A 72,089-nucleotide genomic window follows, 5' to 3' on the forward strand; every position below is an offset into this window, starting at 1 on the left:
CTTTCAGCACACATCTCCCGTCCCGAACGATCCCTCCAACCATCATTGACTTAGTGATCCCTTCTCTATCCCAGCTGCCTTCTCCCCCAGCTCATGAGACAGGCTTCCAACTAGGGAACAATATTAAGGATGAAATTTTAATGCTGTAAAAACTTGAAAAGTGGACTCTTCCTAAAGTCAAGAATGCACAATTTGGGGCTGGAGTGATAGCACAGCGGGTAGGGCATGTGCCTTGCATGCGGCAGACCTGGGTTCGATTCCCAGCATCCCATATGGTCCCCTGAGCACCGCCAGGGGTAATTCCTGAGTGCAGAGCCAGGAGTGACCCTTGTGCATCGCCAGGTGTGACCCAAAAAGCAAAAGCAAAAAAAAAAAAAAAAAAGAATGCACAATTTGCGGCCGTGCAACCGCTCATACTGTACACCACTGATGTGTCAAGAGTAGCACACATTTGGTTGGGTTTAACAAACATGTTAGCCATCTCTTACCCAAGGGCTTCATGGCGCCAGGATGAGATGCAACCATCTTCACAGGCTTTCCTCTAAGGAAACGTTATTGGACCATTTTTAGCGGATTTCTCATAACAAGCAATACAAAATTAATTGTTTTGGTTTTGCTTTGGGGGGCACAGTTTGGAATCTGGGGTGGAAACATTCAAAATATGGTGGTGGGAAGGTGCAGCGGTGGTGGAACTGGTGTTTGAATATGAAGTGTAATGATTTCTTATGAACAATTTTATAAAAATAAAATTAAATTAAAATAAAAAAGAATGCACCATGGGTGCATAGGTGGAGCCGCCAACTCAGACTTTTCCTTAAGCGAGTGGATCCACTTTGCAAATTTTCCCACGCATCACTCCTCTGGCCTGTGGAGAACATACGTGTCCCTTCGTGGTTCGTAGCTTCTCAGCAGCCTATGTCTGTTGTGTGGGTTCTGGGGATTCCCCACCCACTTTGGGTCCAGTTCTGTGAACGCAGTCTGATGTCTAGATTTGCCTTTGCCTCTTTGAGTCTCCCGTACATCTCATCCCTGGTTGTGTTTATCTTGCAGGTGGCTTGTGACTCTTGGAAGTGTCATCGTCTGTATCCCTAGTGTCTTCCCAGACAGAGGGACTGGCTTTTCCTGCTCCCGGGTGTGGCGACCTCTGAGGTGTGGTTGGTTCATTGTCTCCAGTGTTGGGAGGGGGGCACGGATGTGGTTTGGGTCACTTGCCCCTTTATCTCTGATCCCCACCTGAGAGTTGCATCACTCTAACCAAACCCATGCTGCGGGGGTCCTGGTATCTCTGCCCTGTGGGCTCCACTGCAAAGGTCCTTTCCCCCTGCACTTTGCTGCAAAGGACAGTCTCTATGCCCAGCACGAAGGACTGTCTGATCCTCGCTACTTGGGGAATCGGAAGACTCCTCACAGCATTTCCCTTGATGAGCTGTCCTGTTCCTTGGGCCCGGCTCCCATTCCACCCAGGGAATGTCCCGGGGTTCACAGGATCTCTCTGATCTTTCTGGGTATTTCAAAAGCTCCCCTTTCGCCCTAAGGATAAGGAGTGGACCACAGAACCTTGGTGTTGGAACTTGTTCTCGTGGCATCTCATAGCTTCTCTTCCCACGAGCCCTTGCTGGGAAAGGCGGCTTCCAAGCTTGCTCAGGGCTCAGAATATTTCTCTGATTTTTGTTTTCTTCTTCAGAATCTCTTCTTTCTGCACAAGGTCACAAGCAGAAGAGAAATTCTTGCATACATTAAGAGAAAAACTCCCAGAACTGAGTCCTGGGACTTGGGTCCTGATAGGCTCATGCAGCTTGCAATCCTTTCCGGATGTCTCTTTACAAAGTCCACCTTCTAAATCCTTGTGCTTTTCAAGTTCAAATGCTGGCCTTTGAGCACAAACCTTTATTTGTCTTCGCCTTTCTGTCTGGATAATCCTATTGCTTTACCCCACCTCTGCCCTTCAACAGATTCTTCCAAATGAGAGAAGGGTGGGCAGACAGAAAGATGGAAGAAAAACACATTGATATTTGTTTGCCTCCTCCGTGTGAATCTCATTCCAGCTTGAGAAAGGCACCTTCTTATTCCTTCTCTGCGGAGATGAAGCGACTTTCCCTTTCTGGTCTTCCTATGGGTGCAACATCTCAGCTGATTGACTTAGCTTGCAAGGGACGGAAGGACCACTCACGGGGAAGGGCGAGCATGGGTTTATTGATTATTTTAAAGGAGCTCTCTGACTTAGTCTAATTCCCACATTTAAGTATGCAATAACTCATTTCCATCTGGTAAATTTTAAATTGCATATAGGGGAAGGAAGGGAGGTCGTGCTGAGGAACGGGTGCTGGTGATGGGCAGAGAAATGTGTACAGGAATGCAGGTTTTCTATTCCTCTGGTCTTTGGCTTATTGCTGGAAATGAGGGACACGCGTGGATGAGGTTCTGTCAGGCATAAACTTGGTTCAGCCCACAACCTGGGCTGACATTTGGGAGAAAAAGAATATAGTGCTGGCCTGTTCACGATAGCTAAAATCTGGAAACAACCCAAGTGCCCTAAAACAGATGACTGGTGAAAGAAACTTTGGTACATCTACACAATGGAATACTATGCAGCTGTTTGGAGAGTTGAAGTCATGAAATTGGCTTATAAGTGGGTAGACATGGAGAGTATCATGCTAAGTGAAATGAGTCAGAAAGAGAGGAACAAACATAGAAGGACTGCACTCATTTGTGGAATATAGAATAACATCACATGAGGCTGACACCCAAGGACAGTAGATACAAGGGCCAGGGGGATTGCCCCATAGCTGGGAGCCTGATTCATGAGCAGGAGGGGAGAAGGCGGATGGAATAGAGAAGAGATCACTAAGAAAATGATGGCTGGAGGAACCAGTTTGGAATGGGAGATGCATGCTGAAAGTAGATAATGGACCAAGCATGATGACCTCTCAGTGTCTGTGTTGCAAGCCATAATGCCCAAAATTAGGGAGAGAGAGTGTGGGGAATATTGTCTGCCATAGAGGCAGGGGGAGAGTGGGAAAAGCAGGGGTATGCCCAGGATATTGGTGGTGGGGAATGTGCTCTGGTGGAGGGATGGGTGTTTGATCATTGTGAGATTTTAACTCAAACATGAAAGCTTGTAACTATCTCACGGTGATTCAGTAAAATTAAATTTTTTTTTAAAGAATATGGTGCTTGCTTTGCATCCAATGGACCCAGCTTCAATCTCTGGCACCAAACCAGGTCTTCAAGTCCTTTCAGGAGTGACCCCTGAGTATAGAGCCAGGAATAAGCCCCGAGCACTACCAGGTGTAGCCCCAAAACCCAAAGGGCAAGGGCAAGGAATAATGTTTCTGTCATTCTAAAGACAGATAATCTTGTCGAGAAAAGCCCATTAGGCTATATAGCTGGAGAAACTCTAATGTGTGGTATTGGGAGTTTCAGAGGTCCATGGAAACTTCTAGGAGCTTCTGACCTCTTAGATTCCTCCTGGTACTTTCTGGAGGCTGAATCAAGGAAAGATCCCTTGCCACTAGAAGTCCTCAAAGTCACAGGAGGAGAAGATAGCTGGAATACCGACAATTTCTGCCAGCTACGCTCAGATGGTCTGTAGGAAATAGAAAAATGATGACATGATGATTTGGTTTGGAATCACGTCTGCACGTCGCCCAGCGTCTGCGCCTGCAGTTGTCCATCCGAGGTCCCGTTTTCGTGCGTTTCTGTTGGTTAGCACAAGATGATCAACTTGCACTTCAGTGGCATGTGTGACGCTCAGCCTCAGTCAATATTTACACATAATGATGGTTCTCATCAAGGCATAAGGACTTCGATGGTTATGAAATGATTATACATCACGACCCGTCTATAAACAGGATTTTAATTATCATCGGCGGCAGCAACAACAAACATTTATGGAGGAGCTACCCTGTGCCGTAATTGAATTAATGTATCCGTTAAGCGTTGCTTCCTGTTCTCATAAACATTTGCTTAAGTTCAGTCTTAGTCAAATCACACAGGCACCCGTCAGATACCTTGTCATTTAAAAAGATGAGATGGATTTTTTTTTTTTTTAAAGACAGAGAGGTGTTCACGTGTGTCTGAAAGTGAAACAAAAATTTCCAGTGGGGCACAATAAGACGTCTGTGTAGTCACGGTCTATGGCAGCGGATTTGGACTCCTCCGGAAATTCCCGCCGGTGGCAGTCTCTGGATAGAAAGCCTGGGTCCCCGGCTTTATCTGCAGGTCAGACACATTGGACTCACCTGATTCCCATTTTGGTGGGTGGTTGGGCTATACCCAGGGCCGTACTCAGGGCTTATGCCTGGCTCTGCACAGCGGTCACAGCTGCGTGTCTGGTGGTGTTGGGAGGGTCACACAGCTCTGCGGATCAAACTGAGGTCAGCCCTGGGCAAGGCAAGTGCCGTAATCCCTGAACTCTCTCTCCAACCCTGGAAACTTGGCCTTGTTGGTCTGCTTTGTTTGGGGCTCTGCCTGGCAGTGCTGAAGGGCCCTCTGAGCTCTGTCCTCTGGAGTTTCCCCCTGCAGTGCCCGGGGTCCACGTGCAGTGCTGGCTATGGACGTCGAGTCTCGGCGTTTGCTCACTCCATTGAAATGTTGGGTTTTGTTTGCTTGCTGCTTTTGGAGCGACACCCAGCGATGCTCATGGCCTACTTGTGGTTCTGTGTCCAGGGATCACTTCTGGCATTACTCGGGGTCCCAGGAACCGAACTGGAGTTGACTGCAAGCAAGGCAAACACCCCTGAGCTCTGTCTCGGCCCGCGGCCCTGCCTGACTCCTGGTCCTGTGGTTTCTTGGTGACACTTGTCTCCAGTGTGTCTGCAGCCCACCCGGCCCCCCTCCCCACCCCTCAGCCCCACTCTCAAGCAGTACCAGAAGACATTTCATCTCTCTGGCTTGCTTTGCAGTGCCCTTTCGAGCTGGCTCTGGGGAATGACCTTGTTAAGTGGCCAAGAGTTTCTCTTCCTATGACCCACGGTGACCAGAGAGCCGCCGTCCCTTTGAGCATAGGTGGGGTGACCTCTCTGCAAATATCCAGTTAAATTAAATTAAATTTAATTAATTTATTTTCTGGGGGGGGTCACAACCAGCAGTGCTTGGGGTTTACTCCTGCCTCTGCACTCAGGACTCTCTCCTGGGGGTTGCTCGAGGGACCACATGGGATGCCGGGGATCGAACCTGGGTTGGCCGCGCACAAGGCAGATTGCCCTACCCACTGGACTATGGCTCCAGCCCTCCAGTGAAATTTTAGGCTCCAAGGTTGGTAGCCTTGTATCTGTGAATTGTTGACATACTTTCGGAATTATGAGTCTTTGACTTTACCTTCCTTGTTCCCTATAATCCACTCCTACTCCCAGCCCCGCTCTGCCGGGAATCACTCTCGGGATGGGTGTGCGGGCACAGGGGGTGAGGCCCTGAGACACCCATGCTGGTTGCTACATTCTCACACTCACCCCAGTCCCCTGCCCCTGCAGAGGCTGCTTAGGAGAGGCCAGCACTCGCCCCGGCCCTCTGCAAAGCTTGCTCGGCCCAGTTCCTGGGCCAGGAAGTCAAGAGCTGCTCCTGTCTGTGCTTCTTTATGAGCGCCCCAAACTTGGGGGGCCGGGGTGATAGTACAGTGGGGATGACGTTTGCCTTCCACAAGGGTGACCCGGGTTCAATCCTCAGCATCCCATAGGGTCCCCCGAGCACCGCCAGGAGTAATTCCTGAGCGTGGAACCAGGAGGAACCCCTGAGCATTGCTGGCTGTGACCCCAAAAGCAAAAAAAAAAAGAAGCTCAAGCTTGGGGGAGATTGGGGACTCTCTGAGAGGGAGGAGAGAACCGGGAGCGTTATGAGGGAGCACTGAGGGCAGCAGGGGGGTGAGTCTTTTCTCCCTCCAGCCCGGGAGGCTGAAGGTTGACTCACGTCTCAGTCCGGGTGAGCTTGTGCCCACAGTGGCTGCTATCGGAGGAAGAACAGCTTGGAAGGAATGTCCCCCTAATCGACCCGCAGGTTGACGGTTCTCGAAAGGAGCGAATGAGTTTGCATAGTCCAAAGCACCAGAGCTGGGGACATCCCAGGGGTCATTTAATTTTTTTTTCCCTTTTTTGGGTCACACCCAGTGAGATGCTCAGGGGTTCCTCCTGGCTCTGTGCTCAGGAATCACTCCTGGCAGTGCTTGGGGTGACCATGTGGGATGCTGGGGATTGAAGTCGGGTCAGCTGTGTGCAAGGCAAACGCCCTACACACTGTACTATCGCTTCCGCCCCCCCGCCTGGGGTCATTTAAGTCTCAACAATCTCAGGACCTGGCGGGCTTCTTGGAGGCTTAGTGCTAACTAAGATCCTGAAAGTGAGAGAGTCCCCTAGCGACTGCATTTGACTGAGCTGGAGTTGAGACTCTGAGTGAAATTGATTTACAGAAAAGAGAGAAGAGGGGAGCTATGTCTTGCATAATCCTGGTGATGGGTTCTTGGCTAAACGCGGTCCAGACCCCCCCACCCCACCGCCAGCAGGTCCGTGTGAGAAATAACACTTGCATCTTGACAAGCTCAACTTCACATTGTGTTAGTGTACAACACTGGACAACCGTGCGGGATTCTGCGGCCCGCAGATTTACCAAAGATTTGGAATCTCGGTTCTTATTACCCTAGGGGCGGTGTTGACTGTGAAGCACAGACCCGCTTGGGCAACAGAAGCAGGTTGAACTTGTTATGTTGAACGTGTTACGTGTCAAGTGTGCTCAGTAGTCGGCGGCATTGTGAACAGAAAAGCAGGCCTGGCCGGGAGTCAGGAGAGCACGTGGGTGAACAATAGTTGGGATTTTGACATCGAGTACGTTAGGCTTTGCGTCTGATGGCCCGGGCAGTTCGGGAGGAGCCTTGATTCATTATTCACTCCTACCTACCGGTCTGACACTGTGTTCTCGGGGGTTGCCCGCATTTCCCTGAGCTGAGTAAGTACGGCTGCAGTGAGAGCACTCTCTTTGCAGTGTGGTCTGAAACTTACACACAGTGGCCGCTGCCCTCACTTTGCTACCCGAGGGGGTTCTTCCCACGACAGAGGATGGTCCTGGAAATCCAGAAGAACTGGACGTCTCACTCTGGGGAGTCCTTGAGGCTGTAGCATGCTTGGGGAGAGCCTGGTGACAGAGGGAGATTGGTAAATTCCTGTCCACCCCTCTCTTTAGGAGAGAAAAAGCAGGTGATGCGGGATGATGGAGAACGGCCAAGGTGTTCTACGGTAGACACACGTAGGCAATTTCCTTCCTCTGTATTATTCACCGTGTTAGAAGGGTCTGGCTTGTCTCTGACCATCCCCCACCCACTTCCCAGTAAAGGTAGCACTGTTGCATTGTCATCCTGTTTCATCGATTTGCTTGAGTGGGCACCAATAACGTCTCCATTGTGAGACTTCTTGTTACCGTTTTTGGCATATCCAATATGCCACGGAGAGCTTGCCAGGCTCTGCCATGCGGGCGGGATACTCTCGGTAGCTTGCTGGGCTTTCCGAGAGAGACAGAGGAATTGAACCCGGGTTGACTTCGTGCAAGACAAACGCCTTACCCACTGTGCTATCGCTGTAGTCCCCCAGTAAAAGTACCTTTAGATATTAATTTAAAAAATAAATAACTAAAGGTACTTTTAGTTATTTTAAACTAAATAACAATGAATATTAATTGATAAGTAATGTATTACAATAAGAAAAAAATAATTTTACTCCCTGGTCATCATTTACCTAGCTGACATAGCTCGCATCATTTTTTTCCACTAATTTTTTCAATAATTTTTCAGAAGTGAAAGGCACAGATATGCTTCTCCTACACTCTGCTTTGACCTGGTGAATGAATGAGGCGTGGTCTAGCCTCATTCAAACATTTGAAACAGACAACATTGCGGAAAGTCTTCTAAAGGCAGAGAAGACGTGTGCTGCCAGTTGGCGGTAGGAAAAGGCATGGCATGAGCACCGGTATCAAGTAGAGGCCATCTCATTTAATCTCAAGAGCTTCACAAGACTTTTGTGTCATTGTCTTACAGAAAAATCAATCATCTTCGTTTATTGTTTAGGAACGCACACAGGCAATTCCGTGGAGTTGGGATCCAAACGTAATCTCTCCAGCACCAAGTCCATAAATATTGTAGTATTCAGCACGGTCTCTTAAACTCAGAGAAGAGAGTTGTTACGGGAAGAGGGTGAGAATCCCACCAGGACAGGGCTTAACAGAACGGGTAAAGGAACGGGACCCACGAAACAACTGGCCAATTATCTGATCGCGTACGAGACAGAGGTCTGACAGCTCATCCCAAAGCATGGTTTAAATGGTCGTTTAGATTAAAGTGTACAAGAAATTCACAAGAGGGTGAAAGTATAATCACTTTCTATTGCTTTATTTAAGTCATAAAAAAGATTAACATGTACTAAGCTGAACTGAAATTACAGGGGCAAAGCTAACAAGAAGTAATTTTGCTTTTGACAGATTCCTTCCTTATTCCTCCTCGCTCCAGATGGAGGATAATGTAAACTTTCTATCATAGGAATAAATGCCTATTGATTGATTAAACATTGATGATGGCACTCTGTCTCCATCTGTATGCGAAAGTGGCTGTTTTCAAAATTAACCCTTTGATGGGCCTGACACATGCTATCAAGATGCAGCCTGAATTTTGGAAGGCAGACTGCCCACAGCTGTGCAATTATGTAAACTAGGCTATTTTCCAGACTTCATTTGCATGCAATGGTAAAAAGCTACTTTTGTAGTTTAGTTTAGATACAACACACATTGAAATATTGTTATTGACTTCCTTTCTTTGGGAGTGCAGGATGCATCACAATGATTCGGGCCTTTCCTTTTCCCTGGCAGTACACAGATTTTCCCTGAGGACAAGATCATCCTCAAGGGGTTCCCTTGTAATCCAAGTGAATATCTTTCACTTCACATTATTATCTTTTCTCTAGGCTTTTTTTTCCCATTTTTTTTTTTTGCAGATGACAAATACCCCTATCCTCGCAGTCAGCCTAGAAACTGGATAAGGGCCTTCTGTTTGTTTTCTTCTTTGTGGTACATGAGAGACTTCATTTGGTTAGTGATGCTAGCGCCTGAGAATTTCTGCTTCATTTGACCTCCCATTCTTCCCTCCCAGGGCCTTGTCCTCAGACTTAGCTAATAGACTCTGCAGGATGTTGTCCTGGAAAAAAAAAAAAAAAAAAGCAAGTGATGGAACTCCAAAAATTCTGTTTTGTTTTTTTTTAAATTTTTTTGGGGTCACACCCGGCAATGCACAGGGCTTACTCCCTGGCTCTGCAGTCAGGAATTACTCCTGGTGGCACCTGGTTCAGCCGCATGCAAGGCAAATGCCCTACCCACTGTGCTATGGCTCCAGCCCCAAGAATTCTTTGTTTATTCTTGGTACTGTGTGGGCTGGAGCGATAGCACAGCGGTTGGGCATTCAATTTTCATGCGGCCAGCCCAGCCAACCCGAGTTTGATTCCTCCGCCCCTCTCGGAGAGCTCGGCAAGCTACTGAGAGTATCGAGACCGGTTGGCAGAGCCTGGCAAGCTACCCGTGTGTATTGGATATGCCAAAAACAGTAACAATAAATCTCTCAATGAGAGACGTTACTGGTGCCCGCCAAACTGATGAGCAACGGGATGACAGTGACAGTGGCTGTGTCTAGAAGGACCAATCCCAGGGCCTCACACTTCAAAGCACACACTCTACCACTGAGCCACATCCTTGGGCCCTAAGTATTAATTGCTTTGTTTTGCTCAATTTTCATTCAGGCACCATGATGTACAATACCACTGATAATAGTTTTGTTTTTGGTTTGGGGGCCACACCTAGTGATGCTCAGGGGTTAATCCTGACTCTGCACTCAGAGATGACTCCTGGAGGTGCTCCTGGGATGATACGGAATGCTGGGGTTGGAGCCCAGGTTGGCTGTGCGGAAGGCGAACGTGCTATAAGCTGTACTATCTCTCCAGCCCTGTGATACGAGGGGTTTAGGCATACACTGTTCAGTGCTAGCTTCTCTCCACCAGTGTCTCAAGGTCATCTACCACCTACCAATCCCACCCATGGGTAAACTCAGTTCTGTCGGCAGACCCTTGAGGCATGGAATAGATACCATTGGCCATTTCTTATTCCTGTACTGTATTTCTTTGTAGGCTAGTGTACTCATTATTTTAGTTTAGCCACATCAGTTACCTGAGCAAGGCATTGGTATACAACGGGTACAACATGCAAGTACATGAAGCAAAATCATACCCTTAGAATTTTTTAAAAATTTTATTTATATTTTAATTAATGAGTCACAGTGAGGGTACAGTTACAGATTCACACATTTTCGTGCTTGTTTTTCCCTCATGCAATGTTTAAGAGCCCATCCCTTCACCAGTGTCCATTCTCCACCACCCATGAACCCAGTATCTCTCCCACCCCCCTAGTCCCATCCCCCCCCACCCCACAGAGGCGGGGCATTCCAATTTGATATCTCTCTTTCCTTTTGGGTGTTGTGGTTCCAAATAAGGGTATTGAGTGGTCATCCTGTTCAGTCTCTAGTCTACTTTCAACACGCATCTCCCCTCCCTCGCAGGATCTCCAGTCACATATTACTTGGTGTTCCCCTCTCTATCTGGGATGACTTTCCCCCAGCATGTGAGGCCAGCTTCCAAGCTATGGAGCCAACCTTCTGGTATTATATACTACTATTCTTGATACCCTTAGAATTTTTTAGGGAAGAGAAAATGTGCTTCTATAGACCTGAATATAAGAAGTCAACAATAATTTCTATGGGTGAGAGAATTTGAGTGGGAAAGGGTGTTCGCTTAACAGAGATACTAAGAACATCTTCAGCATGCATATGTCTAATCCTTGAATGTTTCCTTTTTTTTTTAAAAACAGAACTCACATTTATTGAACAGTGTACATTTGGGTGAAATATCACAAATTAATACTTGTAATATTTACTTTCTTTTGGTGTGTATCTCTGTTGATCATTGACATGACCTGGACTCAAACTTGCCTTTAATGTTCACTTTTTCATGCCTGTTATAGAGTCAGGCTGGGAAGAAGGTTCGGGGAGGGAAATTGAGGACATTGGTGGTGGGAAATGTACACTGGTAGAAGGATGGGTGTTGGAACACTGCATGACTGAAACCCAACCATGAACAGCTTTGTAACTCGGTATCTCATGGTGATTCAATAAAAAAAAGATTTACTTTTTCTCCAAGAAAAACTTTCACATTCTGTCGTCCTTATTCCTTTTTTTAAATCACACATTTTAATTTTTAAAATAAAATGTAAAGATCTTAACACCCCTCTCTATGCAAAGGGTTCATGGCCTCCTTACTGATGCAATGAAATTATTTAACAATTTAATACTTAATGAGGTATTGAGGATTATAGATTCTTAAGACCAGCATTTAGATCTCCTTAGCCACAAAGCACCTCTAGGTTAGCAAGACATGTGATTTAACAGGTAGGATGAAATATTGGACACTGTTTTCAGTTCTTCCACTTGTTCATCGGACAGTCACTTAACTGTTCCATGTTTAAGTTTTCATAGCAATAAAATACAGATAATAAGATTTCTGCAGCCATCGTAAGAAACTGATGGTAGAAAAGTCTTTTGAATCCTAATGTTAAAAGGAGCCTCTCTGAATAATGGCAGTTATATTACGCAGGTAGAGTAGCTCAAGTACCCTTAAAGCAATTACGGACATTTTATGAATGTGTAAAACTACTTTCAAAAATTGTATCAGAGTGTTTGTGGCTTGAGAGAGTGTAGCAGGCCGGAGCACAGACTGCAGGAGCCCTGGTTCCATTTCTGGCACTGCACTTGGTTCTCCAAGCACAGAGCTGAGCTGAAGACCTCACATACGCGAAGCACATGCTCTACTCAGATTCGTTTTCTCATAATGACCTATTCCAGCAATTGCAGGGGACTCCTGAGCTGAAGTATGCTTCAGAGACCCTTGGCTTCCAAGTGGGGTCCTCCTGTGCTCCATAATTCTGTCACAAAGCAAACATGGACCCCCTTCAAGTTGGCTGTATGGAGGACAATATCTACTCTATAAACACTCTCTAGTTTTAGGATACCCAGGATTCTCAGTATTTGCTCACCCAGTTCCTGGTTCTATCTCAAGTTCAGAAGAAAATTCGTAGGACCACGAATGTACATAGCTTAGTGGTTAAGGAAGTGCTTTGCAGGTATGAGGGAGATCCTGGGTTCAGTCATGACATACACATACACACATGTGTATACACACATACCTTTCACATGATAAGCTGCTTGGGTAGTATGTTTACACCAAGAACTAATCCAAGGAAGCCTGCTCTGGCAGTTTACAGTCTTTTTGATATACAGCATTCTTACTGGGACGAGAGGATATCTTTTGCTTTGCATTCCCGATAAGAAGTACGGTGAGTGTCTAAAGTTTTACAAAGACTCAGTCAAGATAGGAATCATCTGTTTGTCCAAAATAGCTGTCCTATCTATTGAGCATATCTAGCTGGTTTTTGCTCTTGATTCATAATTTATAGTTTTTGGTGTATGAGCATCTGTTTGTACTCTGGTCCTGGGCTCAGAACGTGTGACGGGAGGGATATGTGGCTACTAGCAGCTCTGGTTGCCTTGCCTGGAGAACTCATCTGCTTCCCCTCTGGACTCAGAGGATTAGTGCCTCATCTCAGGATAAAACCCAACCCTTTGATTCCAATGACTCATAACATTTCTATGCCTAACATCATAGTTTTCCTCCAAACCTGGCTGTTTTCCTCATCTCATTGAGAAGTCTCACCTGTCTCTTGGAAATAAAAAATAATGGAATAGTCCTTTCCGGCCCTGCGCGAGATCGACCCCAGAGGCAACTGAACCACTTTGGACATGAGCGGCGCCCCCAAAATGCCTCCAAACTGTGTGCCCGGAGCTTCGGGCCCAGGCGCTGCCGGCGGGGTATGCTCTTTTCTCTCTCAACTCTTTCTTTTTGAATGCAGCGAGGCTATAGCCGGTTTTTAGACTATGCAGGAAGTCCGGGAAAGCCGATGGGGCGGGACTTCCAGATCCGCCCTGTGCCGGCCGACATTTAAGCACAGAGCCATGCGGGACGCTCCTTTCCGGCCCTGCGCGAGATCGACCCCGGAGGCAACTGAACCACTTTGGACACGAGCGGCGCCCCCAAAATGCCTCCAAACTGTGTGCTGGGAGCTTCTGGCCCAGGCGCGGCCGGCGAGTGATGCAATTACCAAAAGAATTTCCCCTGGACTTCATATAGAAATCCAAAACCGCAACCTAATATCTTTTGATTGTTTGATTGTCAGCAACGTGTAAATGTTCCTTTTTGGCAGGGCTTATCGTGGGGGGAAACTCCAAACAATAGTACTGAGCTTTTTGTTGAAGGGTAAAAGATTGTAATGATAGAATTTTAGGCAGAATTTTCCCTGGACTTTATATAGAAACCCAAAACCGCGCGGCCTCGGCAGCCTAATGCCATCTAATCATCAGCAATATGAAATGGTTCCTTTGCAATGGGATGGACTTTGGGGGGACCATAATAGGGTTAAAGTTTGTAGCGACGTGTAATTTCTGGCTGTACTTTCCCTGGACTTTATACAGAAATTCAAAGCCGCGAGGCCGCTGCCATGGCCACGCAACCTATTGTCATTTAATCATAACCAATATGAAATGGTTCCTTCTTAACGGGTCGGACTTTGGTGGGAAATCCTAACAAAAATAGTTAAGTATTTTGCTGAAATATTGAAGGCTACCAAAGTGGTAGCCATCTCTATAGACTGAACTAAGCCATATCCCCACGCCGGCTGAGAAGAAATATCCTTCTTTCTCGGGAAGAAACGCGGCGTGGCGTTAACCATAGTATGGTGTCCATTAAGCTGACACGGACCTGGTGGCGTGGGAATGGGATACAAGGGAATAAATTATTATGTACTTGGAACAGCGGGACGCTGGTGGAATCTCGAGCCGGGGCCGATACCAGCGTATTACCTTTGATTCCAGAAACTGCTTGCAGACATTCTACCAGGCTATCAACTAAGCCAGAGCCCCACGCCGGCTGATGACGGGAAATAGCCATCTTTTTTGGTTTGTTTTCCCTTTGTCAGGCAGCGTGGTGATTACTAAACAGGCGTGATCTCGGTGGCGCGGGACGAGGGGGGAAAAAAAATAGAAAAGTTATGTAACAAACAGCGGGACTTAATATCTCTACATTCTCAGCAATGGAGAGCCATCAAATGCTTCCTTGACAGTGGGACTGTCTTTTCTTTTTTGGGGGAAACCCTAGCAACAATAGTGAGAAACATGGACTATAACCAAGATAAAGCGTAAACAAAGTGAAACTTATCACTTACAAGGGCGGGGACTGGGGGGGCGGGAGGGGGCGGGAGGTTTAATGGGGTGGTTGGTGATGGAATATGGGCACGGGTGAAGGGAAGGGTGTTTGAGTATTGTATAACTGACATAATCCTGAGAACTATGTAACTCTCCACATGGTGATTCAATAAAATTAAAAAAAATAATAATGGAAAATTTTTTTTGGGGGGGGGTCATAGCTGGTGATGCTCAAGGGTTAATCCTGGCTCTGCACTTAGAAATTACTCCTAGTGATACTCAGGGGCTAGAGTGATAGCACAGTGGTAGGGCATTTGCATTGCATGCAGTCGATCTGGGTTCAATTCTTCCGCCCCTCTTGGAGAGCCCGGCAAGCTATCTAGAGTATCCCGCCCCGCATGGCAGAGCCTGGCAAGCTACCTGTGGTGTATTCGATATGCCAAAAACAGTAACAACAAGTCTCACAATGGAGACGTTACTGGTGCCGGCTCGAGCAAATCGATGAGCAACAGGAAGACAGTGGCAGTGACAGTGATATGTCCCCCATGAGGGGGACCATATGGGAATGCCAGGGATCGAACCTGGGTCAGCCACATGCAAGGCAAATGTCCTACCCACTCTACTATTGCTGTGGTTCTAACCAAATTTTTATGGACTATACATCCTTTTCCTTCACAGCCAAATTTCTTGCAAGTATATTTACACAGTTTTGTCTTAATATCTTTATGTGTTTATATTATACTTTTTATCCTTTGTTATCTGTACTTATAGAGTCTGTAGATCCAATCATGACTGTTGTGTGAATTATGAACTCAGTAGACTTATCTGGAGCATTTGACTCAGTTGATCAGCACAATCAATTTCTAAATCTTGAATTAATTGTCTTTCATACACCAAACTCTGGATTTCCCTTCCCATCTATGGCCATCTCTCTTTTTGACTTACCTTAAAAATTGATGAGCTCCAGAACTTCGGTCTTTCTTCATTGTTTGGAAACGAGGAAATCTCAATTGACGTGCACTGCTTTACTTCTCTGAAATGAGAACATATATCCCTGCTTTGCTTTTGTCTCCTTGAACTCTTACACTGAAATGAACAATGGTCAGTTCTAATTTGAAATGCCATGGAATACCTCAAGTCAACATGTTAGTCTAGACTCAGCATTCTCCCTCGGCATTTTCTCATTCCTTCTCCCACATCCTGGGAATCACCCAAGAGTTCCTTTCTTTTCTTACCTATTGCTAATCCTGATAATTCAATTTCAGAAATGTTTCTCAGATCTGTATCCTTTTTTCCAATCGGCTACTGCCACAGACGAGGTATTTCTCTTAAAATTCCATCATCCCATTGGCCACTCTAGATTTTGTCCCAGTTATTTCCTTTTTCCTATTTCTACCAAAATAACTTATCTAAAATACAAGTGTGGTCAAGTAATTCTCCTCTTTAAAAAATCATTGGTAGTTGGAGAATCACGTTAAGTTCCCTGGTGTAGCATACACAGCCATCTGGAATCAGCTTCCCTAGCCCTTGCTGCAATCTGCAGTAAAATTAGGTTCCAGTAATATTGCCTTGTTGTGTATATCCTGCTTCAACAGACACACACACACATCTGCACTAGTGAGCCTCTTTCCAACGTTTTCTCTGCTTAAAATGCTTTTCCTAACTCTGATTCTTTCTTCTAAACTCAGGCACCAAATAACATCTTCTGCAAAAGTGTTTTTGGCTCACCATCCCTAAAAGTTGAGCTAGATATCCCCCACTTGTATTATTTTATTTTACTCTTTACTGTCACTATCACTGTCATCCCGTTGCTCATCGATTTGTTCCAGCGGGCACCAGTAACATCGCTCATTGAGAGACTTATTGTTACTGTTTTTGGCATACCCAATACGCCACGGGTAGCTTGCCAGGCTCTGTTGTGCAGACTCTATACTCTCGGTAGCTTGCCGGGCTCTCTGAGAGGGGCGGAGGAATCGAACTTGGGTCTGCGGCGTGAAAGGCGAACGCCCAACCACTGTGCTATCGCTCCAGCCCCTCTTTACTATATGTACTGAAAATGTAGCCAGAGGTTAAGGGTTGAATATTCATTCAATGAAGTGAAAGCTTCTTCAAATGACCCACAAAAATGTAAGTCTCTGACCCATCCTCATAGTCCTGTCTCTTTCTTGCTCCTCTAGCCCTGGTTTACTACGTTCCCTCTGCCCTGGTTCTTCTCCCTCTTCATCCCTCATTCTACTGAACTGAGGCTGGGCTTCTGCCTACAAAACAAAATATGTTGGAAGCCACACGGTGTCCATCTTGAACATTGCCACTGAAAGGACTGGTAGCTTCCATGGCTTTCATTTGGGACTTGGCAAACATGTTGTAGGAGTCCCTGGGAATGATGCGAGAAGGCCATTAGGGGGATAATCGCAGCCCCTGAGTGACAGCTCAATCTGAGCTCGCAGAGGAGAACCAGCGCCAGTTTTCCTGCCATGCACCTTCATCGTGGGAGGAGTCGTTCTCAGACCCAGCTGAGTTACCAGGATGGATGGCACAATGGGCAGGGGTCACGGGTCCTGCTCAAGTCGAAAAGCCTCAAGTAGCAGGATGCTGAGAAGGTCTCCCTAAACTCTCTTCACTTGGAGGGGTGGGCACACCGGGCGCTGCTCAAGGCTAACACCCGACTCTGAGCTCCGGGGTCACGTCTGCCGGTGCTCAGGGTAACACAGGTGGTGCTGGGATTGAACCAGATCCCTGCTCTCTCCCGCCAGCTCCTTCCAAGCTATTTTCTGTCTCTGGGCCCTTGCATCGCTCCATTCTCTACAGAGACTCATTCTTTTTCTTCCTGTCTGACCAGACAGAGTTGCTCTTTTTCATTTTCATTGTTTCCTTATAAACATCGACCCTAAAGACACCCCACTGAAGCTAGAGTTTTATGTTAATCTCCAATATACCACTTATATATTAGATTTAGGCAAATTATTCAAGCTAGCTGAGCTTCTCTGATTTTTGACTTTTAATGGGGGATGGTGGCGGTTGTACAGACAATACCTTTCCTTCTAGGTCCATGAATGAAGCAAATAAAAGAATGCAGGTGAAGCACTCGATGCCGTGCCCCGCGCAGGGGAGGCCCTTGATAATAATAAGCGTGATGGTCAATCTGAGCGTGAGAGAGAACTGTGTCTGGGCTCATCCGTGGCTGCGAGGCACTTGAGCATATTGGGAGGAAAGAGAGGTGGGCGGCTCTTAATACATTAATTATTTGAGAATAAGGACAGCCAAGCATCATTTATATTAATGGTCTGTGGGCCCTCAAGTGGCTTTGGAGCTGGGGCTGAAGACGGCTCTGCTTGTAACAAGGCAGTCCCGGTGTGAGGTTATAATTCTGCCATTCCGGCCCAGGCATCGCCTTCTCTTTGTCGGGCTCTTGTCCTGCACTGAACAGGAGGGTTCAGGGCAGATAATGATCCTCATTTGTATCCGTTAGGTCCTCAACCTGCTCTGAAATGCTCTTCATTAGCCTGGGAGGCCGGATTTATTTTCATTACCCTGATATTTGCCGAGCTGTTTGCTGCTGCCTTCCCCCTCCCCCCACGCCCCTCCCCCCACCCTCCCCGTGCAATATTCTCCTACTCTGGGAGAAGCACACCTTCTTATTGCTTTCTCTGACACTCGTGCTATTTTTAGAAAACAGGCTTGTCCTCATCACTTAGACACACATGCTTCCTGGAATCAGACTGACAGCCCGTTGAGCCTATACCCCTGCAAGGAGTCCTCTGTGTGTGGTCTTGGCACCACACACACACACACACACACACACACACACACACACACACACACACGCATGCACACACACATGCACACACATGTGCCAGAAAACAAAATATTCTTTTGGGGGACATATCCGGTAGTTCAGGGGCCCATATGGGTTATTGGGGATCAAAGCCAGGTCAGCCATGTGCAAACAAAACAAAACATTTTTTTTTGTTTTATTTTTGTTTTATTTTGCTTTGGGGTCACACCCATGATGCACAGGGGTTACTCCTGGCTCATGCACTCAGGAATTACTCCTGGTGGTGCTCGAGGGACCATTTGGGATGCTGGGAATTGAACCCGGGTCCGCTGTGTGCAAGGCAAACGCCCTACCCGCTGTGCTATCACTCCAGCCCCCCAAAACAAAACACTTCTTAAGGTTCTTCTTAGCCTAGAGATTCCCTCTGTGTGGTCTCTTGTTTCCTGTTGCTGGGCACTGACCTGACAGTCACTACTGCCTACTTGTATTTGCAGATTGTTGAGTCTCTCACCAGCTCTGTGCTCAGACAACTGTCTGTCTAGCTAACAGCCCTGAGCTAAAGCGAAAACTTCAATGCTGTAAAATGCAGTTTTCCCCTTCCACCTTCTCACACTCAGTGAGGAATGGCTCCCAACATCAAGGTCTAGGTGGAATCTTCCAGGACAGAGACACCAAGCGAATAGGCATCACATCAAGGGCGCAGCTGTGAGAGGCTGGGGCGTGTCCCGCAGCAAGGAGGAAGCTGCCTTCGCGTGGAGATGTGCCCAGTGGGCAGAGCTGAGACCTTCCCAGGAGCTAGACAGGGGCGGATCCACTGGAAGCTCCTGCACCTTTGGAAGGCGTCTGTGCTGCCTTCATCGTGAAAGGCGCCGCTGAGGATAGCCACAACCCCCGACAGTGCGGACGAGCAAACAAAATTCCCCCTCAAGGTGCCACGGAGCAAGTGGAAACCTCTTTGCTGTTTCCTACAGCCCCGCTCCCCCTCCCACGTGGTCTCCCTGAACCAAATGGAATTCTGCTAGTAACTGTTTTGGTAAATGAGTCATATTGTAGCAATCTTCATGAATCAAAGATAATTATATTTTTACTCAGCTAGCACTGGTTAAGAAAACTCTCTCATTCTTCAATTAGCCGTCTTTTCTCTCTGGCGTATCACGTCGACCTAGCGATTACTCCCTGGTCCTCTAGGTTGGAGCCTTTGAGAATTTCCTTTCCTTCCTCCCCGTGCTTCCCTATGTGGTATTTCTCCCGGTTCTTTGTAGGAAGCAGTTGAGGTGGGTTCAACTAAACCTGCCTAAAGGGGATTGAAGCTGACGCCTTCCAGGGTTATTTACAAACCATGAGAGATTTTCACTCTGCAAGGAGAAGGTCATGGTTCCATCTTGTCTTTCTCCCACAGATAGAATTTTTATTTTTATTTTTTTTGCTTTTTGGGTCACACCTGGTGATGCACAGGGGTTATTCCTGGCTCTGCACTCAGGAATTACTCCTGGCAGGGCTCAGGGGACCCTATGGGATGCTGGGAATTGAACAAGGTAAACGCCCTACCCGCTGTGCTATCACTCCAGCCCCAAAGCTTTAATATTTTAAGAATTTCCATGGAGTTGAAATCAAAGGACTCATTAGAGCCAGAGTTTTGGGGTATTGTACATTTATCTATTGTACTTTACTGTGTGTATAATATTATGGATAATATGCATACATTATGTTGAATTACACAACTCCTGGCAGGTTAGAAGAAAGACTTATTCTCCTCCATTTGACAGATGGGCAAACTGAGGCTAAGAAGCAAAGTCATGTACTCGAGGTCATACTGCAGAGGGAGCAGTGTGGATTCTACTGTCCACTATTCCCTTCCCTTTCCTACCCGGACAGGACACGGCACTCACTGTCATCATGGCAAATCACTGTCCCGTGGTTGCCTCCCTGACCTCAGAACTAAACCATGAGTGTTCCCAACACACATCAGTGTCATTCAGAACCAAAACAATAGATGAGCTTGCAGACTGAAGGGAAAGGCAGGGGTTTGGAGGTCAGCGGGTGATGGGGGTCACACCCCTGAGACATCACATCTCTCAGGAATGGCAGTTCCCAGGAACTTGTCGTAAGTGCAGATTCTCAAACTCTATCCAGGGCTACACGGAATAGAATATGAGCTGGGGCAAATCCCAGGCTAGCTCAGAATCGCCAGCCGCCCCCTCGGAAAGACCCTACATACTTCCCTGACTTTGAGGCTAATAGAAATCCAAATAACAGAACACTCAAAATCAAACCTGGTTTGGTGGACCTCCCTGGCATGCCGGCAATGCGGGGGCGGGGAGGGGGGAGCATCTTTCCTTGTGGGAGACTCTAGGCATGCGGGTCGTTGTCATTGGCTGATTTACAAGGACACAGTCTGCATCCTCCTGAACTCGCCTCCGTGGGATTTCCCACACTCAGAGTCAGACATTCTAGAGCACTGGAGTCGGCTGTGATTGGTTCCCGGTCGTGGAGCTCAACTGGGCAAACCAGACCTGCCCCGTGGGTGTCTCCCTTCTCATGCTGATCGTCTTCTGCGGCGCATGTCTGTGCTTTTGCTGAACGGTGGCTGCAACCCATTTGTCTTCCAGGCCTTTGAGTTGAACGGATTGCTTTTGTCCTGTTCTGCTCTCGGTAGTCTTCCCCTCTAGAAAAACCACTCAGAGGGACTTCCTGCTTCGTGATTTCCCGTTCTTGGATCTGGATGGCGGGTGGTTTCCCACATGCAAGCTGGGCCGGGCCTCCCAGAATGACAAGCGTCATCAGCTGGATTGGACTCAGTTGCAGGGGCTGGAGCCTGCGAGGCTGCACTCCTGACAAGTTTCCAGAGGCTGCAGGACTGCCGAGAGATTTGGATTCCGTCTTCCAGTGGCTCCATCATCAGCCTCTCTTGCAAGGATTCTCAGGGGCTGCGCAAGTGGGGACTCACCCTCTTGTCTTTCCACCCCAGAGTGCATTCTCTCTCTTTTTTTTTTCCTTTTTGGGTCACACTTGGCGATGCTCAGGGGTTCCTCCTGGCTTTGCACTCAGGAATTACTCCTGGCAGTGCTCGGGGACCATATTGGATGCTGGGAATCAAACCTGGGTCAGCTGCGTGCAAAGCAAACGCCCTACCCGCTGTGCTATTATTGCTCCAGCCCCAGAGTGCATTCTCATATGGACCCTGATCCCAGGTCCACGCTAGAAGCTCATAATCAGGAGGATTTCCCTGGGTATCTTGTCTTTCTAGAGGGGCCGCCCCTGCTCTCTCCCTCTGCACTGCTCTGTCCACGCTCCCCTTCCACCAGAAACTTACTTACTCCTTGGCCCCCCCCAAAGCGCCATGATTTACCTGCTAAGAGAGGTAACAACTGTCTCTTGAACAACTGTCTCCTGCTGCTCAGACTGGAGAGATGGTGAGATGGGACAGCAGGGGAGGACTGCAGGCGGCTGCTTCAGCTGACCTTGGTTCGATTGGCAGCACAACAAATTGAGCATCGCCAGGAATCTCCCGCTGTGGCCCAAGATCCCCCCAACCACCACCACCACCATCACCACCACCACCACCACCAACCACCCTTTGCCCCCAAACAAGTCTCTCTTTTTCTCTGGGCCTCTGTTACTAAGAGTTAGACCATGTGCTCACAAAGATCTGTGACTTCCTCCGAGACTCTTACGTTTATTTGGGAGACCACGCAGGGCCCCGGGGATGATGCAGTGAGAGGGATTGAAGACAGACCTTCTGCAGTTCAGGCACGTATATAAGTCCGCTCCACGGAGCCATCTCTCGGGCCCAAGACACTCTTCATTCTTTTTTTTCTTTTTGGGTCACACTCGGCGATGCACAGGGGTTACTCCTGGCTCTGCACTCAGGAATCCCTCCTGGTAGTGCTCAGGGGACCATATGGGATGCTGGGAATCGAACCCGGGTCGGCCGCATGCAAGGCAAATGCCCTACCTGCTGTGCTATCACTCTTTTTTAAAAATTTTTATTTTATCACCATGTGGAAAGTTACAAAGTTTTCAGGTTTATGTCTCAGTTATACAATATTCAAACACCATCCCTTCACCAGTGCCCATATTCCACCACCAAAATCCCCAGTATACCCCCCGCCCCCACCCCCCAACTGTATAACTGATGAATTTCACTTCATTTTCTCTTTATCTTGATTACGCTCCATATTGCAAAACAAAAATCACTATTGTTGTTGGAGTTTCCCCCCAAGAAAGACAGCCCTACTAAGGAAGCATTTGATAATTGGTTTTCCATTTAAAGATTGTATGTTTTCAGTTTTTAGAAAAGGTCGATGCGGCCGCACGGTTCGGATGTGTCCCAGTCCCGCAAACTGGAGCCGTGTTAGTTGCTGCTCAGTGTCGCCAGGGCTCCATCTGGAGAAGGTGTGCTGGCTGTACCTCCTCCGTCTGGATCCCCGGTGTTGCTGGCCCGGTTTCGGGTTCGGAGCATTTCTCTGGCCACGTTGCTCACCAGAATGCCTGGCCGCTTCTCTGTTGAATCCATGCTATCACTCTTGATTCTTATGCCAGGCCAGGGAGGTGTTGTCTGGGGTCAGGGTTATGACTGGGGCGAAGGGGACACGGGGTTCCCTGAGCTGGGAGGGCAACTGGAGGAGAAGGGGGGAGGGGTGCAGCTGACCTGGCCTCCTTCCAGGCGAGCCACCCCAACACACTCAGCTTGGGCTACAGTGGTCTCACTCCCACTTTCTCGCCAATCGCTGGGGCCCTGAGGAATAGAAGCCGCCGTGCCTCCTCTGGGGAAAATTCCTGCCCGCCTCTCCAAGCCCAGAGTGCAGGAAGCTCTGCAGAAACCGTGTCTGTGCTCCGTCCTGGCGCTGGTGGGCCCCGGCACCCGTCCCTGGACATGAGGGCGGCCGGCCTGGCTTTCCTTTCCCGGGACCCGCCAGTGTCTTCCGTGCCCTGGGTGTCTGTGAGGACGGGGGAACGGCTTTCCCAGCTCATTCACATAACAGATAAGACGAGAAATTAGCTGCTGGATGAGCAACCTGGGGGCTGTTCATTTTGTCACAATAAATAAGCCTGGGCTGCTGATGCTGCCGCAGCCTGCAGGCGTACGCCTGGTGTGTGTGTGTGGGCGGGGGGAGTGCCCCCACGGCACCCCAGAAGTTTCCTTTTGTGATTCTCCCCTTCCACCCACCCTGCGGGAGGTTTCCCCCATCTGAGTCTGGGGTGAAATGGCCACCAAACGGACACGCGTTGCCTCCAGGCAGCTGCTGGGTCTGTCATTCCCCAGCCACCTCCTGCACCCCTGGTCCCCATGCCACATCATCGTCACCCCCTCAAGACCTGCTGCTCAGCTCAGGGCAACCCCCCCCTTTCCAGGTGCATTTATTCCTCATTTACATTGGTGGGTGCAGGAGCTGGGGACAGCTTGAGGGGACCCTTTAGCAACAGGGAGCAAGAAGATGATCTGCCTGAAGGTCAGGGCTGGCAGGGTTGCTTCCCAGCCCCCTTCAAACAAAAGCCCCCTGCTGGGCTCCTGGTTGCAGGGCACTCAGCAGCCCGGCCGTGTAGGCAAGCTGGCCTGGAGTCACCGTGCCCACGGACCCCCCAGGTGGGGGAGAGGCCTGAAGGGCTAGGCTGCATCTTCCCTTAGCACCTTCTCCTGTGGTATCTGATGCCAGGGAGAGAGTGTTGGTTGGGATGGAGCCGGGGGAAGAGGTTGAAGAAGAAATGCAGGACCAGGAACAGAAAACGGGTGTAAGAGGCACGTCCAAGATGAGGGCGCCCTGGTGCCCAGGTGCCTGGGATGTCAGCAAGATTTTTTTTTATTTTTTTGGTGGGGGTTGTTATTGAGCCATACTGCTTGTCAGACTTTGCTCCTTCCTCTAAGCTCAGGTCTTACTCCTGGGGAGTGCATGTGGTGTGGGGGTCCAACCAAGGTTGGCCACGTGCAAGGCAAAGACCATGATCCTGTACTGTTTCTCTTTCTCTCTCACACTCTCTCTCTTTTTTTGCTTTTTGCTTTTTTTTGGTCATACCCAGCGATGCTCAGGGATTATTCCTGGCTCTGCACTCAGAAATTACTGCTGGCAGTGCTTGGGGGACCATATGGGATGCTGGGGATTGAACCCTGGTCGACCAAATGCAAGGCAAATGCCCTTACCTGCTGTGCTATCACTCTGGCCCCTCGCCTAACCCTGTCTTCATTGGCTCCTGGCGTCAGACTCACAGCCAAGTGTCAGCTGGCCTCCATTGCGAATGGATGGTTATTTATTCAGTTATGGGGGGAGCGATAGCACAGTGGGTAGGGCATTTGCCTTGCACGTGGCCGACCCGGGTTCGATTCCTCCGCCCCTCTCAGGAGCCCGGCAAGCTACCTGCATTACAGAGCCTGGCAAGCTCCCCGTGGCATATTCGATATGTCCAAAACTGTAACAAGTCTCACAATGGAGACATTACTGGTGCCTGTTAGAGCAAATTGACAAACAGCAGGATGACAGTGAGACAGTGAGTGATACAGTGATGGGGGTCCAAGTCTGGGCTGGACAGGATTATTCCTCCTGGAATAATTCAGAGGGGACCCTCCCCCGGCTCTTGCTTCTCAGAGCTCTGGGGTTTGCTGCTATGTGCTTTCTGGTTGTAGGACCCAATGTGTGTGTGTGTGTGTGTGTGTGTGTCCAGACTTCCCGCTTCATAAAGAGTCCTATGAGAGAAACCTGCCCGCCTGCCCTCTCTCTGCTTACCTATTCTGCCAAGACCCTTTCTCTGAAGAGGGCCACATTCTGATGCTCAGAGAGAAATGACTCCCGCATCTCTTTGGTGGTATGTGCAATGCAGAAATGCAACCTTGCTGGTCCTAGACCTGAGTTGAAGAAATTTTTTTTTTTTTTTTGTTATGTGCTCTGCCTGTGTCCAGGAGAGGGGAACTTCCCTTGCTGCCATGTCTCCTCTTCTGGGCAGCTTTTAGGGTGAAGGAGGTGGGCCCAGACGGGGCGGATCTCGCGGGCAGGGACACTCTCAGAGAAAGCAAGAGCAGAAACCTAGCCGGGCTGCTAGCTTGTTGTTGTTTAATGTTTAGAAAACTACAGAAAGGGAAATCAATTATGGGGCCTACCTGAATTTTATTTCCTCACCCAAAACCAAATTACTCAGCAAACTTATCGCTTGCTGTTGCAGGCTTTGGTATTAAGGAAAACAATCAGGGAGGCAGGATTAATCTCTGACAGCCGCCTTATCTTTAACTTGCACCTTTGTTATTTTCTGATGAGCTGCTCCTTTTCTGCTGCCACGTTGTACCATACCTCACTGGTTCCTTTCATTTTATCATCAGGCAAGAGCGGGGGACCTTTCAGTTTATTAAAAAACCTTTATTTGTGAAGAACAAAGAGAGGGGGGAAGGCAAACAATGAGGTCAGACAATCTCGCGCCTGCCAGGACTCACTCACCTGTTAGAGTGTTATCAGTTGGGGGAGACTCGCATCGTGGAGAATGAGGGGCTGTCAGGCTATTTGACTGCACGCACGCGCGTGCGCGCGCGCGCACACACACACACACACACACACACACACACACACACACACTCCCCAAACCTGCCGGTCACACATCAGCCTTCACAAAAGAGTCCTTCCCCGACAAGTGGAAGCTGCTCTATTTGCTTCTGTTTCTGAGCTCCCGTAACCGGGAAGAGGGAAGAGAGAGAGTCCTCTGATTCTTCAGGGTTTGACCCTCCCCACACGTTAGCAGAATCCAAGGCTTCCCCTGAAAGGTAAAACCTTTCACAACCACGTTTGTGGTCCTGTAACTTGGTTCTATGTGGGCTGAGAACAGCCTGGTTGGCGGTGCGTGTGTGTGTGCGTGTGTGCGTGTGTGTGTGTGTGTGTGTGTGTGTGTGTGTGTGGGTGCGCTTGTGTCTCTGTGCTGTAACCTCCTTGCTGCTTCTTTATTTGGGCTCCTGGGAAGGCCTGAGTTAGGGTCCACGCCTGAATTCTGTTTGGTATGTGGCTGGTGGCTGTGCTATTTGTCTGCACACACAGACACACAGACACACACTTCCCAAACCTGCCAGTCACACATCAGCCTTCACAAAAGATTTCTTCCTTGACAAGCAAAACTGAACTATTTCCCCATTTTTTTGAGCTCCTGGAACCCGGAAGAGAGAGTCCTATGACTCTCTTCAGGGTTTGACAGCTTCCCCCCCCCCCCCCCCACACACACATTAGCATAATCCAAGGCTTCCCCTGAAAGGGAAATGTGTTTATTGTGGCTGTGTTTATTGCAAAGGTCTCTCTGCTAAGCACAGACTCTCCTGGCCTTAGGCCTTAGTTTCCTCCTGTCTCAGATGGGGGTGGGGGGCTATCAAACTGAGTGGGGAGGGATCTGCATTTTCCAGCCTTCGGAGGGCCCTTGACCATTTTTTTTCTTGTTTACATAGTTGCTGCTTCCAGGCCCTGCAGGGCCAAGTCTCCTCACAGAACTTGCTGGGACTCAGCCATGTCCCCTCCAGCTAGTCCCTTAGATGGTGTTTCTCAAGGGTGTGTGTGTGTGTGTGTGTGTGTGTGTGTGTGTGTGTGTGTGTGTGTGTATGACTGCCTGTGCGCCCCCAAGAGATTCCAAGGGGGCTACAGGTAAAATTCAAATAAATGTTTGATACCTCCGCCCCTCTCGGAGAGCCCGGCAAGCTACCGAGAGTATCTCCCCTACACGGCAGAGCCTGGCAAGCTACCCGTGTGTATTGGATATGCCAAAAACAGTAACAATAAGTCTCACAATGAGAGACGTTACTGGTGCCCTCTCGAACAAATCGATGAGCAACGGGATGACAGTGACATTGACAGTGACAGGGGTCACAGCACAAGACCAGGGAAGAACCAGAACCAGGAGGACCATGGGGAGGGGCATAGAGGAAACCAGGTCCGAAGGAGGCCGCAGGCACAGGCTGAGGAAGGATGACACGAGCCTCTGGGTCCTCCGGACTCGAGTCTGGGCTCAGCCCCCCGGCGGATCAAAGAAGCCCACAGTGCGAGTCACACCTCCTGCTTTTGAGCCCCACCAGCTGGGCAGGGGGGAGTCTGGCTTCGCTACCCAGCGGAGTTCCTCCAGGAGGCTCCTCCACCTGGGAGCAGGGGCCCAGGCACGGGTCTCTACTCAGAGTCTCCCAGCAAAAACCAAGGTACAGAATTCCAGCTTTCCGCAGAATCCCTACAGTTTCAGGCAGGTCCTGGGGCTGGGAGACGCATCTCAGGGCTGGGGGGTGGGTCCCCCACCCTCTCAGACCCTGCACCCCACCTCCAGCGCTGTCGGGGATTGTCTGGTGGTCCTGGAGCACTCCAGAGTGACCCTGATAGCCCCTAGCCTCTAGCCCTGTGAGGTCAGCTGTAGTCAGGCTTGGCCCTTTGAGCACTGTGGGAGGAGGATCCACCCAAAAGCCAGAGACCTGGGGTCTCATGGCAGGGGGACGCTCCGCACCCAGATGTTACCTATAGTCCCATGTCATGTAGCCCAACACCTGCTTTAGGGGGAGAATGTCTGATGCTGAATGTCTGATGCTGCTTTTTCACAAAGCCTCCTCTGATTAGGTCAGGCCCACCCAGAATAATCCACTTTTTGCATGGCAGGGGCTGGGTGGAGCGAATATTTCATCATTTTCTCTGGTCCCCATGTGCTTGGGGTGGCAGAGAGGATTACATAGGAGTTGTATATCAGGAGATGGAGATCTTTGGGGGGTCCATCTTAGGATCTACCACACAATGTCCTCAAATTCTTCACTCTGAACCTTTCTCGAGTGTTCATTGCCTCCTACTTCCAGTAATTTTTTTTTTTAATTTAAACACCATAGTTTACAAAGTCATTCATACTACAGCTATGAAGGGCTTTTTTTGGGGGGGGGTCACACCCAGCGATGCTCAGGGGTTACTCCTGGCTTTGCACTCAGGAATTACTCCTGGCTGTGCTCGGGGGACCATACGGGATGCCGGGGATCGAACCCGGGTCGGCCACGTGCAAGGCGAACGCCCTACCCACTGTGCTATCGCTCCGTCCCCTGTGAAGGGCTTTTGATGGTTCAACACCAATCCCACCCCTGGATGGAACAGTGTCTCCATTTTCCCAACCACCCGCAAGCCTGCCCGCTTAGCAGGCACATAATACTTTATTTTCTTTTGCTTGTCACAACCAAATGCTACAGGAATTATCCAAAAATAGTTCAATAAAAGGAAATTTGTGGAAACTGTTCTATGTCACCGCAGGGTTGTTAGGTCTTTGTTGGGATTTCCTCAGCTGTTTGTCACTTGTTGAGTCTTCTGTGTTATTGTTCCGGTTTGTGGAGTTTAGTCGGCTTCTACGTTACTTTCTCATCTAACCTGGTGGACTGGAATTTCAGCGTGGTGGAATTTAGAGGGTTGTTCAGCTGTGTGGTCCCAGACCCTCAAGATCTGTAGAACTGGAATGAATCTGCAGAGAGTCTTAGTGAGCCTTGGAGGGAGGCCGCAGGCCGTTGGTGTGGGGGCTGTGGGGGTCTGTGGATATGGCTGCGGGGCTTTATGGGGCAAGGAATCAGCCTGCCCCTCTCCCAAGAGAGTCAGTTGGGGGATTGGTGTGTCCATGCACTTCAACTGCTTGGCTTGCATCTCCTCAGAGTTCTAGGCTGTGACTCTGAAGAGCAGGTCTAGTGGGGTAGTCAACGTAGGCTGTGGGAGGTGGACATCCTCATTCCAGTCTTTTTTTTTTTAAAGAAAAGAATCACCATGAGATAGTTATAGACTTACAAATGTTCCCACTTACATTTCAGTCATACAATGATAGAGTATCCATCCCTCCACCGGTGCCCATTCTCCACCACCAATGTTCCCAGTAACCCTCTCATCACCCCCACCCTATTCCCCGCCCCTACCCTCAACCCCACCCCCTGCCTCTGTGCAGGCACATTTCCTTTTACTGTCTCCTTTTGGGTGTTATGGTTTGCAATACAGGTAGTAAGTGGCCATCATGTTTGGTCCATAGTCTACTTTCAGCATCCATCTCCCATCCCGAGCGGGCCCTCCCAGCATCCTTTGCTTAGTGGTCCCTTCTCTATCCCGGCTGCCTTTTCCCCCAGCATGTGAGGCCAGCTTCCAAGCCATGGAGCGATCTTCCTGGCCCTGATCTCTACTATCCTTGGGTGTTAGTCTCCCATTTTGTTACTTTATATTCCACAAATGAGTGCAGTCATCCTATGTCTGTCCCTCTCTCTCTGATTCACTTCACTTAGCATGATACTCTCCATGTGGGTCCACCTCTATGCAGAGTTCATGACTTTGTCTAATTCCAGTCTTAAGTTTTCCTTCCGGTTGGTTGTGTGGTTGGAACCATCTTGGTGGGTGGCAAAAGTGTTAATGTCTCTCTGTTTCATCTGCTCACTCCACTGAAGAAATTGGGAAGCAATGTTAAGATTTGTGGAACAGCTCCTTTGGAAACCATCCCCTCCAGAGTCTGATTGTCCTGGGGTGGGTGGGGGGATGAGGGGGTAGATCCTTGGGGGGGAAAGAAGACAAATTCTGGGGCACAGATGAGAATGCTGGGAGCCGGGTGCTGTGTGGGGACAAATTGTGTCTCTCATTTTACAGGATTAAGCTAGTCACCATGAACCCCAAGGGCCACCTCCATTTTCTTTCTCTTTCTGCCAGTAATTTCCTGTGTCCATGATCCCAATTTAGAAGCTCAAAAGGGGCTGCCTCGTGTGTTGACCTTGTTTCCTGTTATTTTGTGTCGACTTCACTCCCAGATAGAATCTCTGAGGTTCTGACCTTCCTGGCAACCTGACCCAGATTCTGGATTTCCCCCTTGTTAGTATTTGATTCCGTCTTTGATTCGGAGCCGGAACCTAATGACTGTATAATTAGTTTCGGCAACTCCGAGAGGTTTCTTCTCATGCTCTGGAGCGCTCATCTCCCCCTGCTTGGCCGTGACGGGGCTCCAACGTGCATCCTGATTCTTCTCTTCCCTGCCTCCCTCTCTGATCCCCTTCAAGGTTCTGAAGAATCTTTAGGTAAGTAACCTTGAAAGAAACGGAAATAATTCTGCTCTGCAGCCTCGCATATCTCTCATAAACTCTTGTGAACTTGCTTGCAGCTTCTGGGATGTTCAAGAGTTTCATCCTCTCTCCAGGGACGAATGCCTTGACCTCACCACCAGGGCAGAGATCAGGACTCAGTGACAGTGCTCTTTTGAAGTCCCAAGAGAATTAGCTATTCTCTATCTTTAGCAACACACATATGCATGGACACAGAGATATGCAGAGAAGAATACACAGGCACTCAGAACCTGAATGCGATACCACTTCACATCCGTTAGGTTGGTAACTGTGAGAAACAAAATGCAAAATGAACAGTGCGGGTGAAAAAAATGGAGAGACTGGGACACTTGGGCTTTGTCACTAGGGATGTAAAATGATGCAGCTGCTTGGTAAAAGTGTATGGTGGTTCCGGGGGAAGGCACAGGTAGAATTGCCAGGTGATGACAATTGTACAAATAGAATTACCATCAACTCCATTTGGGGGTGGGGGAGGGCGAAATATTTAAAGAATCAAACATGTTCTTAGCTCCCATTGATCATAGCAGCTCTATTTTTAATAGCCCAAAGCTGGAAACAATTTTAGTGCCTCTTGGCAGATGACTAGAAAAACCAAATATATGCACAGAGTATGTATGTATGCATATATATATGTACATATATATACATATTATATAGCATTGTAACACTGTCATCCCATTCATCAATTGGCTGAAGTGGGCAACAGTAATGTCTCCTTTGTGAGACTTGTTACTGTTTTTGGCATATTGAATATGCCACGGGTAGCTTGCCAGTCTCTGTCCTGTGGGCGGGATATTCTTGGTAGCATGCCGGGCTCTCTGAGAGGGATGAAGGAATCGAATCTGGGTCAGCCGCCTGCAAGGCAAATGCCCTACATGCTGTACTATCACTCCAGTCCTACATATATAGAGAGATACATCTATGTATATATATATACACACACACACACACACAAAGGAATGTTATTCATCTTTATAGTAGAAGGCAGTTCCTTTTTACTAAGCTGGAACATCTGAGGACTTTATGCTCAGCAAAATTATCCAGACCCAGAAGGACAAATGTGTGATTTTACATCAGTGTCGTCCTGTCTAGGAGAGGCCAAATACATAGGAACAGAAAGTGGAATGTTGGTTGCCAGGGGCTGGGAGAGCTGGGAAGGAGGAGTTTTCATCTGATGGCTACAAGATTTTTGTTTGGGAAGATAAAAAGTGTTCTAAAGATGGCGGGGGGGCGGTCTTTATGTTTGTCTCAATGCATTTTATTTTATTTTAATTTTTTGCCGTATCTGGCAGTGCTCAGGTCTTACTCCTCACGTTGCACTCAGGGATCACTTCTGGAGACTGTGTGTCATGCTAGGAACTGAACCCGGGTTAGCTGCATGCACGGCTACTGCTCCAACCCCTGCCATTGTGTTTTATAGCACTGATCCCTTTAGAAATGTTGAAAAAGTAAATTTTATGTGATATATATTTCACCACACTAACACCCTCCCCCTCCCCGCCTGGCAAGCTACCCATGGCATACTGGATATGTCAAAAACAGTAACAATGACAGTCCTCATTCCCTGACCCTGAAAGAGCCCCCAATATGCCTTGGGGCTTCAGTAGCACGTGACAGGGACTATTGGAGACATTACTGGCGCCCATTCGAATAAATCAGTGATCAACAGGATGACAGTGATACAGTGATACAGAACCCTGCCCTCCCCCCCCACACACACACACCAAACAGGATATTTATATGTGTGGTTTGAAAGTTTCCAATATACACTTGAGGCAATATGTTGCAGAGTTCTAACATTTTTTCTGGTTGAATGCTACATTGAGTTCAAGACACACTGCCCAAAGGAGAACCGTTGGTGAAAGTGCCTCAGTGTATGCAAATACTTTCCAACTTGGTGACATTAGAGCTGACTGTGTGCATTTCAGACTTAATAATCAGATACAAAAGCAGCATCCTCATGAAAGCATCTTGCCCAGTGTTTATGCGACCAACTCTTTGAACATGAGGTAAGTTGACTCCTCATGATCGCCGCACCTGCTCTTCTGTTACAGAAGATTCTTAAGGGGAGAGAGAAAAGATCCCAAGAAAAAGGCAAACTAAATTGGACTTTTTTTTTCTTTTTGGGTCACACCTGGCAATGTACAGGGGTTACTCCTGGCTCTGCACTCAGGAATTATTCCTGGTGGTGCTCAGGGGACCATATGGGATGCTAGGAATCGAACCCGGGTTGGCCACGTGCAAGGCAAATGCCCTACTTGCTGTGCTATTGCTCCAGCCCCCGGACTTTTAAAAAAATTTTTTAATGGAATCACTGTGAGATAGACCCTTACAAAGCTATTCGTGATTAGGTTTCAGTCATGCAGTGTTCCAGCACCCATCCCTCCACCAGTGTACGTTTCCCAGCACCAGTGTCCCCAGGTTCCCTCCCATCATACCCCCTGCACGCCCTGTCTGCCTCTATGGCAGGCGCTTCTCTCTCTCTGTCTCTGTCTCTGTCTCTCTCCCCCCACCCCTTTTTGAGCATTGTGAGATTGTGAGAAGGGTACTTCTCCATACAGCCATATTGCCGTAGTGTTGCCACATCGCCATATATTATGGCAATCATAGTTCAACGGGACTTCTGAGCTGAGAGCTGACCAGTTGACCAGTTGCCCCTGAGCGGAGCCTCTCTGTGCTGGGGTTGGTCCCAGGCTCTGCGGTTTTGCTTGGATGGGCCGCAGTCTCGCCCAGCAGGAGAGGGGCTGTAACCATCCCAGGCTGTTAACCAAGTGGCTTCTTGGGGCCAGGAACTCTGCCTGGGACTTGGAGCCGGCAGGAAGATCCAGTCCCACTTTGCCCCCTTCCCACGCTCCTTTCTACAGAACGTGTTCTCCGTGTCCAGTGCTCTTCCCTCTGTTTAGACGGTGTTTGTCGTGTCCGGTCCCTTCTCTTGTACGGTCTCATCCAGCCCTCCTGCAAACGGCACCCGGTGCTCTTGTTTCATTCCCCCCCAACAGATGTGTGAAGCTCCGAGGACACGGGGAGAGACATCTAGTCCTACCGTCTGGCCTGCCACCCGACACATACGCCCGAGACAAGCTGGAAGGGCTCCCTGTCCTTCCAGGACAGGAAGATCGCGTGGCCCCCGGAGAGGCGATGGCTGTGGCCCAGAGAGGCGAGGGGGCTTCAGCGACAAGACTGACAACGGGAGAAGCAGGAAGAAGGAAGCTGTGGCTGAGACAGGTAGCGGGTGCCCCCGGCGCTCCCGAAGAGCTGCCAGTCCCTCCGAGTTGCTGGCTCGAGACTCAGCAGACCCGGCTGTGGGGTGGGTGGGGCCCGCCTGGCGGAACACGGGGCAGGTGGCCTGTGGAAGCACAGGCAGGTGGTGGGCGTGGGGGAGGAGCTGGCCGGGGTGGGTGGGATGAGCCATCAGCAGCCAGGGAGGGCCTAGTCCCCGCCAGCATCAGTTCCAGGCAGCTGAGAGAGCGGTGGGGGTGGGGCGGGCAGGAGGGGGGGCCCCCCTGGCCTGGGCGGGGAGGAGTGGGAGAGGGAAGGGCACAGACCTCGGGCCCTGAGACCCAGACCTGAGGCCAGAGAAGCTGGTGGGCTCCGAGTGGGGGCTGGACCCCAGAGAACACGCAGAGGCAGGAGCAGACCGAGTTGAGGTTGATTTGGTTGAAACCTCACGCAGCACGTTTCTGCCTGGCGCTGTCTGGTGCCAGGGGCTTGTCCAGGCCAGGGAGGGGGTGTGGGAGTGTGGAGGGGTGTGTGTGTGTGGGGGGGGTGTGGAGGTGGGCGATGTGGGGAGGCAGGGGGTGGGGATTCCAGGAGGAGGACCTCTTTCTTCTCTCTCCATGGATCCCTCTGTCTTCTCAGAGGCAGACGCCAAGACATTAAAAAAAAATAATAAAAAAGGGACTCAGAAAAGCTATTCCTCATCAAGTTGAACACCATTCAATAGAGACCTTTCTGCTTGCCCCTTGCACTGGAATCGAGCTGACAAAAGAAAAAAAGGAAGTCATTAGCGGGTGGGAAAGGTCTTCAGGAAATCTCATGGATAATGAGTTAGTTGTACTGGACGGGCGGGAGACTCAGAAGGTCCCTGCTGTACCTGGAAGGACGCAACTGGCCCCTGCAGGAGGCCCAGGGACCCCAGTGGAGAAACAATGAGGCCCAAGAGCCAGAGACAGGAGGTCACGGGGCAGAAGGAGGCAAGTGTGGGGCTGGGGGCACTGGGGGGACCAGGGCTCTGAGATGTGCTATAAAGAGGCAGGGACCAGCACTCACAGAGCTCCTAGGGGGTGTCAAGGTATTTGGGTTTCATGCTAAGAAAAATGAAAAGCCAGTGAGTGCTCCAGAAAAGGCTGCCTTTGGTGGCACCAGGGTTTCCGGAGGGTGGAGAGTTGCTTGTTGGAGTCCCGGTGGGTGCTGGCCTGCTTGGGTTTTGTGAAGACACACTTTTTTTTTTTTTGAATTTTATTGAATCACCATGAGATAGTTACAAGCTTTCATGTTTGGGTTACAATCTCACAATGATCCATCCCTCCATCAGTGCACATTCCCCACCACCAATATCCCGGGTATATCCCCCCTTTCTCACCCTCCCCCTGCCTCTGTGGCAGACAATATTTCCCATACTCTCTCTCTACTTTTGGGCATTATAGCTTGCAACACAGACACTGAGAGGTCATCATGTTTGGTCCATTATCTACTTTCAGCACACATCTCCCATCCCGACTGGTTCCTCCAGCCATCATTTTCTTAATTATCCCTTTTCTATTCCATCTGCCCTCTCCCCTCTGCTCATGAAACAGGAAGACACACCCTTTTCCGATTCACACAGCACTTTGTTCCCGGTTTCTTATCTGTGTGGACAGACAGCTTGGTGCTGAGGCTTCCAGCCCAGGCCCATGGCGGGGGCCCACCCGCATGAGCTCCCTGTCTCTCGAGGGCTCCCCTCCAAATCCCAGTACCTTGGTGTGTTAGGGCTCGAACAGATGAATTTGTGGCTGACTTGATATTTTACGACTATATACCTGGGTGTTGGGTGTAAGCGGGATATTTCTGTGTGCACGTATATGTGGACTGGAGCGATAGTGCAGCAGGTAGGGCATTCGCTTTGCACACGGCTGACCCGGGTTCGAATCCTCCGCCCCTCTTGGAGAGCATGGCAAGCTACTGAGAATATCTTGCCCGCATGGCAGAGCCTGGCAAGCTACCCATGGCGCATCCAATATGCCAAAAACAGTAATAACAAGTCTCACAATGGAGACGTTATTGGTGCCCGCTCGAGCAACTCAATGAACAACAGGATGACAGTGACAGTGACGTATTTGTGTGTTAGGAGGTAGGGGAATAGGGAGAGAGGAGATAATAACTTAATTTATTATTTTGAAAATATTTGGGGGGCACCATCAAAGTGATAGCACAGTGGGTAGGTGTGACCTGGTCCAGTTCCTGGCACCCCCTATGGTCCCCTGAGCCCTGCCAGGAGTGATCCCTGAGCACAGACCCAGGAGTAAGACCTGAACACTGCCAGGTATGGCTCAAAAAACAAATTTCAAATTTTGGGGGTGGTAACTAGGGTTGTAGTGTACAAAGCAAGTGCCTTCACCCCTACACTTTCCAGCCCTTTATACATTTTTAAATATAATTTGGTATCATAATTATAATAGTGTTTACATTTATCATATTGATATGCAAAGTTACGGAATCAAAGTGAGTCATTTAATTCTTTATAATACATTCGCTTTGCCAAGAAGAGAAAATTTGTTTTTGGAGTTAGGGGTTTGGAAACTAAGAGGTGAAAACAAATGGGCTCAGTTGTGGATACAGGTATCAGACAGGTGATGCCAGTGAATGAAAGAAAGAAATGTGTGTGTGTGTGTGTGTGTGTGTGTGTGTGTGTGTATGTTTGCGCACATGCACACATGTTGCCGTGGAGAGTGGAGAAGAAGAAAATAAAATCTCAAGCTGGCTTCCAGATTCTGGTATTTGAATTGTGTCCCTCCTACCTGAGATAAATGGTTATTTAAAATCTCAGTGCTTCGAGAAGCAGAGCCTCCCGCCTACTGACTGTGATCCTGAGGTCTCCTAACCCATTTTGGCACCAGAGCAGACTCTTGCAGCCATGCATTTTGACTGTGAACTGAACTACAACCTCGTGCAGCCTGGGAAGGGATTTTTTTCCCTCTCCACCCCATTTTTCTGAGCGAAAATGGCGGCAGCGGCAGCAGCCACGCGGTGAGAGCCACCCTCTAAGACCCCTCCACCAGGAGGTAGGACTTTCTTTAGTGACGTAGCCTGTAGGTGATCCTGGGAGGGGAGGTGTTCCCGGCGCGCCTTCCGCCCAGAGATGAACCAAGAGCCGCGGCACGAGAAGCAGAGCCTCCCGCCTACTGACTGTGATCCTGAGGTCTCCTAACCCATTTTGGCACCAGAGCAGACTCTTGCAGCCATCCATTTTGACTGTGAACTGAGCTAAAATATTAGAAACCCAAAACCGCGCGGACTCAAAGTCTTCACTTTTACCAAGGAAGAGAAATTATTAGATGATGCTTATTCAGCAGGCCTGATTGTTGGGGAAAATTTCCAATCAACAATAGTGAGTTCTGTATGGAAATATGAAATGTACTCAATATATAGAGAGAATAATGGGAATATCATCAGCTACTTAGATGGGGGGAGGGGTGGGAGGGGGGTGTATTGGGGTTCTTGGTGGTGGAACGGGTGCACTGGTGAAGGGATGGTGGTTTAATCAGTATTTGACTGTGACTTAAACCTGAAAGCCTTGTATTTTTTTTGTTTTCACGGTGGTTCAATAAAATATTTCTTTAAATAAAAAAAAAAAAATAAAATCTCAGTGCTTGAGCAGCAACTAACACGGCTCCAGGATTCGGGACTGGGACACATCCGAGCCGCGGGGGGGCACTGGAGTGGGGGGACGCCAGCCCAAAATTCCAAGTGGTCCCGGCTGCCGGAAGTCACGCCCTCAACCCACCCTCGGCGCCATCTTGCCACAATCAACAGAGAAGCGGCAGGCATTCTGGTGAGTAACGCGGCCCGGACAATGCTCCGGACCCGAATTGGGGCCAGCAACACCGGGGAGCCGGAAGGAGGAGGTGCCGCCAGCACACCTTCTCCAGATGGAACCCTGGCACACTGAGCAGCAACTAACACTGCTCCAGGATTCGGGACTGGGACACATCCGAGCCTCGCGGCCGCTTATGCAGCCGCGAAACCTTTTCTAAAACCTGAAAACATACAATCTTTTAATGGAAAACTAATCATCAAATGCTTCCTTAGTAGGGCTGTCTTTCTTGGGGGTATAACTCCCACAACAATAGTGAGTTTTGTGTTGAAATATGGAACGTAATCAAGGTGAAGAGAAAATGAAGTGAAATTCATCAGTTATACAGTTGGGGTGGGGGGCAGGGGATATACCGGGGATTTTGGTGGTGGAATATGGGCACTGGTGAAGGGATGGTGTTTGAATATGGTATAACTGAGACATAAACCTGAGAACTCTGTAACTTTCCACATGGTGATAAAATTAAAAAAATATAAATAAATCAAAAGTAAGCATAAAAAAATAAAATCTCAGTGCTATCGGGTCATCTAAAGGAAACGCCACATACCTTCACAAAAGATGCGCTCTCCCTGGGGGGTCCGTGGTGCTGGAATTGGCCACACCTGGCTGTGATCAGCCCTTACTCCTGCCTCTCTCTGGTGGTGCTTGGGGTGACCACATGTGTTCCCGGGGATCAAACTCGTGTCAGTGTTTGCAAGGCAAGCACCCTACCTTGGGAATCCTCAGACCAGAAATAGAACCTCCCAGTAGCCCCCTTCACCCACTTCTAGTGACCCCTCTCGCCCAAGTCACCAAGGCCCTCATTTCCGACAGCCTAGATTAGTCTGCTTGCTTGTGAACTGAAATGGAATTGTTGGATGCTGTTTTAAAGCTAGTTCCCAAGCGATTTGAAACTTTTTTCCTCCCAAAACTATACATGCACTTGAAAAGAAAGGAACAGGGAGGTAAAGGAAGGCCATAGGCTCCGTCTGCAAAGGGCTTTTGGTTCCAAGGCATCTTTCAAGCCAGGACTGTGTTATGTTGTGGCTCACGCCTGGAGTTGGTTTTGGTTTCAGACGCTCTTCTGTGTTCTGTTCCATTGGCAATCTGCCAGTCGAGCTCTAAGAAGTAGCGTGTCTTAGGGGCTGGGGCTGTTTCTAGACCGTCCCCTCGGGTGTCTTGTTACTTCTTGATTTTATATCCTGTCTTAGCAAAGTACAAGAAGATAAAATGAATGAAACCCAATTAGTTTTCATGTCATATATCCCTTACTTGATCCAACAAGATTATTTTGAAGCTGACATTCTTTATCACCATCATGATATAGATGAGGAAACTAATGCTCAGAGTGGTTAAGTAATTCGGTCAGCATCACATAACTGGAGAACCACTTAAATCGTTTTCTGGCTTTCATCCTGTAGATACTTTTGGGGCTTGGAGAGTTAGCTCAGAGGTGTGCCCCCCACCCTCAAGAACCACAGGGAAGGAATTCTGAGCATGGATCTGGCAGTAACCCCAAGTACTATTTGGGTATGATCCTCAAAACAAAACAATTAAAATCTACAGTCTCTGTCATGGCATAGAACCTTTGCGGGTACCAGGATATTGCAGAATTACTACCATTTCCTTAGCAATCATGATTTTCTTCTGGGGTTAGAGGGGAGCAAAAGAAGTGGTTTGGGCAAAACTCAGATATACTCAGGGGACCATAAATGGGGATCAAACTAGAATTGGCTATGTGCAAGGCAAACACCTTAACCCCTGTGTCTCTGGACCCAGATATCATAATTCTTAAGTTTACATGTGTTTCATTCCTTCAATAAAGGGAGCACCTCAGGGTACCTAGTCTCTCTTATGTTTCAGGCTATGTTGGGGTTCAGTCAAAAACAGTGGTGAGCAAACTCAGGCCTGGTTTCTGTGCTAAGGAACTTAGAGTCAAATTTGGGGAACACTGACTTAGAAGAGCCACAGAAACAAGCGTGGAGTAGAAATTGTGAGGAATGCAAAGAAAAGATACCTATTCTCCTATGGACTCTCCCCCTCTCCTCTCTCCCTCCCTCCCTCTCTCTGCCTTTCCCCTTCCCTCCCTCCATCCCTGGATTTAAAGAAAACCTCCTGGAGAATCAGTGCTTTTGTGTTAGCGAGTTGTGATGGGAAAAGAGGCCTCCTTTGCAGCTGGGGGGAATATTGTCTGGTTTAATTTATATGGAGATTTGTTTAAAAAAAAAAAGGAATAGGTCTCCCATATGATCTTGTGATGTGATGCCGCTTCTTAAAACACAAAAACATTAGTTTGAAAGGTTATATGCATACCTCTGTTCACTGCAGTACTTAATACGATAGCGAAGATTTGGAAATAGCCCAAATCCTCACCTATGGGTGAGTGGACCAAGAAGTTGTGGTACAGCTCAGATAGAGCAGGGAACACCAAGTAGAGGATGTTGGGAGGACCCACTCAGGTTGGAAGATGCGAACTGAAAGTAGACTATAGACCGAACATGAAGGTCACTCAATATCTCTATTACAAACTACAACACCAAAAAGGAGAGAGAACAAAAGGGAATGTCCTGCTGCAGAGGCAGGGTGGGGTGGTGGGGGATGGGGTGGGGGTGGTGAGAGGGATACTGGGATCATTGGTGGAGGTGAATGGGCACTGATGGAAGGATGGGTAAACGATCACTGTATGAGTGAAATGCAAACACAAAAGTTCATAAGTTTGTAACTGTACATAACAGTGATTCTCTAAGAAAAAATTTAAAAAAACCTTAAAAAAAAAGAAGTTTTGGTACATATATACCATGTGACTCTAAAACAGGACGAGATCATGCAGTTTGCCATAGATGGGTGGAACTAGAGGGTGTAGTATTGAGTGAAGCTAGTCCAAAGGACAGGGATAGATATAGAATTATTTCTCTCAGATGTGGTATATAAGGACAGTAAGGTAGCAACAAGTGGGCACAGAACTGGAGACTTGGTTTATGGAACTGAGTTTAAGGAATGTGGGGATGGAGCTGAAAAGTGCCTGGGTGTATCCTCATGCGTGGGTACAGACAGATGTGGTCTGATCCCTCAAACACGTACATATGTGGAGTAGAAATTGTGAGGAATGCAAAGAAGTGAAACCTATTTGCCTATGAACTCTCCCCCCTCCTCTCTCCCTCTCCTCTCTCTCTCTCTGTATATATAATGTCTAAACGAATTATTAAAGTACACACCATAGATGTTTCATATCCTGATTGCCATGTATATTCATAGGGGCATTGCAGCAAAGGATAGTTCTTTCATTTAAAAATCCTAATAAAGTAAATAAATGAATAAATAATAACTACGCCATTTGTCTCTTCAAAAATTAATGCATTGTTTTAGTGACAATTCATAAATGTATATATTTGATAAATGAACTTCATAAATATTGCACACATATGTTATGAGCTGGATTTATGTAACCGTAAGGATGGGACTATTAACAATTTGTTTTCTATGTGAAATTTAGTGCCCTTATCTGATAAAGTTCTTTGAGTCCAGCAGAATGGGTGTCACTGTCCTCACATACATGGTGCCCTTGTATAACTGGTGGGACCTGGGGACAAAGCAGAAGAAGTGAATCCAGACCTTCAGGCAGGAGGTTCAGGCATTGCAGCTCACTGCTGCCTATTCCCTGCTCACCCTCCATAAAGACGAAGAAGTCTGACCATCTCATTGGTGGGTGGCCACACGGTCAGACTTCTTCGTCTAAACCCTGAATGAACAGTTTGAGGCTCTTCCTGTTCCTGGAGCCAGCAGATATCATTGGGCTATACTAGCGTGAGACAGGGACAAATAGAGACGTTACTGGCGCCCGCTCGAGCAAATTGAAGATCAACGGGATAACAAGCGATACAAGTGATACCCCCCATAAAAGAAAAAAATACAATTATATTTTGCTGAAGCTATAGCACAGCTAGTAGGGCATATGCCTTGCACATAGCTGACCCGGTTTCGATTCCTCCACCCCTCTCGGAGAGTCTGGCAAGCTACTGAGAGTATCTCGACCACACGGCAGAGCCTGGCAAGCTACGCATGGAGTATTCGATATGCCAAAAACAGTAACAACAAGTCTCACAATGGAGACGTTACTGCCCGCTGGACCAAGCCGATGGGCAATGGGATGACAGTGACAGTGAAAGTGATCTTTTGCTTTAGGAAACTACACTTCCTTTATCTCTTTAAATTGACCTCTCCTTCTTGGGGTCCCTGTGGTTATTTGGGTCGCACCCTTGCAATACATTACTATTTTCTCACTTGACCAGAGCAACCCCTGATACAGGGGCTCTGGCCGAGTTATATTTGTGCCCTCAGTGTCAGAGTCTGGCACACAACTGCTGCTAAGTTATAGTTTGTTGAATGAACACATTTAACTGCATGCTCCATTAGTCATTGTCTTCTGGAGAAAGAGAATGCAAGGTGGGGAAGTGAAGAGTGGAGAGGAGAAGAGAAGATTTAATGAATTGGCTCATGTGACTGGAGGCTTGGCAAGTCCAAAACCCGATAGGGAAGACTGGCAGACTGGAGCTGCATGAAGGGCTTGTAGATTGTAGTTTGTGTCCAAATCCGGTGTATTCGTGCAGTTGCAGTACAAAGTCAATCTTCTGGAAGAATTCCTTTGCTCAGTAGAAGTTAGTCTTCATTTCTCAGGCCTTCAACGGATTGAACAAGACTCATCCACGTTAGGAAGGTCTATCTGCCTTCCTCAAAGTCCCCAGATTTAAGTGTAAATTTCATTGAAATCCACCTTCATCGAAACATCTGCAATCTGGCAATCCACCCAGGAACTGTGACTCAAAAAAGTTGATGCAAAATTAATCATCACACATGATTAAACTATAATTTGATAGGTAACTACTGATTATAATCCAGGCAACTCTAAAAGTATTGCTTGCATCAAGAAAATATTTATCTAGCTAAAAAATAGACAAATATTAACTAGACAAATATTCTAGAAAATATTCTAGAAAATCTAGCAAATGACTAGCAAATTTTGTTTTCAGGACAGTAATAGATTCCTCTTCTGGTTTGGCTTAAATTTCAAATGTTATACAAAATCAGAATTTATGCTAAGAGTATGCATTTATTTTCTTTTGGGTGTTTAATACCCAGGAAAGGAAATAAGTATAGTAATTTAATAAAGAAGCAACTTATTTTAACATGTTCATTTAATTACTTAAAATACTATACGTATTTCAGTGGAAACACCCACCACTAACCCTTTTCCCACATATATTTAGTTTTTCTCTAAGCTACTATAGTTAGCTTTCCAAATTAGTTTTTAAGTACATTAAAAAAATCTTTCGTTTCTACAAGAGCTCTGTTCCAGAATGTGACTTCTCTGACTTGTTTCACTCTTTGACTTAGTTTCTGTATTTCTTCTATGGGCTGGAGTGATAGCACAGCTAGTAGGGCATTTGCCTTGCACACGGCCGACCTGGGTTTGATTCCTCCGCCCCTCTCGGAGAGCTGGCAAGCTACCAAGAGTATCTTGCCTGCACGGCAGAGCCTGGCAAGCTCCCTGTGGCATACTCAATATGTCAGAAACAGTAACAACAAGTCTCACAATGGAGACATTACTGGTGCCTGCTTGAGCAAACTGATGAACAATGAGATGATAGTGATACAGTGATTTATTCTATATCTAACTTTCTTTTTTTATGCTTCTATTTCCTCTGAGTTATTCTCTTTTTCAACTGTTCACTTTTTTTCTTCAGACATATTTGAACTATGAGTTTTTTATTCAAACAGAAATGAATATAAATGTGTGCTCTTATTTTTACTCTTCAAAACATTTAAAATTTAAATGAAAATCTTACTCTATAATCTTTATTCAGATTCTTATATTAAAATTTAAGCTGTTTAAAAAATTCAAAAATGAGAAGAGAAGGAATGAAACACAATGGAAAAAGAGAAAAATGCAGTGAAAATAAAGACATTAGAGGGGCTGGAGTGATAGCACAGCGGGTAGGGTGTTTACCTTGCATGCGGCCGGGCCAGGTTTGATTCCCAGCACCCCATATGGTCTCCTGAGCACCACCAGGAGTAATTCCTGAGTGCAGAGCCAGGAGTAACCCCTGTGCATCTCCGGGTGTGACCCAAAAAGCAAAAAACCAAACCAAACAAAACAAAAAATTAAAGACATTAAAATAAAAGAAGCCAGAGACACGAGTAAGATATTAGAAACTATGTCACAGAATGACACAAGTCAGAGAAATCAGATGATGAGGAGGTGCCTTTCCATGCCTTTGTCGATCTTTAGCAAGTTTCTGTCATTCTGGTGAATCAATGTCCTCATATTCTAGTCTTCTAAGATACTAAAACCAACTATCTTTAAACAAATCCATGGAACTTGAATTTCAACATTTGGTAGATATACTGCTATCCCTTTCTACATGCATTTGGCAAAATTTATATGAAAAAATTTGCATATATATTTAAAAAGTAATATGTATTATTGAGAGACCATGATTTTTAATACAGTCAATGATATAAATCCATTAATACAAAATTCTAACACTACATCCTCCACCCAATTTTTTTAACCCTTAATAGTGATTACTAGAAGATAAATACTGTATGACTGTATGACTGTATGACTGTATGACTGTATCACTCCATTTATTCCATTGCTCATCGATTTGCTTGAGTGGGCACCAGTAATATCTCCATTGTGAGACTTGTTGTTATATCTCACAATGTTTTTGGCATATCAAATATGCCATGGGTAGCTTGCCAGGCTCTGTCATGTGGGTGGGATACTCTCAGTAGCTTGCGATTGAATTCGGGTCGGCCACGTGCAAGGCGAATGTCCTAACCGAATGCGCTGGATTATAAATATGGGGTTAAGGCAGTTGCCTTGCAGCTAATGCCTGTTTGACCTCTTGCAATGCCTATGACCCCTTCGCACCACCAGGAATGGCCTTTGACCACCACTGGGCAAGTTCCCTTCCCCACAACCCCCCTAAAAAATGATGGTAAATAGTGAGATAGTAAATTTCAGAGTCCGGGGTCAGGGGAATGGAGCCCATTATTGTTATTGTTTTGGGCATATTGAATACACCACGGGTAGCTTGCCCGCTTTGCCATGCGAGATTCTTCATTGCTCTCTTCTGGGAGCTTTATTTTATAGTCTCTGGATCCTGGCCATTGATGAGATTACATGGCACCAGGGGCAGTTTGTGGGTGTGACTGCCAAGCTACTGGAAAACAGGGGATCTGGATGGAGGAGGCCCAGTCCGTATCCAAGCAGACAGGGATGAATGGAGATGTTACTGGTGCCCGCTCGAGCAAATCTATGAGCAATGGGATGACAGTGACAGTGATACAGTGAAATTTCAGTGAAAATACTGAAATAAATTTGTTCAGAACTATTGAGTTTTTGACCTTAAAAATATGTGTTTCCATGTGTAGAAACTCCAGTTGTTAAAGTTCAGAACTGCTTATTATGTTTCTGTTGGATACTTTCAAATACTGATTCATGCATTTGGTATAAGTAGAAAGATAAAGGACAAATATTTAGTTATAAAAGATGTGGAAGGGGGCTGGAGCAAAAGTACAGTGGGCAGGGTGTTTTCCTTGCACGGGGCTGACCTAGGTTTGATTCCCAGCATCCCATATGGTCCCCTGAGCACTGCCGGGAGTAATTCCTAAGTGCAAAGAGAGGAGTAATCCCCGTGCATCTGTATATTGCTGGGTGTGACCCAAAAAGCAAAAAAAAATGTGGAAACTATTATGTGTATTTATGCTACTATGGAGCATATCTTGAGAATTAACTCACCAATTCTTATTATTAAGGAAGAGTAGTTCTTGATTAACTCAATAGAGACAGAGATGGTTGATTCAAAGTGAGAAATGTAGGAGAAGCAGGGTGGTGAAGAAGCGAGAAGGTTGCAGTCCTATTGTCTAAGTTTGATTTAAAATTTGTTTTTTATTTTATAAAGTAGTTCACATTATTTGATTGCATTTAATATTCAAACACCAACCCACCACCATATTTCGGGTGTTTCCATCCAGAATCCCAACCCCTGCCCCAGAGCAGAACCGAAATAATGTAATATTTCCCTCTAAGGTTGGTTGCCTCCTACTTTGAGTCCTATCAAATGTGGTGCGGTACTTTTGGAGTATGGATAAAGTGTGTCCTATAAAGTGTCCTGTGAGATGTCCAGGAAAGGTTCACTCATGGGTGAACTCGGCCTGAGTGTGTGGGGAGCAGCCGTGAGCACGGCAGCAGTTGAGTTCTGGATGTTTTCGGCTGCTGGGGCTGTTCCCTTGGGGTGGGGAGGGGTCTCACCCGTGCCCCTCTGGGACACCCGAGTGAAGCATGTTGGCTGAGTCTGAATGCCTATTTGTTGACGGGCGTGTGGTCGAAACAACCCATGTTCTCTTAATACTTTGATTTTCTACCTATCTTCTTGAGTTGTGAAAACTGGAAATACTGATATCCTGGGTTTTTATGTGCTTACAGCTGCACTAAACAGTAAGTCTCTCCAAGTGTTTCTTGTTGTTTGTATTTTTCCTTAATTATGTGTTTGGTGGAGGGCTTGTTGAGACACACTCAGTTGTGTTCAGGATTTACCCTTGTAAAACTCTGTGCTCAAAGGTTACTCTTGGAGATGCTCAGGGAAACATACTGGGACACCAGGGATTGAACCTGGGTCATCTGTTGCAAGGCCAGTGCCCTACCTCTGGTACTATCTGTCTGGCCTCTGGAGTATGTATAAGACCGCCCTGCTTTCCGTTTCTGTTCCTCCCCCTTTCCCTGGTTCGGTTCTCACAGCACTAACCCTGCTGTATGATCTGGACTAGATCCCTATGTATTTACATAATCCCAAGGTTTTCGAATAAATGGAAAGACTAAAGATGTTTCTCAGGTGCAAAGCTTTGCATCCCATTTGACCTTCCTCCCAGAAATTTTCCCAATGACCTACTTTTCTAGGGTTCCAAATTTTATATCCCACTTGATAAATTTGGTTTATCTTTCCAGACTGAAAGTAAGGCATGACATGCAGACACTTCATGTCAGTCTGAGACAAAAGCAGAAGGTAGCAAGAAATGGCATTAGGAATGCCATTTTAAATATTTGCCCAAGGAAATTTTGGAGAGAAAAATGAGCGATTACACAGTGTTTAATAAAAAGAATTCATGTCACTCAGACTTATCAAAACACTGTGATATTGTCAGGAGAAGTGACTAATAGATCTACAGAGCAGAATAAAGTTTAATTTAGGCTGGAGCGATAGCACAGTGGGTAGGGTGTTCGCCTTGCACGCAGCCTACCCAGGTTCAATTCCTCCATCCCTCTCGGAGAGCCCGGCAAGCTACCGAGAGTATCTCGCCCGCATGGCAGAGCCTGGCAAGCTACCCGTGGCGTATTTGATATGCCAAAAACAGTAACAACAAGTCTCACAATGGAGAGAGACGTTACTGGTGCCCGCTGGAGCAAATTGATGAGCAATGGGATGGCAGTGATACAGAATAAACTTTTAAGTTAGACAACAATCTATTTTTTCTCCTACTTTTTGTTGAAGTACCATGCCTTACAGTGCTATTAATTATAGTTTTATGTATAGATTGCACTAACATCACACCCTCCATCAAAGTTCCAAGGATTTTCCCAACCTCCTACCCCAGGTAAACTCAGTTCTTCAGACTGAGCTTAAGTCTCTAGTTCTGTTGATTTTAGTCACTTGCTCCATTACTTTGTTTCTCTTATGTTTGTTGTGGGTATAACTTACATAATATTTTGGACTCAGAAAACCCTCTTTTATTCTATTCAATTTCCAAGTGTTTGAGTCCGCCCCCCACTTCTGTTTGTGATTAATTTCCATTTTCAAAGCATCATGGTCTCAGAGGATAGTTGATATGATTTCTGTCTTCTAGCTTTTATAGAAATATATTTTGTCTGTGGCAGTCTCTTGCCTGTACGTCTGGCTGTCTTTCCCAGGGCCCCTCGGAGGGGATGGGCTCCAGCTTCCCTCCCTGTCCCAAGCAGAGCTCCCGTGGCTGAAGACCTCCGGAGCCTTAGCCACAGCCATGCTCAAGGCCCCTCTCCACATGTTCGAATGAGCCTCATGCATGAAGGTACCGGCAGAGGAACCCAGGTGTGTGGGACCTGGGCTGAGACCTCCAAGCCTGCTTGGATTGGGACTGGGCCTCTTCCTCCCAAATTTCCCATTTCCCAGTAGCTAGGCGGCCACACCCAGGGATTGCTCCCAGGCGTAGTCTTATACCCTACTTCTCCCTCTGGGAGAACCAGCAGGCTACCCAGAGTTTCCTGCCCACTTGGGAGAGCCTGACAAACTTCCTGTGGTGTATTGATATGCCAAAACCAGTAACAATGCTGGGTCACATTCCCCTGACCCTGAAAGAACCTCCAATGCAGCATCTTTGGGAAGGACAAGTAAGGAGAGGCTTCTAAAATCTCAGGGCTAGGACAAATAGAGACATTACTGAGACCGCTCGAGAAATTCGACGATCAATGGGATGATGATGATGATGATGATGATGATGATGATGATGATGATGATGATTTTGTCTGTATTGGAGGGTGTTCCATGTGCGATGGATCAGACAACAATCTTAAAAGCTGTAAGAAAGTATAAGCATCTGAAGATCAAAATTACTTGTACAGTTTAGCATCTGTAATGGAAGAGTTCATACTGGTAAAAATACTGGAAATTTCAATAGAAAAATGTAAAGCCCATATGTAGAGGCAAGTTACAGAGAAAAAACGCAAATAGTCAATAGATCTGTGAAAAGATGAGCAATCACCTTAGGAGTCAGGAAAATGCAAATCAAAGTGGCAGTGTAACTGAAAAATTTTCACTCAACTGTTAGCCAAAAAATTAGAAATCGCAATAAAATTAAGTGCTACTAAGTGAGGGGACAATTCCAGGAGGAACTTAAAAACTATAATCCTTTTTTGAAGCAATCTAGTGACTATTGATTTCTGCTTAAACACAGGTAATTTTCCTAGGATTGCCTCTCCTTGAAGCTATCCTATAGAACCAGAACTCACTATTTAAGGACATATAAACACAGACTCTGATGGATCATTGTGGCATTATTTGTAAGTGGAAGATGTTTCAAAGGCTATTACTAGAAAAATGATGAAGTAAGTTGAGGGTCACATAATCATGGACATAATTCATCTATCAAAAAATGCGCTAGAAGTTATTTATCAGGGCATGCTTATGATGCCCTGTGAAATGAGAAAATAAATAGCAAGGAAATGCAATAGCAGAGTCTGTTTTATTTTATTTTATTTTTTTTATTAGTGAACCACCGTGAGGTACAGTTACAGACTCATAAACTTTTGTGCTTGCATTTCAGTCATACAATGGTTGAGTATCCTCCACCAGTGCCCATTTTCCACCGCCAATGGTCCCAGCATCCCTCCCCCCACCCCGCCTCTGTGGCAGAGCATGCAGAGTCTGTTTAATTTTAAAAAAAGCAAAAATATAAGTTTCTCTGTGTCATTATTTATTAGCATATATTTATATGGCTGTGAATAACATGACTTTAACAATAAAAATAGGGAGGAAAGGAAGCTAGATCAGAAGTTTCTGGATTTATTTGACCTCATTGCCCACTTTCCAGAGAACATTTACCCAGTGACCTTAAATGAACTAACAGAAAGTGTCTCCCACCCCCAAACACACACCACTCAATTGCCCCTGAGGGTAATATCCCCCTAAAGCTCATTCCAGTACTCCCTAGCAAGAGGTATCATCCACTTTGGGAAATACTCAAGGGACTGTGAAAAGAGATGCACGTTAAGGGAGGAGGTGGGTTCGCTCGTAATACAAACACGCAAAGAGACACCAAGCAATCCTCCATAGCATACAGCAGAGAGACAGCAGCCCTAACAATTCCCTTCCAGGACCTGGGAAAGATGCCCGCTAGTGATTCTTGGGCACCGAACTCTTTCGTCCAGACAATCTGGATGTTGTTCCTTAGAAATCCAGCGCTGAGTGGAAATTCCTGTTCTCTGCGTCGGGTTTCTCTAGCACCCAGCCCAGGCCACAGGTGGGCTCGGGGGAAAACTTGACACTTGGTGGCAGAGGACCCGCAAGACGGGTGGGGGTGGGAAGGGGAGCCGCATGCAGATGAAGGGGCATTCCCTTGTGGTCCCAGCCTCCCCTGGCTGGGTTTCAGCTCCCCAGACACAGCCCGCTGGGCTCTCTGCCTGGCAGGACCAGAAGGGACCGAGGGAAAGGCCGTTCCTGGACACCCTCTCAATAGGTGTATTGAGTCTGCACAAAAAGCGAATCTGGGGCTGGCAACTGCTGTGTCCAGCGGCTTGAACAGAATGAGACGGGGCGACCGGGCACATTTTTTTTTTTTTTTGGTGTGCTTGGGCCACAGGATGTAAGAGTTTCTGGATTTGTTTCCAGGAAGGGGAATCCTCGCGTCCTGGCATGCCTTTTATGTGCCCTGTGGGATTCTGCCCCAGACCGGAGATGGAGCGCTGACAAAAATGACTGCTGGGGGGAAGAGAGGGAGCGCATCTTTGTGGGGACCGCAGACCGTAGGGAAATCCGATGTCTGGGGAGACAAGATTGGCTCTTTCTGTAGACCCGCCCCTCCACATCCCCCTCCCCAGTCACCCCCTCTGGCCCCTCCAATCCCTCCTTGGTCTCTTGGTCTGCCTTCTTTCCACCGCAGATTTCAACTCAGCCGTCAAACTGAGGACCATTTCAGGAGAACAGAAGAGTTGTCAGAGGAAGGAAAATGAAACATTGGAAAAGTCTGACATATTGAGCTTGGGGGTGCCTTGGAGGAAGGAGCTGGGGAGCCTCTCAGCCGGGGTTGGCTCACCCCCATGTCCTTTCTCCTCTGTTCTGATCCAGTTACCTCCTGCCACTTACTGAAGAGGGTTTCCTAGTCGGACCCTTCCGGAGAGGCCGAGGGGCATGAGAGTGCTGCTGGGGTCCTCCTGCATGCTCTCAGTGCTCATGAATATGAACATAGGGGCACACACATGCACCCGCTACATGCACGGAAGTGACTTTTTTCTCATGACCGTCCAAGAGTAAGACTTAAGACAGATTGTGGGTAAAATGCCCTTCAGTCCATCTGAAGAAGCCAGACCTATAATAAGATCTTTCAGAAGATGGTGTTTGGCTTTTGGGGGCTACACCCAGTGCTGCTTAGGGGCTACTCCCAGTCCCCCCAGTGTGTGGTTCAGGGCTTGTTCCTGGCAGTGCTGGGGATGAAACCCAGTCTTCCCACACGGAGAGCATGCACCCCAGCTCTTCGAGCTCTCTTTACGATGGAAGCATTCGAGCCTTCTGGGCTTGATTTCAGAACAGCTTGCACAGGTCTAGACATCGTCAGGACACTCTAGGAGATTCATTTTCCCTTCGAAACCCAGACAGCTGCTGAGAGGGTGGCCAGGAAGGGTCATTTCCCTGTCCCTTTCTGGCAGAGTCCAGCAGACTGTGTTTCAGATGCTGAACCCAGCCAGGGAGAATGGGGCCACATGTAGCGACTCCCCGGAGCCTCCCAGAGCTGCCAGGACCACGTGCCTTCCGAAGCACCCCCAGGAACATCCTCCCGTGTGTTCCAAGCATTTGGAGGGACCAAAAGCGTTTTCTGGTCGTGGCATCATCATCACTTCCTCTCTAGCTCCAGCCTCTCCTTTCCTGCATTTGTTTCCTGCAGGACATTTGCCGTTGGATTTAGGACCCAACTAGTTAACTGAGGATGGCCACTAATCTTTGGATCTTTAGTGAGGGTCCGTCTGCAAAAACCCTTGTTTCTAACAAGACTATGTTCACAGTCTTGTTGGACGCAGTCTGGAGTGAACACCTGGGCATACCTTGGGGTGGCGGGGGGTGACCATAAAGTCCAAACCCTGCTCTAGTGTACCATTACATTTAGAATTATGGATTCTTCTTTTCTTTTTTTGGTGGAGGGCACCCCTGGCTATTCTCAGGGCTTGCTCTTGGCTCTGTAGAATTGTGACTTCCTTCTTTGTTGGGGTGCGGGGAGGGCAGAGGGTCTCACGCTGGGCTGTGCGCAGGGCTTGCTCTTAGCTTAGAAAATCCATAGTTTCAAAATGGATGTTTCCTGTAGCCTGAGATTTTTGCCTAATACCCCAAGGCTAAGGATAGTGGATTATCTGCTTGATAGTAATTAAGGAGCTGCCAGGATCCCCTTTCTGGGGCTGCTGAAATCTCCAGGTTTATCCCTTAACCTTGGACTGGAGAGATAGAGAGCAGGTGAGACCTTTCATGCCATGGGCTCAGGTTCGATCCCCAGCACTACAGATGATCCCCAGAGCACTGCCAAGAGTTATCCCTGTGCACAGAACCAGGAATAAGCTCTGAGCACCACCAGGTGCCCACCCTCCTCAACAAAATCAAACATACAAAAATCTTGTCTTACATTTTTAACCCTTAACTCTATCTCCCACTCCCCTCCCCCCTCCAGCCCAGCCTGCCCCCCCCCCCCCCACACACAAGTAACCCATCTGTTGAATATTAACCCAAAGCGTTTCAGGCTTCATCAGTGAATTGCCCTTTTCCCTCCTCCCAGAGAAGCTTACTGTGCTCTTATGAGTATCCCTACACCTCCGAGTTTATCTTTAACCTTTCCTTTGGGCTTTACAATTCCCCAGGTCAGGCGTGGTTGCTTAGGTGACTCGGGACTTTGTATTTCAAGTGAATGACTTGCTTTTCTATTTCCCCTATAACCTTTTTATATTTTACTATAGAGCAATGTTCTTTGCTTAAACACAAAGACTGTTAATACTGTACTCCTAATATTTGGGGGTTGATTGTCTCCAAATACACTCCTGGGCATCTGTCATAGTTACTTGACTCAGGCTTCAGTTGCTGTAGTTCCTAACATCCCAAAAGGGGGTGTCCCACTGTAGGACCTGAATGGATCTGAACAAGCGGCAAAGCTATCCTGGCATTGAAATGGGACAGTCTAGAAAACATAAAAGCATGGTCTTGGTGCAAGCTGTTATGACTTAAGAGACAGAACCTCCATGGGGAAGGAAAAAGCTGAACTGGTCTGAGGACCTAGTCTGGGATTTATGGTAAAGTCCAGCAGGTTTGCCCTCAGAGGCCAGAGAACTAAGTTTTGAAATCTATATCTCTTACTTCATTCAAATAACTGCAGGTATTAATAAGAAACAAAGCTCTCACTGTCACTGTCATCCCATTGCTCATCAATTTGTTCGAGCGGGCACCAGTAATGTCTCTCATTGTGAGATTTATTGTGACTGTTTTTGGCATATCCAATATGCCACGGGTAGCTTGCCAGGTTCTGCCATGTGGGCGAGATACTATCAGTAGCTTGCCGGCCTCTCTGAGAGGGGCGGAGGAATTGAACACGGGTCGGCTGCGTGAAAGGGGAATGCCCTACCACTGTGCTAAAATATGCACATCTAAAGGGAAAGAGAAAAGCAATATAGATGTTCCTGGGAGACACAGTGTTTCCTTGAGTGAATCCCCCCAAGAGAATTGCCTCCACCAAAACGCTTTACCTCTCTAAATGATTAATCACACGGATACGTAGTCCTACATCTCGAACCCCTTCAAATGTTCTTTAAGTGTGCTGACAGTTCTGCATTAAACAAGCCACTTTGACCAACAGTCTGTGGTTTCCTGTCTCTTAGTTCCTCTGCTAGGAAGACTGGGGAGGCGGTTCTCGGTGACTGAACACAGGTGTCACACACCCGCATTTGAACTCACACCTACCTAAGCAAAATCCTGGACTTAATTGAGGAAGGAAGTTAGAGGAGTCAATCCATTGTGGTGGACAGAGCTGGGCACACAGGAAGGGCTTCAAGGAAAAGCTCTGGAGTTGGGCTTGCTCTGTCGGCAGATTAGAGTCAGGGAAAGAAGGGCGTATCCAGGAGAGGTGGCGGGTCAGCTGGACCAGTAGGAAAGGAGGGACTGGGAGCAGCACGAGCATCTGGACAGCTGCGGTGAATTCTATTCAGGTGGGATTTGTAACAAGGGGAGGCTGCTGTGCTGGGCAAGGGGGGAGAGAGAGGGTGTTTTAAGGATGTGTATCTGGGTGAGAAAATAAAAAACATCTCTCATTTTGCTCTTCATGGACTTTAGTTGATCTGATAAACTTATTAGTATTTTATTAGAATTTATCTGTTTAATATAAAACATATAAAACGTGAAGTTAGTTGCTGTTGATCCTGGAGGGCCTCTCAAGTGGTGATCGGGGACCCAGGGACTCTACCAGCAATTCTCAACCAACCAATTCAAGGTGACGACTCAAAGATGCCTTCAGGGACCCTCACCCCCCACCAGCCTGTGATGCTTAGGGGACCTTGTAGTGCTGGGAACTGAACCTGGGTCATGTACATGCAAGGTACCCATCCTCACTGCTGTTCTCTCTCCCCGCCTCAAAACATAAAGCTCAAACATTGTTTATTTTGTGTAGATAATGATTAACCTCCGAGAGTTGACATTAGGCCCCATGCTGTGTGTTTTATAGAGTGTGTGCACAGATATCTTATAATACTTATAGGCTCTCATACATTTTCCTGACAACCTAACCAAGTAGGAACTGCCATTAGCATCTCATTGCAAATGAGTTAATGGGGACATAATAGATAAAGTAATTTATCTAAGGTCAACCAGCTAGGAAGTGGCAACACTAGAACCTGGACTGTGGTCTGTTTTATTACAAGTCCCCAGATTTTAACCACTCTGCACTGATATCACGGCATAAAATGCATGCCCATATATGTTGCATTTTCTAGAAAGGAAGGAACAAGAGGGGAATATATTCTGGAAGCTTTAAGAGATATGTATGGGGCTGGAGAGAGAGCACAGCAGGTGCAGTGCTTGTCTAGCATGCAGCTGACCTGGTTTAATCTCTATCACCCCAGATGGTCCCCTGAACTTGCCAGGAGTGATCCCTTTGTGCGTCATGATCCCATGAGTAAGCCCTAAGCACAGTCAGGTGTGCCCCGTTCCAAACATATGTTTAACTTATGATTGATTTTTATACAAAACATATAAAATAATTTGGCCTTATCTGGCCCTTTAATCTTTATAGCCCAACAGGGAAGATAAGTCACAGCCTTAGAAGCATTGCCTCATAGAAGGATCACTTAGAACTCAGGGGCCCAACACCAGCCAGGGTCCTGAGGGGTGCAGGCTGGGACATTTTCTGGAGACTGTTCAAAATGCAAATTTGTTTTTGCTCCTCTTTATGAGAGTAGCCTGGGAAGGACTGCAAGTAGGAGAGAGACATCTGGGTTATACAAACTTGAAAAAGCAGAGGACAACCAGGGAAAATGAGGCGCTCCAGGGAGATGTTCTGGTCTACAAGTGTCCTGGAGACTGGCGATAAAATGGGTGCAACACTTCTGTGGATCCTTGAGTTCTATATACAATGTGAACATAAGGAACTCCCAAAATTTATGACGCTAGAGTTGGTTATTTAAGAGCATGAAGGTCTATTTAATAGCATTGAGGTCTTCGATGTTCTAGGTCCCAACCTCACTCTGATTCCCACTGATGCCACCCTGGGCCCATGGTATTCCTCAGTACCTACAGATCCAGTGTCTGCCACTGTCCCCCTTGGTCTAAGGTCTAGTACTCTGTCATCTGTTGCTGAACCTCCATGGTCTGCCTCTCAGGGCTAAAGGTCTGCTGCTTTTCTTTGTCACTTTGGCTTTTCCTTATTCTCAGGTCACTTGCAGGTGGGTGAGAACTGCTGCTTTCTTGCTACTGGCCCAAGCACAGATGAAGGGTTAAGGAGGAAGTTCTTTCTCCTGTGTCCCTTTCATATATTTGTACCTCGCCACTTCCCTGCCATCTCCATTATCTGCCCGGCTTTGCCTCATGTGGACATAGATGGAAAATGACCACTTAAATGAACAAGTTAACCTGGGACCCCCATCCCTTCTCTCTCCTACTTCCACGTAGGGGTTTTTGACTAGGTGTTTTGCTGCTTTCTAGCTGTAGACTCAGAAAATTTATTTCTCTTAGTGACTCTTTGGGTTTTTGATCCTTTATTTGTAAACGGGGGCAGTTGGGACATCTGGTTTCCCTCTCAAATCTCAATTCACAGAATCGATGGCGGGATGATTGCATGAGACAGTGAGAAATGGTTTGAGCAAGGAAGGGACAGAGACAGGAGGGAGCAAAGCATGTTATAAGGCAGTGTCTTGTCCATCCATTCCTTCCGACAAAAACAACCTCTGAAGAAATAGCCATGCATCCGTATTTGGAAAATGTGTATAGCTCAAGGCTAGTGCAAAAGAAGCAGAAATGGACAATAGCCTCACCGTTAAACACCAGAGTCCACATCCAGGAACTTGTGTGCTGGTTGCCTCCTCAAGGAGACCCAGCGTGCACGGAAAATCGCCTGATAAATATGCCACATTGCTCTGCCCCGGTTCAAACACATCCCTAATCATGTCAGCATTTTTGAGGCTTCCTGGGGTCCTTTTCTTATTAGCATTTTCGGAAGGTTACATGATTCGAATCTATTAGCCACCTCTCCCGACATCCTCCCGCTGCCCCCCCACACCAAGTAGTGAGGGGTGAGAGGGAACAGACAGGCCAATGAGCTTGGAGAATCAGACTCCGATTCCAGCTCCTTCTGGTCCTGGACTAAGTCTGTGTCATTGGTGATGAAAGCAGAGGTTCTGACCTGTTCTGACATGGTCTTTGGAGAGGTAGAGTTCACAGGCTGCAGAAAAGGGGGCATTCAGGCGGAAACCCCCTGTACCAGTTCCCTCTGTCCTTGAAGATACTTTCTGGCCTTGCTCAAAACTTGCAGGCACCCTGCCGAGTTGACCCCAGGGAGTCATGTCTCATCTGGAGACCAGGTCTCTGGCTGTCACATTCACTCCTCCTGAACCCCTCCTTTCAGGAGAATGACCTCGAGGAGACCCTCGGGAGGAGGCAGTGTGCCTCTGGTCTTCGGCAGAACAGAAACTGCAGGCCTGCTCTGAACGCCACACTCCAGTCTCCAGGGGATGTGGAGCCAAAACCTTGGTGGAAGAATACCCCTGTTCGGAGCAGATTGGTGTATCCTCCATGTTTGAAAATGGGTCCAGGAACAAAAGGTTTGAAGTCAGAAGCAGATCTGAGATGCTGAGAACTGTTTGTTCCTCCTCTTGAACCAGCAGTTAGATGAATTAGAAATCAGGATGGAAGCTTTGAGAAACTTGCTGAATAAAAATCATGGGAGGAGACCAGTCTGGGCTTGGGGTCTTTCATAGAGGCAAGATCCCAGTTCCAGTTCCAACATTGCAAGATCTTCCAGCACTCTCAGGGGGTCTGGTGACCCCAACACTACAGGGTGTGAGCAGCTCCACATCCTTGGATCTTTGCATTGAACCACCTGACCAGTTGGCCAAGTATCTCTGGGAGCCTGGGAATGGCCCCCAGACCCCCTGAGCACTGCTTGGGAGCTCCCCTTTCCCACAAAATCAGGCAAAAAAACCCAGATATTATTCATAGAGTGATGGGGCTTGTTTTAATTGGTATAACCCTTCTTGAATGGTGTTTAATAACATGCAGCAAAAAATTGAAAAGCCTTTCTATCCTTTGATTCACCTCTTTCTTTCAGTGACTATACTGTCACTGTCACTGTCATCCCGTTGCTCATCGATTTGCTTGAGCGGGCACCAGTAATGTCTCCATTGTGAGACTTGTTTGTTACTGTTTTTGGCATGTTGAATACACCACGGGGAGCTTGCCAGGCTCTGCCGTGCGGGCGAGATACTCTCTGTAGCTTGCCGGGCTCTCTGAGAGGGGTGGAGGAATCAAACCCGGGTTGGTGACTATACTAATTTGTTAATATACATTTGTTTGTCAAGGTGGTATTTCAAATAGCAAAACAATGAAGGGAAAACAATCAAATATCTTTTGTTGGGGACTTGTGGAATAAATGATGACAAAATCTTCCTCGAAGGAAATTCAGAGTGTTCTTTGGTAAACTACTATGTAATTACTAAGGGATTTTTATTTATTTACTTTTTGCTTTTTGGGTCACGCCTGGAAGTGCTCAGGGGTTACTCCTGGCTCTGCACTCAGGAATTACTCCTGGCAGTGACCATATGGGATGCCAGGGATTGAAGTTGGGTCGGCCGCATGCAAGGCAAATGCCCTATCTGCTGTACTCCAGCCCCACTAAGGGATTTTTAAACCACATTTCATCTTCTAAGCCATAGAGCCTGTGGGACAAGAGCTCCGTGGTTTCAAAGAGACCAGAGCAAACATGAGGTGAGGAACTTCATTCTTGGGGACCCACATTCACTTCAGTCTCCCTGAGCACTCCACAGACTCTGGATTTCCTTCGAGAGAAGATTTTTTTAAACAAAGAAACAAATAAAGCATAATGCTAGTCATGCTGTTATGTAATGTTCAATATAGTTAGCTCAGAGTAAGATCATGATTATATATGTTAAGCTATGGATACAAGTAAAAAGTAGCTATGGCCAAAGTAAAACTCAATGTCACCATGCAAGGAAAGCACAGTGACCAACAATGAGAAGTGGGGTGCGGTCAGGTGGGGCTTGTGACTTTCTGCATAACAGTCAGAACATTTCACTTACTTATCTTTCAAACCAAGCTGCCAGCTGAGAGGCCAGTGCTCTAACTAATCATGGCATGTTGTGGCTTCAGATAAGTCATTTCACCTCTGTCCATATCAGTTTCCTCATCTTCACAAGGAAATCAGTGATAACATATGATAACCAATTTCTTTTTTGTGTTCTATCTTAACAATAGCAGACAGTAAAATGCCCAATAGCTTGGTTTTTATTTTTGATAACTGGGTGTTATAAAGCTTCTGGTCTCATGTACATTTCCTTGGTTAGTAGTAAGGTCAATGTTATTCCATGAATTTATGGTTCAATTGTAATTCTGTGGTCTTTATCTGTTTTTCTGTTTTGAAGGTTTACTTTGTATATTCTGAGTAGGAATTTGAGTCATATACCTGAGAAATATTCTATTCATTTCTATAATATCCTTCAAATTTTCTTTTCAGTCACACGAAAAGTGTTCAATGTATTTGTGTTTAAAGATTTTTAAGCAGTTAAGCCTGCTTGTCATTTTTATAAAACACACTAATAGAAAGGAATTCTGAGCCCTGCTATAAAAATGTTCTCCTACCATTTTTCCTACAGCATTTAGTTTCCTAAATCTATTAGAGTTTAAGAGGTGCTGGTATGAGAAATAATTGTTTTGTGAGCTTAGGCTGAAGAGAGAGTCCAATCCGAATGAGTCTCATGCTTTGCATTCAGGAAATTGGAATTTGATCCCTTGCATTGCATGTGGTCCCCCGAACTCTGCCAGGAGTGACCCCTAAACACTAAGCCAGATCATCACTGAGTGTGACCCAAAATATACAAAAAGAACACAACCTTATATTTTTCTTTTTCTCTCTCTCTCTTAAAAAAATATTTACTGAATCACCATGAGAGCAGTTACAAAGCTCTCAGGTTTAAGTCTCGGTCATACAATGATAAAATACCCGTCCCTTCACCAGTGCACATTTTCCATCACCAAAAACTCCAGTATACCCCACATCCCACACCCTCCTCCTACTTGTGTGGCAGATGATTTCCACATTACTCTCTCTCTACTTTGATTACATTCAATATTTCAACACTGGCTCCACCATTGTTATTTGAGATTTCCCCCCAACACTTAGATCTGCCAAAAAGGCAACATTAGACACTTTGTTTTCTATTGCCGATTATGGGAATAGCATATGATGTCTTGTGGCCACGGTATCGGTCACACAATTTTGGAATTCTGGAATTTTTTTTTAAATTTTATTGAATCACCGTGGGATAGTTACAAGCTTTCATGTTTGGGTTACAATCACACAATGATCAAACACCCATACCTCCACCAGTGCACATTCCCCACCACCAATATCCCTGGTATATGCCCCCTTTCCCACCCTCCCCCTGCCTCCATGGCAGACAATATTCAAGAAAGAGAGGGACAGACATAGAAGGAATTCTGGAATTTTAATAATTAAATCTAGAGAGATTTCTGCCCAAAGCTGCTGGGTCCTGAGATTTGTTTCTCAGTCTCTGGGATCATGACCACTAAGAAACTTGATCAGGAGCCAGAGAGGCCGTTTGTGGGTGGTAACTCCGGGTCTTGTTGGGGGGGGGCGGAGAAAAGGGCTGGCCCCATCCCCCATCCTGTGAGGCCCCTGCAAGCCTCATCACTGCGGGCCCAAACCTATCTGTCCATTGGCCTCTGAATGATGGCGGCCCCCTGAGCCGCCAGGGGGAAAAGGCGGTGAATGGACACCTTTTCCCACCTGGGGTGGCCCTGGGGCCAAAAGCCGCTGGGTTCTGAGATTTGTTTCTCAGTCTCTGGGATCATGGCCGTTAAGCAACTGGATAAGGAATCAGAGAGCACTTTTTCTCTCTTTGACCAGCATCATTTGGTTCTGCACTTTTTGGGGATCTCCACTTACACTTGAAGCCCCTTCCCTGCCCCCCAGAACTGTGGGGAAAAATGTGGCCTTGGGACTTCAACATATAAATTCAGTGGGGTGATGGCTGGCCAAAATCCAGCCCATCACCGGTGGTGCTCCGGGAAGCTCTTAGAGCAGGGAGACAGAGCCCAACACGTTAATCCGAGTCTTGCCCATAGCTGTGCTCCTTGCTTCAATCTTTTAGAACTCTTGCCTCCTGTGAGATTTCTTTGGCTTCATGCTCAGATTCAAAGATTTGTGAGCTGTTGTAGTATTTAGTTAAGTGTTTAGCTGTTATTAGTGAGCTGTTTCTTTGTAGCCTAGAAAGCTTTAATTTCTGCAAAAAACTATAGTCACTTTATATTTGCATAAGAGGATCCGGGTCTCCATCTCCCATGTTGTTGGAAGGACACTGCTACACCTTGACTTTTCCAAGAAGCTCCATTCTCTGTGACCCTCCAAATGGCTGTTTCTCTGAAATTGTCCTTGTGTATACTGTCTGCTGCAGGGTCCTACCTTATCTCTTGTCTCCTAATCATGCTATCAAGGGGGTCTGGAGAATAAGATTTTGCTGAAGGGTTTAGGAGAAAGGATAGGGATAGCATGATGATAAGTTACATGCACTAGAGAATCATCTTGAACGTGGTGATAGATTTTCCTGTTTTAAGCATAATCTATCCTTTGCATAACTCTGGGCATTTCATCAGAACCACCATCTCTTTCCATCACTCCCACAGATACCTCTTTTTGGTTTTCATTATTTCTGCAAGACCTTCCTTCTCTCTTTCTTTCCTCTTTGACACATATCCCACACTAGTCTCTCAAGCTGCACAATGCCCCCCCCCTTTTTTTTAGGAGCAGCAAGAGGGAATTGGCCACACCTGAAGGTCTTCAGGGGCTAGTCTTGGATCTATACTCAAGAGTGAACCCTGGCAGTGCTCAGGGGACCATTTGCAGTGCCTGGAATTGAATTGGAGTCAGCTGCACTAGTGTCTAACTTCCTGTATATCTCTGGCCCTAGTTTTCTTGTCCCCAAATCTAGTCTTCTCCAGATGCAGGCTACCTTAGGGGAAATTTGGGAGAGCTAGGTAGGGTTGGGAATCACCTCCCTCAACCCCAAACTCAATTAAAATCAAAACCCAGACAATCAGTTTATTATCCCTTCTACAGGGAGGTCAGTCAAACATGCTATGATGAGATTCAATCTCAATTTAAAACCAAATTCTTGTCTCTTGTTCCCAGCTACTCCTTTTACCAACATAATACAATAGCGTGAACCATCATTCTTTCCTAATATGAATGCATTAGCATCATAGCAGCTGAATTCATATTGGTAATTGTGTGTGTGTGTGTGTGTGTGTGTGTGTTTGACCACACTTAATGGTGCACAGGGCTTGCTCCCAGCTTTGTGCTCAGGAATTACTTCTGGCAGTCTCAGGAGACCATATGTGGTGTAAGGTATCGAATTGGAATCAGCCATGTGCAAGTCAAGTCTAATATACTATCTCTCTGGCCTCACCTGTCACTGTCACTGTCATTGTCATCCTGTTGCTCATCAATTTGTTCAAGCAGGCACCAGTAACGTCTCCCATTGAGAGACTTATTGTTACTGTTTTTGGCATATCCAATATACATGGGTAGCTTGCCAGGCTCTCGGGCTCGATACTCTTGGTAGCTTGCTGGGCTATCTGAGAGGGGCAGAGGAATCGAACTCGGGTCGGCCACGTGAAAGGTGAAAGCCCAACCACTGTGCTGTCACTCCAGCCCACCCTATGTTGTCTTTTTTGTGTGACAAGAAAATCACAAAAAGACACTGGTTGCATAGTATTGATGCTTATGTCTAGTCGTCATCATCATCATCATCATCATCATCATCATCATCATCATCATCATCATCATCATCATCATCATCATCATGATCCCGTTGATCATCGAATTTCTCGAGGGGTCTCAGTAATGTCTCCATTCATCCTAGCCCTGAGATTTTAGAAGCCTCTCTTTACTTGTCCTTCCCAATGATCCGCATTGGAGGCTCTTTCAGGGCCAGAGGGATGAGACGGCATTGTTACTGGTTTATGAATACACCATGGGGAGTTTGCAAGGCTCTCCCATGTGGGCAGGAAACTCTCGGTAGCTAGCCAGAGGTAGAACTAGGCTATAAGATGTCGCTTCTGGGAGCGGTTTTTTTTTTTCATTTTGGGTCATACCTGGCGATGCACAGGGGTTACTCCTGGCTCATGCACTCAGGAATTAACTCCTGGCGGTGCTCAGGGGACCATATGAGATGCTGGGAATCGAACCCAGGTTGGCCACATGCAAGGCAAACGCCCTACCCGCTGTGCTATTGCTCCAGTCCCCCGGGAGCTTGGTTTTAAGTCTCTGGTTGTTGGCTGTTGGTGGGATTACATGGCCCCTGGGGCAGTCCCTGGGTGTGACTGCCTAGCTACTGGAAAATGGGAAATCTGGGCGGAAGAGACCCAGTCCAATTCCAAGCAGGCTTGGAGGTCTCAGTCCCGGGTCCCACACACCTGGGTTCCTCTGCCGGTACCTTCCTGTGTGAGGCTCATCCGAACAAGTGGAGAGGGGCCTTGAGCATGGCTGTGGCTAGGCTCTGGAGATCTTTGGCCTCGGGAGCACTGCTCAAGGCGGGGAGGGAAGCTGGAGCCCACCCCCTCTGAGGGGCCCCAGGGAATACAGGCGCGTGGGCAAGAGACTCTCTGCGTCGCTCTCTCCCGGGACCTTGGTTTTATGTCTAGTAGAAAAGCATTTTATAGGCTCCCCTATCTGATTCTCTGTGAATTAAGAATTAAGTGGATAGTCAAGAGAGAAAGAGACATGTTCATACCTGTTATTGAGAGAAAGTACCAATCCCAACATTCTTACATCTATTAAAAAGATACAGTCCTGCATATCCGTAATATCCTCAGCATCTGTGCACATGATTTTTTTTCTTTTAAATCTTCATCTCATACAACCTTTCTGTAATCAATGGCTCCCCCCTCCTGACCCTCCACAATGGATTGAAGCCACTTGAGGGGTTTAGCGGCAAATGCAGACTCTGGGAAACATAAAGATTGGGTTTCAGTGCTTAGTTTGTGTCTTACACGTTATTGACCCTGGAAAAGTCACTGATATCCTCCAAGCTCCAGTTCCTTTATCTCTCACATGGGGAGGAATTCTGCCTGTTGGCTCACAGGACAAAATGGGATTTCATGACCTAGAAGCACATTTTCAGGTGGAAACAATGGCAGCCACGTGCCTGAGCTGGGGAGCTGCCTTCAGACGCGCTCGGGCTTGTCTGGAGGTTTAATTGGCATCGGGTAAAGTTTGGGCTGGCCTGCTCTGGCCAGCCAAGGGAGGTACAATGGGGAGTTTTATTGAATGTGACAAGTGGTTCCCAGGAGTAGCATCTGGCATCGTGGCTGAGTGGGAACTAGAACACAGGTGCTCATGCTGAGTCCGGGAACGCTGGTGGAAGGGAACAGCTATCCTGAGCCCAGCCGAGGAAGTTCCTCCACAGTGACTTCCTGTCCAGCCTAAGGGAACCTACATCATATTCCCTGAGAGAGGGAACTGGTTTGAAAAGTGTGCTGGTGAGAGAATTCAGTCCCTGGAGATGCCACGAGTGCACAGATTAAGAGCAGTTTCCTAGGAGTCCCACAGTAAACTTGGGTCACTAGCTTCTATTTCCAGGGTGGCCTTTGATGCCATGGAGTCTGAAAACTGTAAAATGTCACTCTTTTTTTTTCTTTTGCTGTTTTGGGTCACACCTGGCAATGCACAGGGGTTACTTCTGGCTCATGCACTCAGGAATTACTCCTGGTAGTGCTCAGGGGACCATGTGGGATGCTGGGAATCGAACCTGGGTCGACTGTGTGCAAGGCAAACGCCCTACCTACTGTGCTATAGCTCCAGCCCCAATGTCACACACTCTTGCAGGACACACAATCATAGCCACTAAATTATGATTGAAAATTTTCAATAAAATTAAACAAAAGATAACAGAAATAAAAACACAAGCACAGCTATGAAATTTAGGATGAAAGTGACTTTTTATATGATGTGAGTGGAAATCATAATAATTTACAGTTAAAAAACTGACCTATATTATAAATATCAGAAAAATATCGATGCATTTTGACTAGTTGTCTGACACATCTTCTAAATACCTTAATTTTCTTGTTTTGGGTGGCATGAATTTTGATCATTTCATAACAATGATTTTGTAACATCACTTGCTCTAGTGAAAATGAAAGCATAATTTGATCTTTCATCTGGCAGGGTTGAACAAACTTAATTCTCAATTATTGACAATTAGGATGAATCAAAGAATGTAGACAAGGCAGCTGATATATCTTTGTAGTATTTTTACAGCTTCTGCTCAGTAAGCACAAGGATTCTAGCGATTTCTATTTTGAGTGATTCCTTTGAAAGAAAAAAAAATGTATGGCACATTTATAATTGTGTATAGTGACAAAACACAATCTCTGTTTTGACTAGGTGTTGATGGGAACAAAATTGTCTGCTAACATATTTATATATCTAAGGACTAGAAGGAATTCCCACAGAGAAGCTGCTGTCAGGATCCATTTCAAACCTGATCTCTACTTTCCTTCCTTTCAGTGTCAGGGAGTCAGACCTCTTGTACTGGGTACCCCAAGCCCTGTGCATGCTCACTCAGAGAATCTGGTCCTAGTTCCCTTATATTTGGATGCCCAATGAGTTGGCATGGAGACAGCTGGAGAATTCCGGGGAAGGAAGACACTGGTACGAATGATAACTTTCTCTGGAGATGACTTTGACTTTTTGGGCCACGCTCTAAGGTGCCCAGGGGCTATTCTTAGCTTTGTGTTCAGGTGTGACCCTTGGTGGGGCTCAGGGGACCACATGTGGTGCTGGGGATTTGGACTAGTGTCAGTGGAATGCAAGGAGGTGACTTTGAACTAGGTGGATAGATTTTTATCAAACCCAAAATGAACTTTTCTTTGCCACATTCTCCAAACACTTTGTGCAGTGAGTTTGGAGAAAGAAATAAAACACAGGGGAAGTTAAAGAGGAAAAAGAATGTGGTCTTGGCCATATGCAGTTAAAATATTTGACCTCTAAGAATGTTATAAAAACAAACAAACAACAACACACACAACCATAATAAACTCTTTGCCAGGACCTTTTCCAGGTTCTTTGAAGGGAGACTGAAAGTGAGAAATGTCATAACTTTAACTTTGTTGCCTTTGTGAGACTGTGTATCTGATAAATAGACTCCCAAGTTCATATGACAATATACAGTTGGTATTTTATTGATAAAAAACCAGTTGGTAGAGGGCTAGAGAGATAGCTAAATGGGCTGGCAGTGTACACTTTGCATGTGGGAAGCTGGAGTTTGATCTTTAGCACTGCATGGCCCCCTGCTTATAGACAAGAACAACCCCCAAGCAATTTTTAGGTGCCTTGAAGCACCACTGGGACACACACACACACACACACACACACACACACACACTGGTGGGTGGTAGAAGTAGACTTGAGGTGGGGGTAAGAGACAGAGAGAGACAGAGAGAGAGGAGAGATAGAAGGGGGAGCAAGAGAGAGAGAGAGAGAGGAAGAGAGAGAGAGACAGAGAGAGAGAGACAGAGAGAGAGAGAGAAAGATTTCTCTTGCTCCATAAATTTAGAGGTTCCAGAATCTTCAGTCTGTCCCTGCCTTCCAAGGTCACCTAGGTCAGTCACAAAAGATGTCCGGCAAGGAGAGATAGGGAGAGTGATGGACCAGGAAGTGATACTCATTACTTCTCACACTGTCATTGACTCTATCACCGTGGAGGAGGGTAAAATGTTTCACCCCACTCGGGTTAGGAGTGATTCTGTAAGTCATTGCGGTTTCTGGGAGACTGTCCATCCTCTTCAACCAGGAAAGATGCTCAGGGCTGCGGGGGTAGAAAGAAGCAATGGGTTTTCAGAGAAAGTGTTATTTTGTCACCATGAAGTCTGTGGTTTCAGGAAACCAGCCCGAGGGATGATAATAATATGGACTGTGAGTAAAACAATATTTTATAGCAAAGCCTGAAATTCCATCTAGTCCATTCACTGAAGGGAATCCGAAGGCTGTTTTCATTAGCTTCTTAATTCCAGGAGTGAAAGTGCCTCATCTATCTCGGGGCCCAAGAGCCTAGCAGGGCACTGCCTTGAATTGTTAGGAGGGCTTTGTTCTTTGGACTTTTAGCACGTAAGGATTTTGTTTAGTTTTGAGTTTTGTTTTTGCACTGCGACGGGGGTGCTTGGGAAGTACTCCTGGTTCTGTGCTTGGGCAGTAGGACCAAGAGGTGCCAGGGATGGATCCCGGGCCTCCTGCAGGGAAAGCTTGGGCCCAGCCCAGTGAACTGTCTCTCCCACCTCAACACAAATGCACGCACACTTCTTGTTATGGGGCATTATTCAGGATCTTGACAGAAGAGACATGAACATCCAAGTACAGCGCTTTGATGTAGATCTGTAATTCCTAGAGAATCCCTAATTGATCACAGGATTGTGCTTTAAGATTCTCTCTGTTGATTCCTTGGAGTGACAACATAGTGGCAGGACATTTGCCTTGCACACGACTGACCCGGGTTTGATTCCTCCATCCCTCTCAGAGATCCCAGCAAACTACCGAGAGTATCTCACCCGCACAGCAGAGCCTGGCAAGCTAGCTTACTGGTGGTGTTTTCTATATGCCAAAAACAGTAACAACAAGTCTCAAAATGGAGACATTACTGGTGCCCGCTTGAGCAGATCGATGAGCAACGGGATGACAGTGACAGTGACAGTGAGCTATTAAAGAAAACACACAAGGCTTATGTGTCCATTTGGGGGTCTTTCTTGGAATATGGAAATTCTTTTAATCAATGATTGTTCACTGTTTTATACCTGTGAGTCATTACTGGTCCAAGAGTGGACCATTGGAGACAGCAGCTTTAAATCGGCTGGAGAAATAAGTTCTTCCTATCTTCTGATTAACGGGAAATTCCTTTTCCCTTGCAGCTTTTCTCTCCACGGAAGTTAAACATCCATTAGTAAATTAGGCTTCACTGGGTGCATTCATTGATATTTGATTCCTGGAACCTTTCAAGGATAATCAATGGGGTCACTAGCAATTCAATTAATTACAATGCTAATAGAATATATAAGCCAGTAGAGCTCAAATGCTCCTCTTGAGCATCCTGCACAGGCTGAGGGAACAGAAAGAACTGATCAATACCGTTTCAGAAGAGAACGTCTCTGGACTGCCCGAGAAAGAGCAATGGTGGCTTCTCTGAGGTTGACATTGTACCTGTTCATTTACTCCAGGTGCTTGCTGGTAGGGTAGCTCAGGTAAGAAGAAAGAGTAAGAATAAAGCCCAGATGAGAACTCAAATTCTGCCCACTTCCGGGAAATTCTCGTCAATAGTGGAACCTGACTTGAACAGCGGCTGGAGCTATAGTGCAGTGGGTAGGGCGTTTGCCTTGCATGCGGCCAACCTGGGTTTGATTTCTCTGCCCCTCGGAGAGCCCAGCAAGCTACCGAGAGTATCTCGCCCGCGAGGCAGAGCCTGGCAAGCTACTTGTGGTGTATTAGATACGCCAAAAACAGTAACAACAAGTCTCACAATGGAGACGTTACTGGTGCCTGCATGGAGCAAATTGATGAGCAATGGGATGACAGTGACAGTGATACAGTAACTTGAGCAGCAGGCGTAGGTTGAGCCTCTCCAGTACATGGAGTTTGAAGATGGGTTGATGAAGAAGTGGGGGTGTTCGGAGGAACAGTTGATACCATTTCTCTGGGTAGGACATAGATCCCTGAGAAACAGCCTCCTAGTTTTGGGCCCATCTCCAGGGCAGCGGCTACTTCCCTTCATTCTCTGACTGCCTCTGGCCAGAGATTTAATTATGCTGAAAGACACATATACGCAATTTACTAGTTTCACCTTTTTTGGGGGGGTCAGGTGGTGGTGAATTTGGGCCAGACCTGAATATGCTCTGGAGTGACCCATGGAAGTGCTCAGGGGGGTTTGAACTGGGTCAGCGGGATGCAAGGCAAGTCCCTTAACCCCGCTACTAATCTCCTTGTCTCCTCGGACCCCATTTTTATGATTTTTAGTGGACTTAATCATTAAGTCCATTGTTATCATCGTGTCATCAACATACATCTCTAGAATTATTTCTTCTTTCACAAAACTAAAACTCTGAACAATTTTTTGAGTTTTGTTTCCATTGTGGGCCACACCTGGCTGTATTCAGGGCTTACTCCTGGCTCTGTGTTGAGGGATCACACGTGGCACACTCAGGAAACCGTATGGGATGTGGGGAGTCAAACTCAGGTTGGCCGCATACAAGGCAAGTCCTCTACCCTCTGTGCGATCTAGAAGTTTTTAAGTAACATTTCTCCATTCCTCCTTCATCCTGGCCCCAGGAAGTCCCCTTTTCCGTTTTCTGTCTCTCGAAATGGAACTCCTAGACGTACTTCATATAGATGGACTCAGAGAATATTTGCCTTTCGGTGTCTTCCCTATTTCCCTTAGCTTGACCTTCTCAAGGTCTGTCTGTGGGGAAGTGTATTTCTTTCTCAGGGATTCAGAATATTCCTTTGTGTGTGTTTGGCACATTTTATATATTCACTCATCTCTCAGTGGACACTTGGATATCTGTACTGCGTGGCTATTGTGAGTAATGCTGAAATGAATATAAGTGCACAAATATATTCTTAAGTCCACAGCTTCCATTTTGTGTTTAAACAAGGGCCATGCCTAGCAGTGTTGGGCATAGGGGGGTGATGGTGGAGGACCACACCGTGCTGTGCCCTGCCTGATGGGTAAATGCTTGTGGGCCTGATGATTCAGTGGCTAAGTTCTTGGGACTGGAGCAGAAGTGCTTGGTCCAGTGATGCTTTGGGGAGCCAAAAGGGCTGCACTGCTGGTGTTTGGTGGGGGAGGGGGAGGTATAGATACAAGGACTTGAACTTGGGGCCTTGCACCACTTGGCATGTTCTGTATCACTTTCAGCCATATCCCTGCTTTATGTTTTCAGTTCTTTAAGTCTATGCTCAGAAATAAAATTGTTAGATTGTATGAAAATATTTTTTTCTGATGGTGCAACAGTGACAGGTGGAGTGGGGTCCCACACTTGGCTGTGCTCAGAACTCATTCCTGGTCTTGCCTAGGGGACCATGTGGGGTGCTGGGGATTGAACCCAGGTCAGCTGTATGTCAGGTAAGAAAGAGACACACATGCTATAGTAGTTCTATGACCCCCACATGGAAGTCTTACTTTGAATTTTTATGAAATTCCAATCACTATTCCATTTTAATAACTTGCACTATTTTATATTCCTATCAACAGTGCATTTAGAGTTCTAATTTCTCTCCTCTCCTTTCCTTCCCTCTCCTCTCCTCTCCATCCTCTTCCCTTCTCTCCCCTCTCCTCTCCTCCCGTGCCCTCTCCTCTCCCCTGTGGTTTGTGTTTTTTTTTGGCTATTTGGGTCATACCCGGTGATGCACAGGGGTTACTCCTGGCTCTACACTCAGGAATTACTCCTGGTGGTGCTCTCCCCTGTGGTATTTTATTGCACTTTGGATTTGCAGTTTTCTAGTCATTATTGATGCTACAATTCTTTTTTCACACTTGGTTACTTGCTTATCTCCTTTACCTTAAAACTCAGGTTTTTCACTTTTTGTGCATGTGTGTGTGTGTGTGTGTGTGTGTGTGTGTGTGTAGTCCTTCCCTGCTCCTTAAGCTAAGACAGTCTGTCTGAATCTGGGCTTCTTTATAGACCCTGTTGTGCAACTAAAATCTACCATTTAAGGGCACCAAAACACAATGCAGAAAAGAAACCTACATTTCTATGTTCACTGCAGCACTGTTCACAGAAGCCCAAAATCTGGAAACAACCACTTGCCCCCAAACAGATGAGTAGGTAAAGAAAATATGGTACATACGTAGCACTATCATCCCATTGTTTATCGATTTGCTTGGGCACCAGTAATATCTCCATTGTGAGACTTGTTGTTACTGTTTTTGGCATATCGAATACGCCACTGGTAGCTTGCCAGGCTCTGCTGTGTGGGCGGGATACTCTCGTAGCTTGCCGGGCTCACCGAGAGGGATGGAGGAATCAAACCCTGGTCAGCTGCGTGCAAGGCAAATGCCCTACTTGCAGTGCTATCACTCCAGTCTGTGGTACATAAATACAACGGAATGTTACTTGACCATAAGAAAAGATGAAGTTCATGTAATTTGATACTAAATGGATGGATCTGGAGAGTATCATACTGAGTGAAGTTAGAGGGAGAGGGACAGATGAGTTTCTCTACATATGTTGGATATAGAGAAACGCAGCTGGGGAATGAATAACAAGTACGCAAAGGCAATAGAACTGAAGAGTATGAGAACCAGTCCTCCTCAGTAAGAAGCTTGCCACTGCGGGGGGAGAGATAGGTCAGGGAAGGGGTAATATGACAGTGGTGAAAGAAAGGGTGGCTGTGGAGGAGGACTTAGTTCTGAAAGGAGCTAAAGTGTTGTGCAGGATACCAATGAGCACAGTGCCTAAAGGAGAGAAAAAGAAGAAAGTGCCTACCATTGGCACTTTCTAAATGGCAGGCAGAGAGGGCAGGAGAAAGACCGAGAACACTGGTGGAGGGAAGGGGACACAGCTGAAGGCATTGGTGTTGGATCATTGCATGTCTGAAACATAGCACTGTAGCACTGTTGTCCCGTTGTTCATCCATTTGCTCAAGTGGGCACCAGTAACATCTTCATTGTGAGACTTGTTACTGTTTTTGGCATATTGAATATGCCACAGGTAGCTTGCCAGGCTCTGCTGTGCAGGGAGGATACTCTCGATAGCTAGCCAGGCTCTCCGAGAGGAACAGAAGAATCGAACCTGGGTCAGTCACGTGCAAGACAAATGTCCTACCCGCTGTGCTATCGCTCCAGTGGACAAGAACATACATAAATTTATTTAAAGACCCACTCTGAAATAATGATGCTGATTTCCATATGAAGGCTATGAAAACCAACCATATATACAGTTAGAACTAACCCAAACCACTTATATTTTTTAACTTAATTTTTTTATTGAGTCACCATGAGATACACAGTTACAAAGCTGTTCACTGCCAGGTTTCAGTCATACAGTGTTCCAACACCCATCCCTGCAACAGTGTACGTTTTCTACTACTTATCTCCCCAGTTTCCCTCCCGCCAACCCTACCCCAGCCTGCCCACACACACACACACACACACACACACACACACACACACACACACACACACACACACACTACCTTTTGACCTCAGTGTTTTCAAGTAGGGAGAAGTTGCCCTCGGGAGTGGGTGGCTGAGAAGGGCAGGTGGAGTGACCGTGAAGGGGCGAGGTGCTATGGTCCGCTCCTACCTGGGTCAGAGCACCGCCAGTGTACCCTGGCTTCCCTCTGGGTTTGCTCTGCTAGAAACAACAACAACAACAACAACAACAACAACAACAACAACAAGTACGATTGTGGTTTTCAACGGCAGTTTTCCAGCGGCCAGGGCCTGCTTGCTGGTGTAGAAAGTTGGAAAACCACTTACTACAGCCCAGACTAGACCTGGGGAGGCCGCGCCCGGGGGACGGCAGGACAGAGCCCCAGGACAGGAGGGTCAAGGTTGATGGGCTGCTCTGAAGCACTGGATGAGGAGAAGGTCAGCCCTTTCTCAGCGCCTCCTTGTCGGAAGTGAATTGAGATGCGGCAGCATTGCTTTCACTGGCTCCCTCTGAGCCTGCGCCCCCCCCCCAACACACACACACACACACACACACACACACACACACACACACGAGTGTCCTGGCTTGCTCACAGGTGGATAGCGACTGGCCTGCGGGTGCGGCCTGGGAGGTGACCAGGCCAGGAAGGCCCAGGGGAGGACGCGCTCCGAGCTCACAGTCAGACCCAGATGGAGGAGGCCCCTGCCCTCCCCCACACCCCTGCACCCCCTTCCCCTCTCTCCTCTCCTCTCCCAATCGCCCGCACCATCTGCCGCTCCTGGTGCACCCCTGCACCTCGCTCTGCTTATCTGCTCGTGGGCAGGAAGGTCCCCGGGAGGCTGGCAGCCTAATCTCACCGCCAATCCTGTTTCTGAATTCATCATCCTGCCCCTCGGGCTGCCGGGCGGAGCAGGAGGAGGGTAGATGAAGCTGGACCAGAGGAAAAAAGAATACTAAACATAGATTAAAAGAAAATGTCATCTGGGCACCGCGGGGAAGGGGGCCGTTGGAGCAGCAATGCGGACACTGGCTCCAGCTGGACCAGCCTGGCTCGAAGTGGGCAACGCCACCCCGGGAGGTGTAAGGAGGGGTAGGAGCCTTAGATGCAATTGCGGTGCATTGACTATTTTCTTTCTTTCTTTTTTTTTTCTAAAAGGGGCAATAGATTAACTATGTTT

This window comes from Sorex araneus, chromosome 2 (genome assembly GCF_027595985.1).
Source record: "Sorex araneus isolate mSorAra2 chromosome 2, mSorAra2.pri, whole genome shotgun sequence".
Taxonomy (NCBI): domain Eukaryota; kingdom Metazoa; phylum Chordata; class Mammalia; order Eulipotyphla; family Soricidae; genus Sorex; species Sorex araneus.